At 33.9% G+C, this 65,989-nt stretch overlaps 2 protein-coding genes across 2 annotated transcripts; one reads left to right on the plus strand and one right to left on the minus strand.

Annotated features, from left to right (window-relative positions):
* Positions 1-7,939: 7,939 nt before the first annotated feature.
* On the plus strand, positions 7,940-8,640 carry LOC110113030. The gene has a single exon (XM_020845447.2). It carries the CDS (start codon positions 8,033-8,035, stop codon positions 8,435-8,437), a length of 405 nt encoding a protein of 134 aa, XP_020701106.1. The 5' UTR covers positions 7,940-8,032; the 3' UTR covers positions 8,438-8,640.
* Positions 8,641-16,417: 7,777 nt separating this feature from the next.
* On the minus strand, positions 16,418-56,771 carry LOC110113031 (tubulin gamma-2 chain). Its single transcript, XM_020845448.2, has 11 exons — positions 56,526-56,771; positions 43,475-43,675; positions 42,534-42,645; positions 33,646-34,046; positions 21,253-21,306; positions 21,039-21,143; positions 19,760-19,834; positions 19,629-19,673; positions 19,258-19,386; positions 17,055-17,159; positions 16,418-16,729 (listed from the first exon to the last, which is right to left on the minus strand). Exons 1-11 carry the CDS (start codon positions 56,652-56,654, stop codon positions 16,661-16,663), a joined length of 1,425 nt encoding a protein of 474 aa, XP_020701107.1. The 5' UTR covers positions 56,655-56,771; the 3' UTR covers positions 16,418-16,660.
* Positions 56,772-65,989: the final 9,218 nt, after the last annotated feature.

The following is a 65,989-nucleotide window of genomic DNA, read 5'->3' on the forward strand; positions in this document are numbered from 1 at the left end:
GATAGAATTATAGCTTTAAAGATTATTTTTTATGTTAAGATTATTAATATTATAAGTATTTATGCTCGTCAAATAGATTTGTATATGCATTCAAAATTAAAATTTTAGAATAACTTAAAAAAATTAATACAAATGATATATTTTGAAGAAAAGGTTTTTATTAAAGGAGATATAAATAGATAGATTGATAGAATGGTAGTAGATTTTAAAAGTATTTGTAATAGCTATGGGTTTTTGCTCGACACTAATGAATGTGGTAGGACCATATTAGATTTTTCTTTAGCTTATAATTTTATTATTGTTAATACTTTATTTAAAAAAATAAATAAATGAGCATCTCAACACTTATAAGAATGGACATAATAAAACTCAAATTGATTATTAAAAAAAAATCATTTTGATTACAAAGATTGAGAAGTCATTTCAAGTGGAAATTTATGTACCCAACATTACTTATTAGTTTTAAACCTTAAAATGAAGGGATAAAATATAAAAAATAAAATAAAATGTTATTCAAGGATTATATGAGGACATTTAAATAACACTAATAAAAATATTTTTTAGAGTAAGATTTAAGATCTCAAGATTTGGGTTATTTATGAGGAAGCTAATGTTATGTGGAAAAAAATAACTCATGATGTTAAGAATAGTACAAAGTATGTGCTTGAAGAATCAATAGAAAAAACTCTCAAAGTAAAAATAGTTGGTGGTGAAATTAAAATGTGCTAGAAAAGATTAAAAAAAAAATTGTTATAAAAATTCTTTTAGATGTAAAAGCTCAAAATATTGAGAAAAATATAAAATGGTTTGTAGCGAGTTTAAGAAAGCAATATGTGATGAAAAAATTTAGCTTTTAGCGATTTATATATTAAATTAGATAATAAGAAGGGCCAAATATGTATATATAAATTAGCCAAGTAAAACAGGAAAAGTAAGGATCTAATTCAAGTGAAATACATTAATGATGAAGATAAAAAAATTCTTTTCTTAGAAGAAGATATTCAACATAGGTAGTTGAGATTTTTCAATAAAGATTGTGAGAATACGATTGACTTTAATGACTTTGGCACCTTAAATAAAAATAGAGATTTTTATTTTAGTTGTCATATTAGTAAAATCAAAGTTGGAGATATTTTAAAGAAAATGAAGTGTGGAAAAGCAATGAGACCTGATGATATTCCAATAAAAGTGTGAAAATGCTTAGTAGATCAAGGAAATTCATGCCTTACTAAACTTTTTAATATTATTTTGAAGAATAAAAAAATGTCAGATCAGTGAAGTGTGTAGGTTCCTATTTTTAAGAATAAAAGTGACACACAAAAGTGTGAAAATTATAGATGAATTAAGTTAATGTGTCATACATTAAAATTGTGGGAGAGAGTAATTGAGAATATATTATGATGTGTATTTCTCAAAATTGTTTGGATTCATGTCGGGTAGGTCTACTATGAAAGCTATATATTTGTTGGGAGGTTTGATGAAGAACTATAATATTTATTGATTTAGAGAAATCATGTGATAAAGTTCCAAGAGAAGTTCTCTGGAGAATTCTAGAAAAGAAAGGAGTTACTAATGCTTATATTCCAGTCATTAAGGATATGTATTCATGAGCTTTTACTTGTGTTCAAACACAAGGTGGTTTGACCAAGTATTTTCCCATTTTAGTTGGATTACATCAACGATCAACTTTAGGCCCATATCTTTTTGCTTTAGTCATTGAAGTTCTTACTAGGCATTTGCCAAAGGATGTACCTTGGTTTATGCTTTTTGCTGATGATAATCTTCTTCTTGATAAACTAGAAAGGGAGTTGAAGGAAAACTTGAATTATTGATGTCAAACTTAGAGTCTAAAGGTTTTCGTTTGAGTAGATCTGAAGCCGAATACATGGAGTGTAATTTTAGTAGTAATAGATCTAGTGGCGGGATTATGGAATTGGGTGATTAAGTATTTAAAACGAGTGCACATTTTAGATATCATGAGTATATTGTTCAAAGCAATGGTGTAATAGATGGGGATATTATTAGTGTAATTTAAGTTGGATGGTTGAAGTGGAAGAATGCATTGAGCTTGTTGTGTGATAGAAAAGTACCCTTAAAACTTAAGGAAAATTTTTATATGTTTGTGGTGAGACCTGCAATGCTTTATGGCATAGAATATTAGCCATTAAAATAGAAGTATAAATTTTAGTTAAGTGTTGCAAAGATGAGGATGCTTAGCGAATGAGTAGATTTACACTTGAGATAGAATGCGAAACGAGTATACACATGAGAAGGTTGGAGTAGCTCCAATGGCAAATAAGATTAGAGAGATTCTCCTTAGATGGTTTGGTCACTTAAAGCGTCAACCTTTTGATGATCCGGTTAGGAGAGTAGATGTATTAGATCCGATCTATGTTAAGAAAGATAAAGGTACCTAAAAAGTTTTGGTTAGAAAGTATTAGAAATGACCTTTTTTATTAGAGATTTAAATGAGAATTTGACTATTAATAGAATGCAGTGGAGAAAAAGGTTTCATGTAGCTGACTACATGGATTGGGTTAAAGGTTATTGTTGTTGTTGTTGAGTTGAACAATTCTTGTGCTAGCAATATATGCTAGCTTAGGGGATAAATAGTTTATGAATAGATATTTTGAGCCATGTAAAAGAATAATTTTGATTGATTAAAATTTCATTTTTTATTTTTCATTTTATGAGTGTAAGTTGGATGCATTATTCCTTTGAGTTTAGTTCAAGATTGATTACCAAATTTCTTGGAAAGTCATCTCTTTGTATTAATGTGAGGCCCAATTTCTTATTTTACCACTTTCATTGCTTCTTCTTATTTCATCTACATAATTTGATATTGACTTTATTAATGCTCTTGATTTTTATTCAAACTCGGCACATCAAAAATTCAATTTGTTTAAATTGAAATTACATTTGCTAGTTGATTTTATGTGGTTCTAAATCTTAATTAACTTTTTGGGATTATTTCAATCATTTTTTAATCAATTGGATTCTTATTCAGTGTTGCTTGCTTACATTTAAAGAAAGAAAATGGCTGAATTATTTGGTCGCTTGTGAATTTTTATTTTTTTAATTTTCCAACATGTATTCATCCCGTGCATTATGTCACTAGTATATTAAAAAACCTTAGATCTTAAACTGTCTGGCATCAATTAGCATGTTAGTTAATTGAAAATGGATATGTTACTTTTATCTAGTGGAAATAATATCCTTTTTGTACGAATTTTCTGATGAAATTCATTTGTGAAAGTCTATGAAAAGTAAAGGTATCTAATATAGCAGTAAGCTATTTCATGAAATTATAATGGGCAGTTTTAAGGGCTTACATATCCATATTTAGTTTTAATGACTAGATGCTTGACATATGCTTTCTCTATCTTTTTTGGCTTCTCTTTCTATTGTTAATGAGAAGCTTCTTTCCACTATGGTTGCATCCTCATCATAGTCACCATCATTAGCCTTTATGAGTCTTTTTAACTATTGTTATTTTAAGTGTATTTATTTTTCTTCCTAATCTAATCATCTACCCATCTTATTGACGTATTTTATACCTTTCAGCTTAAATATTCATATGTTAGTTTATTTGATACTGCATATTATTTCTTTATCTAGTAGAAATCACATCAGCTTACTGATGACTTTTCTGATAAAAACACTGCTATGGCCTGGATTTTGCTATTTCAAGCTTTCTTTTATTTTCACATAAAACGGCGGCCTTCCAAAGACCCGGTTAGGAGAGTAGAGGTATTAGATTTGACTTATGTTAAGAAAGGTAGAGGCAGACCTAAAAAGACCTGGTCAGAAAATATTAGGAATGACCTTTCTTTATTAGATTTAAACGAGAATTTGACCTTTAATAGGACACAATGGAGAAAAAATGATTAATGTAGCCGACCCCACATAGTGGGATAAAGACTTGATGTTGTTGTTGTAAGCTTTCTTTTCTTTCTTTCGTTGCCTTTTAATATTTAGGTTTCTCTTTCTCTAGGGTTTGAAGAACTTGTTTTCACTTTGTTTCTTCTCATGATATTTATTAGAATTTTCTCAGTAAGAACTTCATTATCTTTCAAATTGTTTAGGGCATCTTAGACCTATTTTTAATCTTAGTTTATAGTTAGGTCACCATAGTGCAATATAAGCAAAAAAAATATGTTAATGTACTTAATGTGAAAAAAATATGAAGGAAGAGAGGTAGTATAAATGCAACATGACCAAAATATGTGCAAAATGACACACAAAGAAGGGGTAGATTTTGACAAGAATTGGAAACATTAGTTGTATATCATTTCATCATTTTTGTTGAATTTATGCAAATTTAGGAGAATCGCATCCTTGACAACATTTGAAAGACTTTCCTCAGCATTCCTTTAGTGAGAATGTCTGCAATTATTCACTTTTGATGACAATCGAAGTACAAATTAGACCATTATACATCTTTTTTTCATAGAAACTTCAATAAGCTTAGTATGATTATATTGTATGGGGTTCTGTACAATATTGATGGTTGACTTATCAATATCACTATAAAGACTCATATGATATTTTCATTTATCTTTTAATTCTTTTAGGATAAAATTTTGCTATAGTAATTTGCATATTTCTAATCGCAAGTCTAAATTTAGCTTCTATGAAGGATCATATTAGCACATACTTATTCAAATCACAGGGTTTCTCGCTATGAATGTGCAATTATCCTAAAGTTGATTTCCTATTGCATCTGTTTATGATTAAGTATAGACCCTGCTTAATTAACATTTGTGTAAGCTTCAAGTGTTATATTCTTCCCTTTTTGAATAAAATCATTTTAGCTGGGGCTCTTTTTAGATATTGTAAAATTCATTGAACTACCAAAGTTGTGATTCCTTAGGATTTTGTATGAATTGACTTGCTACACCAATACTATAAATATCATGTTTAATATATGATAAGTGCATAAGCATTCCTACAAGTGTTATTGGGTCTCTTGAACTATCCAAGTTTATGATTAAATTTCATATGACTTCAACAGGCTTGCATTCCAAATTATCTGTATTCCTTTTATTAGATTTGTTATGATATAAGACTTCTTTTATACATGAGCATATACGTGAAAAGGTTGGTGTAGTTCCAATGGAAAATAAGATTATAGAGAGTCGCCTTAGGTGGTTTGGTCATATAAAACGGCGACCTTCTGATGACCTGCTTAGGAAAGTAGATGTATTAGATTTGACTTATGTTAAGAAAGGTAAGAGGTAGAACTAAAAAGACCTGGTTAGAAAATATTAGAAATGACCTTTCTTTATTAGATTTAAATGATAATTTAACTTTTAACAGTGCATAATGGAGAAAAAGGATTCATGTAGCTGACCTCACATAGTGGGATAAAGGCTTGACGTTGTTGTTGTCGTTGTTGTTGTATTAAGACTTCTTTTACTTCAAATTCTTGGTGTAGCATTTTCTATAAAGTCTTCATTCCTTCCCAGTTACTTATTGTTAGAATGATGTTGAAACTAGCATTGCAGAGACTCTCCCTAAAGCTATGTTTTCACAAATAATGACATAATGTATTACCTCTATGGCTTTTATTTGAATCCCATGTAGAGCTTTGTCTTCGAGAACCTTCCAAACCATATCATTGGAGAATTGTTGAAGCCATATAATACCTTTTTTCTAGTTTATAAGTATTTTTCTCTATATTTAAGACAAATGTTGGTGGGATCTCTATGTGCAATTCATCCTCTAAATCATTACACTTGAAGGCATTCTTCACATTGAAATAGTATGAAGGCTAGTAGAAAATGATTGGTAACTATGAGATATATTTATGGATGATAAGAAAAAGTGTAAGAGATGTTTAGTAGATGGATTTCTTGTTTACATGCTCAAAGTATGTCTATGATTAACAAAGTTGCCGTATGGATCTTACTTAGTTCATTTGTTTATTGAAGTATTAGGCTTGGTTTATTCATGGGTAATTGCCTCCCTATTTCAATTATTTATTAGTTAATTAGCTTTTTTGATTGATTTGTGGGATCTTTTGCGAGTTGCTAGACCTGTGGAACGCTAGCTTAGGTTTCGTTTGTGAGAATTTTCTTACTGTTTTAAGGAAAAAAAAAATTAGTACAAAAAATTGTTTATAAAGCAGCAAGAAAGCTATCTCAAATGAAATCTTAGTCTTCTATTTAGAGCACTTCGTGTAAACTCATCCACAAAGTTTACTTTTTTTGCTTTCAAATTTTTTTTTTTTTTTGTTGGGAAGTCATTTTTTATAGTAATATTTAAAAAGTTATGTTTTCCATAATAGTTACACCACCTTAGTTATCTCAAATAGTGTAGGGGCAGGGTTTATTTGACATGATTTGAAAATTCGACCTCAAAATTTTGGGTTAGGATCAACATATTTGGGAAATGGGTTAGGTTTGAGTTTCACATCTTGACCCGATTGTAAATTCGGGTTGTTTTCAAGCCAATCTGAAAACCTTAAATCAACCCAGAATTGATTCGGGTCCTTGTAATGCACCGCATTGCAACCCTGCCCCTGCATCCTATAATAGCCTACCTCACCCATGCTCTCATGCTCTCAACCTTGCACCGGCAATCACATGCTTGCTTGCCTCACCCGCGCTCTTGGCCTTGCACCCGCGCTCGCGCTAAATCCCACGGCTCGCGTGCATCCACGAGTTTAGGGTTGGATCGGGTCAACCTGAAAATACGATGAGTCGGGTTTGGGTTTGAATTTCTGACCCATTTGCTTAGTCGGGTTGGGTTTGAATTGGAACAGTTGGAGGTGGGTCAGTTTCAGATTGGACTCAAATTCGATTCGAAAACTCATTTTGACATCCCCTACCAAACATATTTTATGATATTATTTGAACGGATCTTAAGATATTATTTGTGATAGTTTTTTTTACTGTTTTTGTATTAGAAAAAAATAATTAAAAAAATAATTATGTTTGAATGATAATTGTTATATGAATTTCTGATTAAGCCATTGACATAAAAAATAATCCAATCCGACTCCAAATAAATTCAAATCAAGCACTTTAATCATAACCAAAAATCTCAAAGCATTAATTACAGGTTCAAATGATCTCTAAATCTAGCATACGAATTCAACCAGATCACAACCATCTAATATTAATATTATCAAGAAATTTAAATTCTAAAAGAACAATCTTTGATCAAGTAAATTCATACGAGCCATCTAATAGAATGTTTTGAATTTTGGCAAACTTCAGTCATGAAATAGATGCACTAGGTGAACTCCTATCGCAAAATACCTGATATCTTTGATACCTCAAGCGAACCTTCATTGCGTTTTTTTTTTTTTTGACATTTAGGCAATTTAAGACAAACTCGTACACACATACAACACATACACAAAGATTTGAACCTAAGACCTTTTAGTTAAAAGCTTAAACTTTTAACCAACATGCCAAGGTGAGCTATGTTGCGTAATAACTTCAATGAACATCCTAGGCAAACTCTCACAACAAACTCACAAAACTGCTCCAATCGAATGAAAAAATGCGCTATATTCTTGTGTTCATGGTCAGTGTGACGCCAATGTTACCGTCGTAATGTTCACAAACTCTTTTTTTTAATGGTAAAAGAGAAAACTGAGGTGGAGAAAGGCTAGCGCTTGCAGAGTTCGGTTGAGAAAGAATATGTGTGGAAATTTTTTTTTTTTAGTGTTAGAAATAGAGTTAGATTGAAGATGAATTACAGCATTTTGAAATATTACTGTATTTTGATATGAAAAATGAACTTTTTGGTTGGAGATAATGTAGAGACGGTTCATGTGGCATAAATATTTTATATTTAAAAGTTTTTTATTATATATTTATATTAAAAGTATTATAAATTTTTATCATATGGCCTATATTTTATATGATTTTTAAATAAATAAAAATCCAATTTAGGTCTTGGCTATTGGTTTCCACTTTCCAGTCGTCTGATTGAACCTACAAGCCTTAATCAACGCCGTCCGCTCTTCTAAACAGTGAAGTCCATGGCTTCGAGACCCACGCTCTCACAATAGCCATCCATGGCGACGGCGGAAGCGCATCTTCTCCGGCTGGTGATAAGCTGCCGGAAGCTAACGGCACAAGTCACGAACGGCGCGACGGATACAATTGTCGCAATGGCGTCTTCAGGTGAACAGGAATTCGCTGCCGCGACCCGCGCCAGGATCTATCGCCATCCGCACTCCCGACGCTTCTGGGACGAACGGGTCGCTGCACGCGTCGGAGAGAAGCTCGCCGTTCGCCTCCGCCAGATCGGCGTCTCCGACGTCCGCCTCCACCTTGAAGACGGCAACCAAGAGCCCCTCTCATTGCCTCACCATTACCGACGGCCGATCGCTTCCCTGTTTTACTCTGTGGAGCGGGCTGGCGTCCGTGTTGATGGTGCTGATGAACTCCGATGCGATCGTGATCTCCCGGCCGGGTAAGTTTTTTACTTGTTACGGCCTCTGTCCGACCTGTGTTAGGGTTTCAGAATTGGACTTATTCGGAGGCGTTCTTGTGTTTTGAATTGAATTTGAGCATACGTTTTTTTAATTTATTCATAAAATTATGATATTATGTGAATATTACAATAATTTTTTAAGCATTGAAGTTGCATTGGTTATATCTATGAAGAGAATTTAAAATTTTGTGGTGATCATTACAAGAATGACTATTGTCTGAATGAAATGATATTGCACAATATTACTTTATTATCGCAATCGTTGGTCTACCAAGAAACCTAGAATAGGTTTTTTTATCAATCAAAGTTAAGATATTTTTTGGTCGACTAATCAGAACAGTTTCTTCGTCAGATGACCTATAAAGCTCTATTTGATCAACCAAGAAACCTACTATAGGTGATTTTTAGATCAACTAAAATCAAGAGGTTTTTCGTAATAATAAAAGAACCAAATAACCTAATAAGTATTTATAACCGCGTTCAGTTTAATTTTGATGACATTATGATGATGAAGAACTCTGTGCGATTGGTTTTCAATATACTATTATATAATATTAGTGTTTTGTCCAAAAATTGTAGCATGTTTTTTTTATTTTTATTTGTGCAAACAAAAGCTGGGGATAAATAAATAAGGACTTCCAACTATTCACCCAAACACTAGAACACATAAAGCCCCTGTGAGATAATCAATAGTAATAAACAGCAAGTTAAGCTCCTTTTAAGAAATGATTGATTTGTTTTGTTTACTCATGATTTTCTCTTCTATATGGGATAATTCTCTTAACAAGAGCAAGATCTTTATTTTATAGGTTCAAACTTGTAAGGTGTTTGTTCAAATGCTTTGTTTTGTATTATTATTGTTGTGTACTATAAATTTTGTGACGATTGAGAATTTTACGTGTTAGCATTGCACGAATATCTAACACTAATTGAAAGAAAATAATGCAAAACACACCATATCATATTTGAATCTTTGAGTCAACAACAAAAAGATATTGCCCTCTAGTGAGAACATATTAGTTTCTCTTGATTCTTAAAAACTTTGTCCAACTTTGTGCACCTTTCAAAACTTTTGAATTCATTTGTGTCTGTGATGTAGCGAGAGCATATCTTCCAAGGTTTATGCCCTCTGAGGGTTTTGGATGAATAAAAATTTTAATTCTTTTTTGTCCTATGACTTCTTTAGATTTTAAAATTAGCAAATAAGTTATCCTTCTGATTTTTTAATCTTCTAAGATTTTTAAGAGAAAATATATCTTCTAATGCTTATATCTTTTGAGATTTTCTAGATAATATATACTTTATGAGGCTTTAGTCTTCTTTTTTTTTTTTTTGGAGAATTCATATATTCTGAGCCTATGTTTTCTTATATTTTTGAAAAATTGTTACTTCTGAGATTTATGCATTTTGATATTTTTGAATAACTTGTATCTTTTGAGGCTTTGGGCTTCTTTGATTTTTTAGAGAATTCATCTCTTTTAAGGTTTATCCTCTAAGATTTTTGAATAGCCTATATCTTTTGAGGTTTTAGCCTTTTGAGATTTTGGTGTGTAGAGATCGTATCAACTAGTTGCTATGATAGAGACTTTCTAGTGAGTACACTATCTACTTCTAGCTTTTAATGGAGGCTTCCTTATAAGCATACCTTCTAGGGATTTAGAGTAGAAATCATGTCTTCCTCATGAGATCTTTTTTAGTTCAAAAGATAAAAAAGCAATATTATTTTAAAAAAAGCTTCATTACTATCAAGCATGATATACATAATAATTTAGTAGAAACTTGAAAATTGTAGATATTTAGTTATCTCTAAGAGAAAAAATATATCCTTATGAGATAAAAATTAGAGGAAGGGCTCAATTTTTTGGTGCTCATTCAATGATAGAATCTTTTATTGGATTTGTTGGAGATAGGATGTGCAACCTAACTATTGATCTTCTCTTATTTCTCTTATTACCCCTAGGTGTAAGAAATTTAACCTTGAAGTGGGAAATGGATAAAACTATATAATAGAGATTAACCAAATATTGTATCATAGCTTGAGCTATTATCAACTACCATGAATTGCTTCAGAATAGTTGACTGCAAAGTTGGTTGCCCCAAGGTGATTAGTAGAGTGAATATGCCACAAACCTTTGTAGTGTTTCCTCCAAAATTGCGAATATTATAAGGGTAAGGTTGGAGTTTAGCAAAGGTTAGGCTAAGATTCATGAAGGCAATTATGTATAGAAAATCTAACAAACTATATATATCAACCAAAGTCTTTATAGTATTGATAATAGATGTACTAATTTTAACTTAGATGATTAGAGCATCTTGATATAGAAAAGACATTTCTAATTCTCAAAACTAATTTTATTTTTCTTGGACACACCTTGTGTATGAAGATGGATTTTTGTTGCATTATTCTAATAGTATCAATAATTTCAACAATTTTCTTTTCATTATTCTTCTAATTTTCTTTATTTTGAGCCCAACAATTCATAAATTACTCTTGTAAATAATAGCCTAGGTGTGTAAGGAGCCCCTCATCCCTTACATGTTGATTATGAGGGTGACAAACTTTATATTTTGATGGTATTATTTGTTGAGTAGATTCTTGTAAGAATAGAATGATTTGAGCTTGTTATTCATCAACCACATGAAGGTGATCCTCGAAATTAAGACCTTGATGATCTCTACCAACTAGACTATGTTGACTTCGATTAAGGGATTGGTCTCCATATTGGTAAGTTTTAAAGTGGGAAACACCATTATTTTGGGCATTATACATGTTAGGCATTTGACCAGCGCTTGCAAAAAAATGGGCATGTTTCTTATAGGTGACGTCAAACTGTTATATGTTAGAAAAATTATAGTGATGGAAAGAGATTTATGTCTAAGCATTGCACAAAGATCTGGTATATGCATTAGATAAAAGAAAAAATATATAAGTGAAACCATAGTTTTTATGTAGAAAAATTTGCAAGAAAATAATTTTTCAATCTAATTTGGTCTCATTTGGACTTAAGATCGGATGACTTTTGGTAGTGAAAGAATTATTAAAACAATATTGACATGAATTATATTATTTAAGATATATTTATCATTTATGAAAGCAGGCTGAGTTTGATAAATAATTTAATGGAGGACATAGTTACATCTATCAGTAATGAGTTTTGTAATAACTTTATAGAAGGTATAACACAAATAAATAGGCCTAAAGCTAGATAGAAAATTAGAACTTGGGGGGGGGGGGGGGGGGGGCGGGGGGGGGGGGGGGGGGGACTAAAGCAATAGCAAAAAACTCCATAAATTTGGGATGGAGTAAGAACTGAAGAAAAAACAAAACGCAACACAAAAGATTTGTTTCCTAATAGTATGTAATATAACCATAAGGAGTTTATAATTGAAGTTATTAAGTCCAAGAGCATTGTTCACACTAATATTAAAAGTTATCTTCATGATTTTCAAGTTAGTAAAAGGAGCAATGAGAGTTTATAAGAAGAGTTAACCTAACAATTCAGCTAGTAATCTTACTACAATGACAAAAATTGTTTTTTATGATTATTGATAACATTGAAGTGATATATGACCTCATTTGCAATGTCTTGAGGACTTGCAAGAATACTGCTAAATGTTTCACTATATTTTTTCTTAATCAAATTATGGTTTCTCCTTTGATACTTTGATAATGAAGATCCAAATCATCCTCAACCTTAGTAAGCTAATTAATTTTCACTCTTTGATTAGCCCAAATGATTTCATAATTTAAGGCCTTCAAAATATATTGTTGAATATTTTTGACATATGTAAAAAGAGATATATCAAGTGGAATGCTTTCAAGAAGAGAGAAATTCAATTCAAGTTTATCCTTAATCTTATAAAATGATAGCTATTCACAAAAAAAAAAAGGGATCTTGCAATTTTTCCTCAATAATTTTAGTATCCAACATGCTAAATATATCAATATGATATTTTAAATCAAGATGTCTACATTTTGAGATATAACCCTCCCCTTATAGGCCCCTTACATATAAAGAGGCATGGGTTGAGTAGGGCATTAAGTATATGGATTAATGGATTGCCTCCAAGGCTTATTGTATCACAAGGATTTAGAAGTACAACTGCCTATTAAATTATGAGTGGGAAGGGGATTGCTAATTGGAGGATATTTAGAATTATTTTCTAAGGGTGATGGAGTTAGTAGATTCTAGATTTGGTCGGTAATGATTAGCATTTGGAATAGTGGCTTGATAATGATTGAGTTATATGGTATATTTGAATGTGGTGGATTGGTGGGTGAGCGATGTTAATATTATAAGGAACCGCGTGGTAAAAGCAACCGGATGCAAAATTGTCTCTCCTATAATTCTTAATTTTCAACTTCTGGGAAAATAATTTGTAATTATTTTATCGATCAAGGGGGTTATTTACAGGGAAATGAATCATTTTCAAGATCAAATGTGGAGTAGGAAGAATAAGCGTAAGGCTTCTAGTTATGAAATACTTCCAATGTGAATCTTGCACCATTTGAACTAAGTTTAATGCAATCTTGCACCATTTTAACTAAAACACGAACTCGAGCAAACAAATGCATCGACCAAACAATTGTGAGATTATCAATAGTCAAGGGACTCCTATTTTGTTAACAATCGTGTGGGCACCCCTTCATTCGAACTTCATGAAAGTTGGGGAGTCTAAGCTAGAGATGATATCCATAAAATCGCCATTCACATGCTTCATATCCCAAATCCATTTCATAAAAATAACCAACTTACCATTGAAGAACCACTGGCCACCATTCTAAACCATCTCATAATCCTCCATACAACTAAAAATGAACAAGAAAAAAACTTACAGAGATGGTTATGAGATCTAAGGTATCTCTATACGTTTGAGCTTCCATAGGCACTTCAACATGTTTAGAAGAATAACATAGAAGACCAATTGTGAAATGGTGTAACCAACAAGCACACATTTTATTATTTTTTTCTCTCAAAGAAAACTCATGGAGAAAAAGGATTCATGTAGCCGACCCCACGTAGTGGGATAAAGGCTTGATGTTGTTGTTAAAGAAAACTCCTCGATATATAAGGTCCTTGTTTCCTTATGGCTTTCCATAAATTAGAGTGAAAATTGCGTAAATATGGGGGTAAGTTGAAATTAAGCATGTTTAGTTCATTTTAGTAATAGATTTGGGGAGGAGGTGACAAGCTGGTTCGTTTTAGTGGTATATATGGGAGGAAAATTTTAGCTTCGTTTGAGACGGCTTTTTTACTGTTTTTTAAACCAGATTTTTTGTTCAAAAAATTTTAGTTCACCTAATTTTTGAACTAAAGAGCTTCGTTAGAAAACAGTAAAAAAAAAATCATCCCAAACGAAATCTTACATGAAACCATGATCATTGAGGGGAAGAAAAAGCTCATAATCCAAGGAATGAGTACATATCATGCAAGGAGGGGACAACCAAAAAGGGTAAAGGGAAAAAGAAGATGAATCTATAAGGGAGAATTTAGGGAGAGAAGTTCTTTGTGAATTTGTATATAGAGTCCATGAAGGGAGAGGATGAGAGAAAAGAAGCATTAAAAGCCCTCCAACCAAAACCAGAGGTGGAGAGCACAAAAAAATATTACATAAAATCTAAAGAAAGCTACACATAAGTTAAGAAGTTAGTAGAACTAGGGATGCAGCATGCTATAGCACAAGAAACCCTGTAAGAACTAGTAAGGAACACATGATAGTGCCATAATTAAAAACTATTACTTGTTCTATCAATTAAATTTTAATTTAAAGCATCTATATTCATTGAAATTAATGGTTTATTCAGTCTCTTTGATATTCAAGGCTTTTTTGGCCATTCATCCAAATCAGCAAAATTTTATAATATGACTTCAATTGCCTAAAAAAGAAAAATTAGAAAATTTGTTTTCATCATGTGTTAAATAAATAAATTATTATAAAATTTGAAAAAAAAAAATGGATACAAAAATACTTTTTATGCTATAGATCACAACCAATAAATTACTCTTAATTTTAAAAATTATATAAGGAAATAAATACAAAATAAAATTATTAAAAAATTAATCCTTTTTAAGGGCTTCTTAAAAAAGCTAAATTATAAATCATTAGGCCTCCATTCGGGTCAAATAATGACAACATAAGCACATAATATAAATTAGTTATAAACAAATTTTATTTACTATTGAAAGCGTAATTTTACATAATTAGTCAATAAATATAATTTATAATTTGAATTCAAATTAGAAGTAATGTTATACGTCGATATTAATTAATATAATATTTATAAAATTTAAATTACATTATGTAATACTTATATTTAAAAATGCCATAATTAGCTATTAAAAGTGTTTGATTTTAAGTTCAAAAACTTCTAAATTAGGGATCACTTCTAATTTAAATAAAAATGGTATGCATAATCCGACCATTCAATTTTGAATATTAATATTTAAATTTTAAAATCTTTGCATTATATGTATTTAATTTAATAATAATAAGATCAAAATGTAGCAATTAACTTTTAAATATTATCAATTACAGAACAGAAAACTTTAAAATTAAAATTGTATCATTTATTATTTTTTAAGCTTATAATAATAATATGCATAATATGATAATTAGCTTTTGTTTACTTTAATTCAAGTTTAAAAATATGATTAATTTAATAATGAATATATAAATGCTCTACATCTTTTGAATGATCCATGCATTTTAGGCTTATAAAGAGAAATTAAGACAATTTATAAGATTTTACATCATCCAAATTCTATCTAGATGAGAGAGAGAGAGAGAGAGAGAGACAGAGAGAGAGAGAGATTCTGCAACCTTATCAAATCAAATTCTACGAGCTTCGCATTCTTTTTAATAAGCATATGCAGAATTCTATCTAGATGTCTTTGATTCCCTTTTTTCTTCTTTGAAAGCAACACAAAACTAAATCAGAAATATCAAATTTTAAAACAAAGTCATATACATCCTATAGCCCAAAAAAAAATAGACAATATCATGCATAACACTAAAAAATTGATTATTTACAAAACTACCATTCTCTTACCTCCATTTTTTTTATTCTCATGCAAATAATAATAATAATAATAATAAAACAAACAAAAATGAAGCCAATTAAGGCAATGCACACACCACATTAGGGGTGTAACCGAGTCAAGCCAACTCGTGAGCCAGCTCGGACTCAACTCGGTAACAAGAGTTTATCCCACTACGTGGGGTCGGCTACATGAATCCTTTTTCTCCATTGTGTCATATTAAAAGTCAAATTCTCGTTTAAATCTAAAATGAGCTACATACAAATATTAAAATTCTTAATAAAACTCCTACCAATTTTTTTGGTTGTTCTAGTATCACCAAATACATAGTTCTCTCTCTCTCGATGTGAGACGAGTCGAGCTCAAGCTCATTTTTTGAGCTTGACCCAAGTTTGAGCTCAAGCTCAGTATTTGGTAGTTGAGCTCGACTCGAACACCCCCTGACTCGAGCTCGAGCTCGACTCATTTGCACCCCTATATCACATGTGTAAACTTTGAACTCAAGACCTCTTGGTTGATAGCCAAAGCTCACAACCAACATATCAAAATAAGCTACATACAACAAAAACACAACAACATCAAGCCTGTCCCACTATGTGGGGTCGGCTACATCAAAATGAGCTACATACAAATATTAAAATTCATAATAAAACTCCTACCAATTTGTTTGACTATTCTAGTATCACCAAATACATAATTATCTCTCTCTCTCTCTCTCTCTCTCTCTCTCTCTGAGACGAGTCGAGATCAAGCTCATTTTTTGAGCTCAAGCTCAGAATTTGGTAGTCGAGCCCGACTAGAGCACCCCCTGACTTGAGCTCGAGCTTGACTCGTTTGCACCCCTACATCACATGTTCTATATATATATATATATATATATATATAAGATTTGAGTAATGTATATAATTCTCTAAAAAAAAGACAACAAAAGCAGGTATCACAAAGTAACATGAGCACATATTGTAATCATTTATGTACATGATAGTAGCGTGGGAACATGCTTCAACAACAATGCCAGTTATATGGGCAATAAGCAGTAAAGTCTCTTAGTTCCAAAGGTGTATGCTACAAGAGAATCTTCTTAATTAACATGAAGAAATCATGTTAGAAAAACTGATTAATTGCAGGGTAAGCAACAAAAAAAAAACCTGCAAAGCTTTAATTGGTCAGAGTGTTAACTTTGAATCCAACGATCCTGCAAGACTTCCTTCGCTGGTCATGGCCTTCTCCGAATTCTGCTTAAATGGCATTTCCAAGTTATTATGTATAAGATAAGTGACTTAGGATTCCTTTGGGACGGCTTGTTACTGCTTAAAATATTTTTTTAGCACAAAAGATTTAATTTTTGTACTAAAAAATTGTTTTAAGAGGCATGAATAAAGTCGTCCCAAACAAAGCCTTAGGCTTCATTTGGGATGGCTTTTTATTGCTTCTTAACATCTATTTTTAGTAAAAAATTAAAATTTATGTATTGAAAAGCCGCTTTAAAAAATAGTAAGAAAGTCGTCCCAAACGAAGCCTTAATGAGAAATGAGAAATTTAAGTGTTGCGCAGACATACCTCCATACCCCACTTGATGTAATCTGGCGACTCGCATGCCTTATATTCATCAACCAAGCTCTCTATAATTTCTCGAGATTCATCAAATTCAGAAAGATCATTGTCCTGTTCATACAGATTGTAGCTTCAGCAATAAAAAAAGCATGGGAAACATGCCTCAGCTATTCAATAGGTAGAGAATTGCACACAGAGTGCAAAACGAACCTGTTGTGGCTTCTCATCTGCTCAGTAAAATATTCCAGACAACACAAAAAAATTAATTTAAAAGTTTTCAGAAATGCGGATCTACAAAGAATGCTCCGTTAGATATCCTATTTAGCCAGCAAATATTGGCTAAAAGGAGTTTTGGGAACAGAATCAAAAAATTTACATCAAATTTCTGGAGCCGCAGTTACATGGTCATAGCTAATATTAATTTAAAAAGATTCTGTGCCCATCAAACTTATTATATCTTTATGAGAATATGATCATTGTTTTGAAAATCTCATTTTCTTTGTTTTGAATTGAAGCACTCCAAAAAATAATGTTTCAGAAGACAAATACCTCTACTTCTGAACCTTTTGCTTCCACAGCTCATCTTGTCATGTTGGTTGAGAGCTTAGACTTTCAACTAAAAGGTCTTGAATTCGAGTCTTTGTGTATGAGTTGTGCGTGTGAGTTTGTCTTAAATGACCTAAATGTTCAAAAAAAACCTTCTGCTTCCCGCTTTACTCTGAAGCATGCCGAATTTAGGTTTAATTGCCTAAGGTAGAATAAATCCATCAAATCCCAACTCTAGATTGAGCGCAACTGTCATTCTATTTTGGGAATAAATCTCCTTTTTTTTAAAAAAAATAAAAATCTCAAGGAAAAGCTAACTTCATAGGTACTGATTTTTAGTTATAAAAACTAAAAAATAGATTTCCTTCTGATATAAACTTATATGTGAGCCTAAGTCCTACCGGAAAAAGAAAAAAAAGCAAATATTTTGTATTGCATTTACTCTTTTGTAGCTTTTAAATTGACTGCTGCAAAATGTCTAGTTACTGACGAAAAGTATCTTATAATTTGTTTAATTTATTAAACATCATTCTCATGATATGTCATAGACAAGGAAAAATCATAACTTGAGGTAGAACTTTTGTTTGTGCCACAGGTAAAAAAAAATTGCATATATGTGCTTATTTAAGCAGGTTAATTTCTTCTTTTATATCTTCATGTATAGATTGAAATCTTTCAATCATACTGTATTTCATTTACTATTAGCTCTTGGACTATTGAATTCTACGAATGGTAACTAAAATATGAAGCTTAAGATTCACAACTTTTGAATCCTGAGTGTTGGTTGGTTTGATAAGTGGTAGTGCTCTGTTTTGCTCTCTGCCTTTGCTAACATTCTTTTTATCAACCCTGACAACCCAGAAAGCCAGGATAAGAAAGGTTCAGGTTAAGATTAGGATGCACTTGCACACTTCACATTCCTAAACATACCGATCATTTCAATAGCGTACAAGAAGGCTTACAAATTGATAACCATGCGAATCTGTCAATATCATACTGGCAAATGAATATTCTTCACACCCTAAATGTGCACGTATTATAGATTGCTTTGGACACATTAAGATCATTTTCAAAATGAGCTTAAGCCAACTCCTTAGTCAAGAAGCTACACAAAGAAAGGAACTACCGGTTTGGAAAAATATATTTATCCAATTTGGTCTTGCATCCTGATTTGCTTGAAAAAATATAACTAAATAAGCAAAAAAATTATCTAATGTCTGAAAAAAGAAAGATGGCCTTAAGCCAGCCTTATTTAAGTCATTACAAAGCCTTCTTAGCACTGAGGAAGTAAACTAGTTAAGGCACATATCAATCAAAGAAAGAATGAGCATAGAAAGTTTTAGCAAGAGCAATATTGCAAGTCATCTTTAAGCCAATTCCATAATTCATACTAAAACGGAGCAGGAAATTTGCTATTGCTTGGCTTTAAACCCTTAACTTTTTCTAGCCACCACCAGCATGGCACATACCAAGGCAGCAACAATTAAAAGAAACAAATGAACAAATATAACTGATAAAAATGAGGATGAAAGACCATAATTGGTTCATAATTAGTACAGAAGCAAACAGACAAAATAATAAAGACAAAAAGACAAACGCAAATTCAAAAGAAAATATTTCAACAAAACATTAAAAAAAAATGAGAGATCAATAAACAACTTACTGCAAACATTGGGAACTTTCGATAATTGTCTAGGAAGGCCTGTTTCTTCCTCAGTTTTTCATACTGACCCAGACACCTGCTGAAGAGGTGCCGTATGCTAGTATGATTTGCAAGCATTAAACCACTAACCTATAATTAGAATCATGTCTATTAGCCATTGACGTTAAAAGAAGGAAATGGGGCATGGGTAACTGTTTGCAAACTAAGACTTCGTTTGGGATGGCTTTCTTATTTCTTAAAGCAGCTTTTTAATAGAAAATTTTTAGCTTTTGTACTAAAAAGCTGTTTTAAGAAGCAGTAAGAAAGCTATTCAAAATGAAGCCTAAATCAACTGATACCAATAAGGATGCATAAAATCAAATTAGATTTACCCTATGAGTAGTTTGAACATATGGAGATTTTCTGGACAAAGCAACCTGCAGTTAAAGCAACAAAACACATTCTGAAGAAACATCAGCTTGAATAAGCCCTTTTTTTTTGCTTGATCGGTTCTTTAAGCTACCTGAATGCTTGCAGGTCCCCATTCTATGAAATTAACTAGCTTTCTTTCACGTATTCTTTGCAAGCTCTCATGCACCTAGTTCAAAATTGTAATAATTGGCATGATAATGAAGTAAAAAAAAACTGAATCAAACTGAATTATTAACAATTAAAAAAATCAATTGAAGAACTAAATGCTGCATAAGTTTACTATGTAAAACCTTTTGAAGAATAATATGATAATTGCGAACTGTTTCAAAAACCAAATTCCTCATTTCAGAAGCCATTTTCCCGTCTCTTCATGCCCAAACAAATGATCCAATAATATGGAGGCAGTAAAGAAGGGATACAGACAACACAGGACGATTTGAATATGTCAAATAAGGTGAATTGCACCATTTACTCACAAATATATATATATATAAGAAAGATGAAACTTTTTCCTAGGAAAGAACAATAGTTCTCAGAATATTAATTTTGTGTCAGGTGCCTCATAGAGTCTCATCAACTTCAATTCATGAGCTTCATCAATTTTACTAATGATTCATTCAATCATCAAGGTTGTTAAAAAAAATTAGGATTATTGAACAACATATGAAACCATTATTTCACTAATCAATCCTCAAATACAGTCTCTTCCATGCATTAAATTCCAAAAAATTTAAAATAATTTATGCAAAATAAAATGGAATTATCTCTCATCCAATCAGAGCCATCTACTGAGAAATTTGAAGGATATGATAGATGATCAAGCTTTTTAAATGTGTCAAATTGCACGTGCCAATATTTGATTCATTCAATCATCAAGGTTGTTAAAAAAAATTAGGATTATTGAACAACATATGAAACCATTATTTCACTAATCAATCCTCAAATACAGTCTCTTCCATGCATTAAATTCCAAAAAATTTGAAATAATTTATGCAAAAAAAAATGGAATTATCTCTCATCCAATCAGAGCCATCTACTGAGAAATTTGAAGGATATGATTGATGATCAAGCTCTTTAAATGTGTCATGAAATTGCACGTGCCATTATTTTTAATGATGTCAATGAGAAGGGGCAATTTGATCTTAAATTTAAAAATCACAACCTCAAAATTTAAATTAAAGAAGAATAGTGATTACGTAAAAGCACCTCTTTGGATGAATAACAAGGCTCAAGCATGAGCTAACGGAGTAATCTCAAAAACCCAAAGACATACAACAGTTAAGATAACACAATTGGTAAAGCTTATGACTAATATGACATTGAAGTTTTTCAGCTTATGACTAATAAAAAGCAAGTTCTGAAAACTTTACCTGTGTAGGATCAACTTCTCCTTGAATAATGTTTAAAATTGATATATATTTTGCTTGGCTGGCTTCTTTGGTTCGAGCATAAGAAGAGACCATGATATTCTTTGTCTGCCAAATGCAAATAAATAAACAAGTTTACATAAGTGATGGCCAAAAATTAAATAATTCTATAAAAATACTGAATTCAAAAATTTTTTTGATAGGGAGGAAGGCATACTTGCAAAAGCCTTCTCATAACATCCAACACAGTAGTCTTACGTATCACATTGACCTGCAAAAGAAATTAAAAATATTACATGCTTGATTAAAAAGTATTTTAAGTTTTATGGAAAGAACGTCATCATCGTCAATAGCCTTACCAAACTATTAACAAATCTTCCTCTAATTCATTTTTGCCACATGAAATGCAAAGATACTTTTGGCACAAAATCTAATCATTCTAGTCAACCATTTTTTCTTCCAGAGTCTTTCACTGTAATTATATCTATCTTGATAGTGCACTGCTTGCCCTCTAATGTTGCTCAAATAATTTTTTAATATAGATCATAAATAGTTGCAACTCATATGGTATCTTTAACAAGATTATTTTTCACTCTATACTACTAGTTTTTTCCGCACATTAACCTTAATACTCTCACTCTAGCATACTCAACTTAGTCCTTAATGAGTTGTTCTTGCCCAAATATATGGTGAGCAATAATTCTCTCTGTGCCTTAAACCGTGACCTAGGAGAAACAAGCTACTCTTTTAACCAATGAAACACTGGTCCTTCCATGAGATTCCATGAGAATTGTGTTAGAAATACTTGAAGATCTCAAGTAAACCTTAAAAATGTTGAAAAAACAGCGAGAGAACTCCACAAAATTGATAGAAAAATTAGAGAAACTATAGGAAAGCAAATTAACGGAAGAAAAAACAGCAAGATACAATTGATCCTCAATTCGAGAGGAGGATCGTTCTCTTCCAATCCCTAGATGAAGCTAGGGCCCAAGACTCCAAGAACTCAAGACACCAAATCAACCACAATAATCATGCATAACCTTATACCTAAACATCTCTTCCTATTTAATACATTAATTCAAACCCCTAATTCAATTTTTCCCTCCAACCCTAGCCGCCCCCTCTCCTTCGATAATGGTTTTCCTAGTGGGGTCCACTAGATTTGGGCGGCAATCATATGGGGTGTACATGATTTGTCTGCCTCCTATACACATGAGCCAACCCTCCTTGGGCCGGCTGGGCCGGTTCAGTGATAACCGGCCTAACAATACCGACTTCTCAAATAATCACCTTGTCCACAAGGTGAAATGAGAGAAACTGATGGTTCGCCCTCTCATAAGGCTCCCATGTCGCCTCATAATCTGGGAGGTCCTTCCACTTGATTAACACCTCCTTTCCCTTGGCGTACCTCTTGTAACTCAAGGGGTTTCAACATCACCTCCAAGTCCTCTGTGAACGTCACTGATATCTCAGAACTGGCTGCATGATCCCCAATTGCCCTCCTCAGTTGTTATACGTGGAAAACAGGATATATAATTGCTGTCGGTGGCAATTTGAGCCGTGCCCTTGCTCCAATCCTTTCTAACACTTCAAATGGCCCAAAATACCTGGGTGTCAGCTTCTCATTCCTCTCGTTGGCGACATTCAAGCCTGTAAGCTCAGAGTTTTAAGAACACCATATCCCCTACCTCAAATTGGATGTCCATCTACATGTTTCTTCATAATCTGTTAGGCCCTAAGTAGATGTCTATTCAATTCTTCCAACACCCGATCTCTCTCCTCTAAATACTCCTCTACTAAAGAAACTGGGGTGCTACTATGCCCAAAATGCACCATGTGAGGAGGATTCTTTCCATAAAAAACACTTTGAATGGGGTCGTCTGAGAAGTAGAATGATAATAAGTATTGTACCAATACTCTGCCCATGCCAACCACTTTGCCCACAACTTGAGTGTCTCTGATACAAAGCATCGTAGATATGTCTCCAAGCTCCTATTGACCAACTTTTTCTGATCATATGTCTGTGGGTAGTAGGCGGTGCTCCTCTTCAATACTGTCAACTGTAATAAGAATAACTCTCTTTAGAAATGGTTGAGGAACGCCTTATCTCTGTCAGAAACTATAGACTCTAGTACTTCGTGCAATCTGCCTACTTCCTTGATGAAAGTTGATACCAATATTACTGTTATGTATGGATGTCGTAGGGGCTCAATCTATCTACTACCACCAGAATCACTGTGAACCTTCTAATCAGGGTAATCCATCTATGATGTCCATGAATAACTCCTCCAAAACCCGACCTGATAAAGCTAAGAGCTGAAGTAATCCTCCTAGATACATGGCCATATACATGTTCCTCTGACAACACACTTGGCTACCATCTCCTCCACATCTTTATGCATCCCTTTCCAATATAATTTTGAGGTAAGTCTCATGTACGTCTTCTGCACTCTTGAATGACCCCCAAACATGCTCCCATGGAACTCCTGGAACAAGCGTGAAATATGTATTGATGTCCTAGGCATCACAAATCTCCCCTAATACAGAAACCTCTCACCCTCCAACGAATATCCTGGGTGGCTACTCCCCTTTTCAACAAATCAGCCCTAATATTCCCCAACTTCTCATCCCGCGTACTCTCTTCCTTAATGGCCTCCAAATCCAACATCAATGGGATAGACACTGCTATCGCCTGTAACTCTCCCATACATCTAGACAATGCATCTGCCATCTTGTTCTTCATTCCCAAACTATACTGGATTTCAAAGTCATACCCCAACAACTTTGACAGCCATCTCTGGTGCTCCTCAGTCACCATCCTCTGCTCTAACAAGTACTTCAGGATCCGCTGATCTGTTATGAAGATGAAATGTCGACCTAATAAGTAGGGTCGCTACTTCTGGATGGCTAACACAATGGCCATCAGTTCCCTCTCATAGACTGATTTCAGCCTGGCCCTGGCTATCAATACATGGCTAAAATAAGCAATGGGTTGACAGTTCTGAATGAGTACTACTCCCAACTCATACTTTGAGCATCTGTCTCTACTATGAAGACCTGAGTAAAGTCTGGTAGGGCCAAGACCGGTATAGTAGTCATGACACCTTCTTCAAGCTCTCAAAAGCTATTGTGACCTCCTCCCCTAATAAAAAACCATCCTTCTTCAACTACTCTGTCAGTGGTCATGCGATGGTGTCGTACCCCTTCACAAACCTCCTATAATATCATATTAGTCTTAGGAATCCCCTCAACTCCCTAAGATTCTTAGGCACTGGCCATCTTAATATAGCTTCAATCTGCGCCTCATCAGCCGCCACCCCATCCTTAGACACGATATGCCCCAAGTACTCCACACTGACCTCTACAGAACAAAACTTCTTCAAGTTGGCCCTTAGTTGGTGCTCCTGTAACACTTCTAACACCCTCCTCAAGTACTCCCAGTGATCCTCCTCTAATCTGTTGTAAACCAAGATATCGTTAAAGAACAACACAAATCGCCTAATATAAGGTCTGAAGACTTTATTTATTAGGGACTGGAAAGTGGCTAGGGCATTAGTGAGGCTAAAATTATTAGAAACTCATAATGCCATTCATGAGTTCTGAAAGTAGTCTTTGACACATCCTCCCTTTTCATTCTGATCTGACGATATCCTGACTTCATATCTATCTTAGTGAAGATAACTGCCCCACTTAACTCATCCAATAGCTCATCTATCATTGGAATGAAAAACTTCTCTGGCACAGTTTCCTTATTCACTACACTGTAGTCTACATAAAACCTCCAACTCCCATCTTTCTTTATAACCAGTAACACTAGGGTAGAAAAAGGGCTAATATTGGGCCTAATAATCCTTGCTTCCAGAATCTCTTTAGTTAACTTCTCAATCTCATCCTTCTGAAATTGAGGATAATGGTAGGGCCTGATGCTGATGGTGACACACCTTCCTTCAAAGTGATAGCATGCTCCTTTTCCCTTGGTGGTGGCAATCCCTGAGGTGGCTGAAAAACCTCACTGAATTGTTAAATAAATAGTTGTACTGAAAGAGGAACCTCCCATCCCTCCTCCAGTCTAATCCCGTCCACCCTGTACAGTTCTACAAGATAACCTTCCCCCACCTCCTATATGCTCTTCACTATGGTTTTAAGTGAAACCATGAATTTGGAGAGCCCTGTATCTCCCCTTATCACTACTCTTCTCCCCTTCACCACCAGCTCCATCGTCAATGCCCCCCAATTGACCTTGGTGTCTCCCAAGGTCTGCAGTCACTTCATCCCCAAGATGACATCAGTGCTCCCAAATTCCAATAAGAGAAAATTTTCCCTCACCTGAACCCCCTGTATAGTCAACACCATTCCTCTATAAATCCCCTGCCCATCTCTACCTTTTATGTTCCTATCATTACTCCATAATGTTCTGTATCCACCAATTTCACCCCCAATTGATTTAAAACCTTGGTGGAGATGAAATTGTAGGTAGCCCCACCAACAATCAATACCATCACCTCCTTATCTGCTATTTCCCCCTTCACTTTCATGGTATGATTCAGAATGAATCCTACCACTGAGATCAGGGAGACCTCCGCCATGTCTAGATGCAGCTTGTTCTCCATCTCCCACTTTACCTCACTCTCACCTCCCTCCTCAACTTCCTCATCATAACAAACGATGAGAACCTAAAGAGTTTGGTCCCTACACCTATGCCTTGGAGTATACTTCTCATCACACCTGAAACATAGTCCCTTCGCCCTCTTCTCATACATCTCTCTCTCCGTAAGTCTTTTAAAGTTTCCCCCACTTCCTCCTACTACTGGCTTCTCCCATGGAGCCTCAAGAAGACTGCCTGCTACAGGACCCTTGAGTGCTAGAAGAGTGATAGACATCTTGTAGGATCCACCTAAACTGCTACTCGTGGCTCCCCTCTCTTAGTACATCTGATCTTCTACCAACAATGCCAGCTCTATTGCCTCTCCCAAGTCATGAGGCTTAATGACCCTCACTACAGCTCGGATCTCGGATTTAAGTCCCTTCATGAAGTTACCCTCCAAAGCAGTCTCCGATAGTCGCTCCACTCGACTAGCCAAGTGCTCAAATCTCTCGCGGTAGTCTGCCACTGATTCGTCCAGTACTACTGCAAAGAATTACTCATAGAAGTACCCTTCCCTACCGGTTCAAAAACACTCTAACAAGCATTCCTTGAATTCCTTCCAATTCCGTATGGGTCTCCTCTGATCCCTCCACTGGTACCAAGACAATGACTTCCCCTCCAAACATAAACCTGCTGCCATAAACTTTTCCTCCTCCGTCAGAACATTGACGGCGAAATACCTCTCCACCTTGTAGATCCACTCGTGTGCGTCCTCCCCTATAAAATAGACATCTTTAGCTTCCTCAACTTCAAATCTCCCCTCGTTTTCCCGTATTCCTCCATAATTTCCCCTTTCCCAAGTGCTTGGCTCTCCCCAAGTCTCCCGATCTTCCCTTCCACACTCGTACCCAAACCCCTCTTCGCTTCATCCCATCTTTTATTCAAAATCAGGACTCTTCCTACCATAACCCCCTTCTTTTCTCTCCAAAACAGCACCCCTTGGTTCATGCCCCCATAACTACATCGCTCCCCATACTTTCCACCTTTCTCCTCCATGATTTTCACATCATTGTCCCTCCTATGCAATTCAAGATTTGTCGTTCTCCCCACCGGTCCTTTTGTCTCCGATGTCGCCGTTTGAAGTTGATTTTCCAATATCTTCTTCACCGTCTCATGAAGATCGGAAACTTTGACTTCCATGGATGATATTCTATCTTCCACTGTTACTTTCATTTGACTCATCTCCCCTTCAAGGCGTTCCTCCAACACATCTACCTTCTTGGCCACCATCAATACTCGGATTTTAGTAGGTTAAAAAAATATGGATATTTAACCCAAAAAACAACAAAGATCCCTTCGTCAAAAATTAGCCACTGAATTCTCCAAGAAACAGCCCACAAACGGTCCCAAAATCTGCTCTAATACAAATTTGTTAGGAAATACTTGAAGTTCTCAAGTAAACCATAACAATGTTGACAAAACAGAGAGAGAACTTCACAAAATTGATGGAAAATCAAAGAAAAACTGTAGGATGAAGTGAAATCAAAATATCCCAATAATAAGACAACATGAAATATAGTTCAACTCAAAATTCTATCTTTCCCAAATCCCATTATTCTTTTCATTAACATATAATTCCAATTTCCAAAAATAAATAGCAATGACATATCACATAAGAACTCATAAGTCATCAACACTGTCATCACTTAGGGGTTCTTCATTTGAATCATCATTATGGTGAACTGCTCTCTCCCCTTCTTCCTCTCCTATAGAGTCCAATGTCAGGCATTTACTTCAAGATTTATGTAAGTTTTAATATATATAGCATGAGGCATAAGCCTCATGCCAGTGAGGCGAGGCAGGCCTCAACCAAGTTGAGGCGCAAGCCTCATAAAAAAAAAACTCGAGGCGTAAGCATCGAGACATTTTTTACTGGAATTGCGCGAAGGCGAGCCTCATATTGCGCAATTTTAAACCATGACCTAAATTGTTGCCCGTGGCTCCCCTCTCTTAATACATCTGATCTTCCACCAACAGTGCCAGCTCCATTGCCTCTCCCAACTCATGAGGCCTAATGACCCTCACTACAGCTCGGATCTCGGATTTAAGTCCCTTCGTGAAGTTACCCTCCAAAGCAGTCTCCAATAGTCACTCCACTCGACTAGCCAAGTGCTCAAATCTCTCGAGGTAGTCTGCCACTGATTCGTCCTGTACTAGTGCAAAAAACTGCTCATAGAAGTACCCTTCCCTGCCAGTTCAAAAACACTCTAACCAGCATTCCTTGAATTCCTTCCAACTCCGTATGGGTCTCCTCTGATCCCTCCACTGATACCAAGACAATGACTTCCCCTCCAAACATAAACCTGCTGCCATAAAGTTTTCCTCCTCCGTCAGCACATTGACGGTGAAATACCTCTCCACCTTTTATATCCGCCCGTGTGCGTCCTCCCCTTCAAAAATGGGCATCTTTAGCTTCCTCACCTTTGAGTCTCCCCGATCTTCCCTTCCATGCTCGTACCCAAACCCCTCTTCGCTTCCTCCCATCTTTTATTCAAAATCAACAATTTTCTTACCATAACCCCCTTCTCCCCTTGGTTCATGCCCCCATAACCAGGTCGCTCCCCATACTTTCCACCTTTCTCCTCAATGATTTTCACATCATTGTCCCTCCTATGCAATTCAAGATTCGTCGTTCTCCCCACCGGTCCTTTTGTCTCTGATGTCCCCGTTTGAAGTTGATTTTCCAATATCTTCTTCACCATCTCATGAAGATCGGAAACTTTAACTTCCACGGATGAAATTCTATCTTCCACTATTACTTTCATTTGACTCATCTCCCCTTCAAGGAGTTCCTCCAACACATCTACCTTCTTGGACGCCATCAATACTCATATTTTAGTAAGTTAAAAAAAATATGGATATTTGACCCAAAAAACAGCAAAGATCCCTTACTTCGGCAAAAATTAGCCATTGAATTCTCCAAGAAACAGCCCACAAACGGTCGCAAAATCTGCTCTAATACAAATTTGTTAGGAAATACTTGAAGATCTCAAGTAAACCCTAACAATGTTGACAACACAGAGAGATAACTTTACAAAATTGATGGAAAATCAAAGAAAAACTGTAGGAAATCAAATTAATGGAAGAAAAAACAGCAAGATACAATTAATCATTAATTCGAGAGGAGAGAGGATGATCGTTCTCTCCTAATCCCTAGACGAAGCTAAGGTCCAAGACTCCTAGAACTTAAGACACCAATTCAGCCACAATAATCATGTCTAACTCTAACCCTAAACATCTTTTCCTATTTAATATATTAATTCAAACCCCTAATTCAAAATTTCCCTCCAACCCTAGCCACCCTCCTTTCCTTCCATAATGGTTTTCCTAGTGGGGTCCACTAGATTTGGGTGGCAATCATAGAGGGCGGACATGATTTATCCACCTCTTGTACACATGAACTGGCCCCCGTTGAGCCTACTGGGCCGATTCAATGAGAAGTGTCCTAACAAATTGTGAATAAATCTTCATTACATTATATATATATAGTTATTGAGTCACTAAATTTAAAAAGTAATTAACAAAATTGCATAATTATCATTGGTAATTAAATAGGACATTTTAAGATTATTAATTGTTTACAAAGGGTATTCATAGTGAGATGCCCTAATGTATGATTTTCTCAAATGATATAGAATCAACATATACCCAAAAAAGTGGATTAAAATATTGAAAAAAAATGCTTAGTAGATAAAATATATACAAGTGAGAAAAAAATGTCAAACTGACCCCTATTCTTGCCTCAAATATGATCTAAAATAGTCACTCTATTGAATTATTTTTTATCAAATTTGAATAGTCAATGAACTTTTATTTATTAGAATTGAGAAGTTTAAAAACTAAATTGAGCACATTTGATAGTCTGAGACTAAAATGCCCCTTCATCATCCCCTCCCCGCCCCTCTCCCTCTCTCAAAATAGTTTAGAGAACTATTTTTAACATTTTTTCCATATACAATTTGGAGGGTCTAATAATTTAATAATACTCAATCAGTGTTACTATAAGATAAAGTGACGTGATGGATTTAATTATCTTACATTTATTATCCATAGTTAAGGTGATTAAAATGTATTCATTTATTCAACAAGATAATATCATAAAGATTTAAAGGTGAACTTTATAAAATCACAATTAAATTAGTTATATTACACGGATCCAAGTGTTGGGCAATAAAAAATGATTGATGCTAAGTTGAATATGTAAAACCTGCAGAAATGCCGTTTTAGACCTTGCACGCTTTTCGATGCGTCGCAACGAGTTTTAAGTAAATTTTTCAAAGTCGTCGGAATTCGACACAAATAATTTTATAAAATAGAGCGCAAAATTCTGAGCGAAACGATATATAGAACCCATATGTAATTTCACATAATTTAAGAATTAAAATTCGCGTAAGTTCGAAAAAGCCTATAATGCCCTTAAGGAGTGTTAAAACACAAATGGTTTAAGTGATGGTAGTTTGGACTTTAGGCAAATGGAATGAGGCTCCCACTCTAAATAGGGGACCGAAATATTTCGGTCCCCTATTCCGTCTTGCGACCGAACCGAGCGAGAGAAAGGGGGGCGTCGGGTAGGAGGCGGAACCGAAGCTTTTGGAGGTGGTTTCCGTTGGCGATTTTGAGGATTGAAGGAGAAATCTAAGAGAATGTTAAGGTAAGTGGTTTGCAAGTATTTCCTTTCTTTTTCCTTGAGTTTTCATTAAGGGGAGGAAATTAGGGTTTTGACTTTTGAGAAAACTAAATTTTCCTTTGAGATAAGTTGAGGGAAGAGTTAAGGGATGTTTTTAAACCTAAGAATGAAATGTTTTCCCTAAAAATGTGGATTTCAAAAAAAATAGGGTTTCCTCAAATTTTCTTTTCTTTCAAATTGGTTTTGTAGGATAGTTTTTAAATGACATTAGGAGTCCCATAATAGAAATAATGCATTTTTGTGAAGAAATTTTTGGTTTGGAAATTAGGCTTTTTCCCTAAGCATAGAATTTTTTTGAGCTTGAAGGTTTCCATTAGGTTCGGGAAAACTTTTAGAAGCAAATTTAGGACTCTTACATCAAAAACCAATTTTCCTATTTTTGGTATTTAAAAATTTCGAAAATAAAATTTATTTTAAAATGCTAATTGAGTGTAGGGAATGGTGTGTGCTTAAATAGAAATTTAGGAGTGTGACTCTTCTATAAAAAAATAAAATAGGATTTAAGGGATTTAGATGGGAAGCATGAACATGAATTAGGGAGGGATCCTTTATTACCATAGCATAAGAGTTTAGAGAATTTATGTGGGATTAGTAATTTTTACTTGATACATGTGTTTCATTTAGGTATTGAACGCGTGGAAAGGAAGAGTTCGTAAGGATAATTGGCGGAGCACATTGTATTGAGGTAGGTAAATGTGGCATTTTTAAATTTAGAAGAAAATTTCAATTCTTTCCACCATAGCATGTTTTATACTGTTGTGAAATTTTTTAGCATTCTTCCAATCGTACTGCTTTTATATCTTATTATGCCCTAAATGTCATTCACATGTTTCTATGGTTGTCTAATTATATGAACTCATTTGGAAATGGTTTAGAGACAATTGAGCTTATACTTAATATCATACATAAATCCTTACTCATGTGTTATCTTACATTGCAAGTACATCTCTTATGTGATGGTATATAATGCACTTGTTTCTTTCTAAAGTGATGAATAAAGAATGTGCTTAGCTCATTTCTTTCCTCATGCTATCATGAAATCATGTAGCACATTAGGAGGCAATTGATCATATGCATGAATAAGGATCTTTTTATAAATAATTAAAGAATGAATGTATATGCATGTTGATGCGGAGGTATCTTTGGTAAAGGGGCTCTTTTGAGCTAAAGGGTAAAGGGGTTCTTTTGAACCAAATGGTAAAGGGTTTGGTCAAACAAAATGTATCTGATCAGTACAAAAGATACTTTCGAGACGGGTGATTATAAGATATATATTACATTATATGCATATAAAACATCTTATGATTTATGAAAACAATTCATGTATTGTGTAAAGTGATTGGTTGCAAGCATAACTGAAGAAAAAAGCTTAATGATCGACCTAGAGACATGTTACTTAATTTTTATGATTTGTTTAATGTTCCTACACAAAGTATTGACATACATGTTATTTCCCTCGCCCTGTTTTCTCTAAATTTAATTGAAAAAGCATTTGCCTATTGAGTTATGACTCACCCATGTTGTGGGAAATTTTCAGGAGATCCTGCGATTAGATAATGGCAGACCAACCACCACGCACTTACCGTCGTAGGGGGACTACGGGCGCAGGTTCTTTTGAGTTTTGTTATTTTGATTATGGATGGATGTATGTAAAATTTTTGAGAGAGTTAGATTTGTTTGGATCCCTTCTTTTGGAAGAAATCTCTATGTACATGTTTCTTTTGAAAGATGAATGAAAAATGAAAGTTTTACTTTGATTTACTTTAGTGGCTCTTTCATTATATAATTGAAGATGTTTGGTTTATGTAAGATCTTTTGATGTTGTGCTATGAAGACTTATTTCATCCTGTCCAACCTCTGTTCCCGCCTCGCCTATGCGAGCTTACCGGGCCGGGTCGTGACAGAATATGACAAAAACTAGAATGTTAAGATAATTGTGGCAAAAGTAAGAAGGATAAGATTGAGAAAGGATTGTATTAAAAGGATGAAAATACCATATATTATAGATAAAATAATAGGAAATATATTTGGGTGGTTTAAACATGTTTAGCATATATTAACATAAGTTTGAAGGATTGAAAAAAGAAAAGTAAATATATGATAACCTAGATGAAATTTGTGCAAAATGATATGTGTAGAATAGGTTTAACACTTCATGCATTTTTCAACATAAACAAATGATATAGTAGACCCAACAGCTGGATTAAATCCAATGATGATGATATGGTGGCAATGAGGATAAATTTCTAAGATACTTATCATATAATTAGCTTTTTTTATAAAGAAATCTCTTATCTCTCCTATCACTCTCTTTCTATTTCCCACAAATTTAGCCTTTGATGGGATTTTCCAAATCCGTAAATCTATTCTTATATTTCTTGGCTCCCTGAATTCAACCAGAATATGATAAACAATGCCAAAAATCGGGCTTTAAAAACCCTTATATTATAAGACAAATTTTACTTTGCTTGGCCAACTTTAAGAATTAAAGCATCTTTAATCAATAAAACTTGACCAACCAGATAACTAAAATCAAGATTTATATAATTCTACAAGAAAATGATCAAAATGATTCATTGACTCTTTATCGAGGATCAAAATGATCATCAACTATATTATGATTATTTTGGTCCCTCAAGTCTTTAAAAAGGAATTAAAATATTCTCATGCTGGGATTATTTTTGTTCCTCTTTAAGGAGTTGAGGAATCAAAATGATTATTTAATATTGTTGGAGATTATTTTAGTTTTCCATAAAGAGTCAAGGGACAATTTTGATCATTTTCTCAAAATCCTACTAATCAACAAGTTGTTTCTAAAATTTTGCTCTTATCTAAATCCAAATTCTATTGTGTAATAGATCTACAATATTTAAATCTATCACACCTAAACATCAACTCACCTTCCAAAAAATAAGTTGAGCTGATAATTTACATTTATCATAGCCAATGAAATTATATATCTATATTCAATATTTATTCTACTAATCCCAACTTCCTTTCCAAAGAAAAAAAAAATTCATGGAGTGGATAATCAGAAATTGACGCCATAGCTGCTCTAAAAAACTTCATCATTCTTTTGAGTAATAAGCATGGCAAATGCCATATACTGTTGACCTTTCCTCCTCGAAATATGATATAGCGTAACGTTAAAAAAAAAAAATTAAAACCTTCCTTCTGATATTAATATGACGAGCTCAAACTAATTAGTGCAACAACAATACTAACTTCAACCGACACTACTTGTCAGGAGCAAGAGATGCATATAGATAATTTCTAACCTGGCGTTCAACAGTTAGTGGCGTGTAGCCTGTCATGAGAAAATGACATCTTGGAGTAGGAATCAAAGATGCAAGAAGGCCCACCAAATCATTATTCATATATCCCGGATAACGCAATGTAGTTGTACTAGCAGACATAACCGTAGAAACCAATGAATTTGTTTCTTTAAAAGTTGGATTCGCTAGATGAAGACGCTCCACAGCAATCCTATTCAACGCAGTATTGTCAAGAACAACAACACAATCAGCATTCAGTGTCAGCCGCTTTAGCGTCAGAAGTGAATTGTATGGCTGCACGACTACATCACTAGTCTCCATTTGGTTGGGAAATACACTGTAAGTCTGAACAAGTTTCTTGCTGTATCTATCATTCAAAGTCTCCAACAGATATGAACCCATTCCTGTACGTTCCTGTCCTCAAGTAAGCAATGGATGACAAGGTTGTATACAAGAGAATGAACGTGAAATATTCCACGAGAATTGTAACAGCAGGATACATCATAACATAGAATTTGTAACAGCAGGATACATCATAACATAAATGGTCCACCCATTACTTCAAAATTTTTTGAAATTAATTTAGTTCATCTGATTATTGGTGTATATCCAACCCGTCATTTTACATGCACAAATCAACTAAATTTATTTTCTAATTCAACTCATTTAACGACTCATATGGTCAATCTATTAAGCTCAAAGACCAAGCTAAATCTGGCTAGCGGAATTCACTTGTTAAACAAGCATGAATAATAAGATTTGGTTCGTTCACACAACAAGCTATCTTTAATTTGCTTCAATTTTTAAGTGCATTCTATCATCACACGTATGGTCCCTCAATTGATAAATGGGAAAACAAAACACTAAACTTTGTTCTCCCTTCTTTCAATGTCATCTTTCTATTCTGAAATACTATCAAGATCACCAAATCATTCTTTTTTTTTACCTTTTCTTCTAAACCATCCTAGCCTCCTCATCCCATCCCATCCTTTATTTTCTCCTCCACCTACCTTGGAACTTACCAAAGCTAGATCAATGCATGTCCAACTCTCTTCTAACACTTCCGGGCGTTGCTATAGCAAGGGTGATTGAGGTCCCATTTTGACGTAGAAAGGCGATGGTGGGACCATTTTGAAAGAAGCATTAAAGGGAGTTCAATAATTTTCTGCAAGTCTAAAACTTATTATATAGTAAAAAATACTTCTTGATGAAATTCACATTCCATGCATGAGATATAGTTTTTGTAACACTCACTTCTAGCATCATAATCATTGCTCGCAACACTTAACACTCAAAACTATATTAGTAACAGCACGACTTTTTTTTGTCAACCTTTCAGGAACCTGGCATATCTTTCTTAGGTTCTCATATTCTAATAGAACATATCATGATATTTTTATAGAAAAATTAAATCTTCCTCATTAGAAGAGGTCTAATGTATACTCTTCGATATAACTATCAGGACAACCAAAGCAGATATGGTGTATGAAGCAATGACCTTTTAATGAGAGATCATTGAGGAATGTTAGCTCAAAAATTCGCATCCCACCTCTCTTGAGAGAGCTTAAGTGTTTTATTAGAAGGCATATTTGATTGCAGATAAAATACTGCCCAGCAATTTCACACTCATTTGCCGAGAATTTTATGATCCAGTTCCAACTTTCCCATGGGCAAAGTCCTTATGATTAATAGAGAAAAATTTTAATTAAGGCTAGTCAATAGAAGCTAAATTCTTGGCGTATAGCAATTTGATTTCAGATTAAGAAAATTATCACCTTCAATTTAAAGTAGATAGTGAGAGAAATAATAACGAACCCTATCAAGGTTTCATAGTTTCATTATATCAGGTCGTTATAGACTCTGGTCTACTTAGTTAAAGGATGTAATCATCCCAATCTTAACAAAGGATCCTTACCGACAGGCATGCGTTGCTTTATCTAATGGACCTTATAGACTTAGGATGGATGTTTATCGAAGGACATAATCTTAAATCAAACTTAGCTATCAGAGAACATTGCACCATATCAAGTGCACCATATGATTCATTACTCAAGATTTTTTTAAGATATTGGAAAACTTGGGGGCTCTCGCCATGACCGTAATTTAATAATGTCATTTTATGGAAAAAACAACCGATCAAAGGACATCTATAATAACTGTTTACTTGTTATACTATTTAGCATCAAAACCACCAGTCAAAGAACACGTGTTACGTCCTTACTGACGAGAGATCATTTGAGAATAAATCGTAACGATGCATTCCACAAGATATTGGCTCTTTATGAGGATGTTAATTGAATTTGTCATCCTCGACAAATGGTAGCAGATGATGGATGCATTTTCTTTTATGTTTTAGGTGTTTAACTTTAAATATTTGTAAATTGACAAATATTAGATTTTTTATATTTCATCAAAGTTTAAGCCCCAAATGGTTAAATTTAAAATTTAGGAGGCATTTTAAAAGATATAGTCGCCTATGGTCATTGGCGGAGGGAGGGGGGGGCAAGGGGGGGCACGTGCCCCCCTAAAAAAAAATTGATAGAAAAAGGATATTCTGCTGTAAAGAAGCAAATGATGGGATCAAAGCTAAAAATCCTTCTCTCATATCAACTATTGACTGCACATACAAAAAGAAGGATAAAACTATGCAGATTTCAAACATTATATATTATATAGCTTGATGCATGTGAATAATATACTCTTACAATAAAAAAACTCTCTCACACTACAGCTTCTTCCATTACATAGCAGACACAAACGCCTTTCTTCCTTTGTTTCTTTTGTTTTTATTTCAAAGTGCGGGTTTCTACAAACTTCAATCTGATCATTTTATGATGGAAGCGAGTAATAATGGAGAAGTTATTACGTCCGGACAAAAAACTGAAAATCCAGACGTATACCGAGTAATACCGAGTGCTCAATACCGAGTTTCAGGTGACGTGGCGCGTGATTATTGGTCTCTGAACGTGTTAGGTGACCTGACGTAATAATTGCTCCGAGTAATGAGCCTCATAAATGACCTTAGAAGCAGAAGAGACAACGAATGCCACACAGATGATATATGCTTTTAATACAACAAATATAATCTCATGACCGGTAGATAAAAAATCAGCTGCGAAATATAATTGAAGAGCATTGATTGAATGATAAGTTACTTGCTTATATTAAAAAATATATTTTATATAATGTTGATAATAAAATAATCATTTAATTCTTTCATAATATTAATAGTAGACGTACCGTAAGTTGTTTATTATTTAATATTTAATAATCTATCTTCTTAAATAATACTTTGAAAAAAAAAATTAAAACTATCCATGCCAGTTCCAAGTCAGATTAAAAAAATTGAGGAAAAATTTAAAAGAAAAAAATTTAGGCCCCCCTACCTACATTTTCTGGCTCCGCCACTGCCTATGGTTGATATTTGCTTTTATTGTGACAATCATCAGGGTATTTGAATGATTTTATTTTTGTTATTTGAACATTGTTAACTTTGTCTACTTGCTAACCAAGGATTGGAACTTTGCATTAATTTTGCAAACTACTATATGAGCAATGAACTTAAGAGTTTGTATTTTGTTCATAAAAGACAATGAAGGTCTAATACAAACTTAAAATAAAATATTTTTTGCAGATTTCATAAACATATTTTCAATTGCGAAAATAGACTTTATGGAGCACTATATAGCATTTATATTTATAAGATGAATACAATTTGAATTCATTATTTATTTCATCTCTAGCAATATTTTTGAACCTCAAATTAAAGAGTTTGATGTATTTGATTAAACCACAGGTGATTTATCTTGGCAATTCAACATATCGTTTGGATAACATGCATGTTTTTTAATGCATTTGTATAATAAACTTGCACGCATTTTTCAATATAATTGCGCACTTTTTGGTGCACCTACATGATGTAGGTGCACAATTTTTTATATAATTGCATGGCATATTTATAAGCTTTTCAATTATAAGCTTTTCATATAATTGCATGGCACATCTACATTATGCAGTTGCATGTTTTTTTTTTATGCATTCACATATTGTTCAATGTATTTATAGAATTTTCGATGTGCCTATGTGATATACTTGCACGTTTTTTTATGTATTTTCACAAAATATTCACACACTTTTAAATGTACTTGTATGATTTAAATGCAATTGCATAGTATAGGCGCATGCTTTCCAATATTTTTACATAATGTATTTGTGTGTTTTTAGAACGACGTACAATTCTCAAAGTAATTGTATGCTTCTCAAGAAGGTCGTGCATTTCTCATAAGAATGACATACTTCTCGAGGCAAGCTGAATTCTTCTCTAAGCAACAACATGGTTCTCGAGACAACGACATATTTTTTGAGGTGATTGCACGCTTCTTGAGCAAGTGGTGTGACACGCTTCTTGAGATGTTGCATTTAAATTTGATTGTTACATTTCAATTTGCATAAGATTTAAAAATATTCATTTTTTTTATTTAAGCAAGCATTTATCATTGAAATGCTTGCAATATATATATATATATATATATAATATATTATATATTATATATTATTATATATAATTATATATATATATATTATATATTATATTACATATACATGGTGCACAAGGCAAAAAGGAATATTTTGAATACATTAAGATATGAAATTTTCATTCATGTGTGTTGTGAATTTTGCACAATGGGTCCACGGGAAATCATCCACCCTCGTATTGGAAGTGATGCCTACACAATTTTTGTACTCAAATACAAATTTGAGAGTTCATTTATTCAAGAGAATTCTAGAGGCAAAGAAGAAATATGTTCGAGCCTATTGGCGGGCTATTGAGTTAATTACAGTCTCTGTAAGTTCATTATCAACCCAATGCTCATTTCTTGTTTTGTAATTTTGTTTTTTTATTCGGTTATATCTTATTCAAGTAAAGGAAATTTAATTTCTATTCCATATAAGTTCATTCAATCTAAATTTCAAAAGTCTTTCGACGTCAATCCCACCCACCCCCCAACTTCGGATGTGCGTTCAAAGGTGTCAGGCCTTTCCACCGCACATAAAAAATCGTGCATGATCGATGTTGTGTGACACCATGATCAAGGGATCTTTTATCCCATCATGTTTTAAAAAGCGCACATAGGCCTTCTTCACCTACATGAGAAAAAATGCAAATGCAAGTGCACTTATTTTACAAATTTTCCCCCCACATTAGAATAACGTGCACGAGCACTTAATTTAAAATTTTCATATTATACCTTACACACAAAGGAGCGACAACGAATATGAAGTGAGTGTGAAGATGAGATCGCAAGAGCAAAAACACTTCTTCTTTTTTTTATATTTTAATATATTATATATAGGAAAAAAAGAGAAGAGGGAGAGAGAAAAAGGGAGGAGAGAGAAAGAGAATGAGAGAAAGAAATAAATATTTCTCTCTCTATTTAGAGAGAGACAGAGAGGGTGAGGTAATAGATAGAGTGGGTGCGGTAGATAGAGGAGTTAGAGGGATTGAAGAAGATCGAAATAGGGAGAAAGAGAGCATAGAGAGAGGAAGGAGAGATAAGCTAGAGGGAGAGAATTTGGAGGTGGTTGTCTAGCACTAGGGTCGACGGTGGCACTGAGGTCGTCAGCGACTAGAGTTCAAAGGGGAAGAGATCGAGGGTGGTCAAAGGAAGTCAACTAGGAGGAGTTGCTGGTGCAGTGGAGTAGGGAGGCCAAACGACTAGGTTTCGTTTGGAGAAATGAAGGATAGGGATGTGGTAAGTTGTGGTACATTAGTTAAGACTAGTTGTAGATAGTGCAATGTCAGACACATGGAGAGCTAGGAAAAGGGAGAGAGGAGACGGGAAAGCAAGGAAAAGAACGAGAAGGCTATGGTGACTGGTGGTTCAGCCTAGGGCAAGGAGGATGGGAGCATGGGAGATGAGCTCAAGATTTGCCAAGGTGTTCTGAGAAGGAACAAAAAGCACGATTCATGTGACAGAGAAAAGGAATGGAGACTGGCTGCTAAGCCTTGTGGGAGAATAATGGAAAAAAGAAGCATCATATTTTTTTCATCAATTCAAAAGATATGGATGGTACAAGGCGGCCCACTAATGCTACAATGCAAAAACCAAGATTTAGTATTCTTTTGAAATAAAATAAATATTAACACATTAAAGACAAACTATTAATTTTAAATATTTTGAAACAAGTTATTTGAGTGATCGATTCTCTCCCGAATATTTTTATTATCAAAATGCTCAGAATTTCATGCTACTACCTCGTGTATAAACAAAATTTGTATTTCGCCTTTGTATGGCAATTTAAGCAATATGGTTGTCCTTTCAAGATAATTTCAACGTTCTGGATGCGTCAGCGCGGTCAATTTTGTGAATGAGAGATATTTGAGTGACTTTTGTGTGATGTAACGCACATCGTGTCATTTTCACTATGATTGATGGACTTGATCATGGGAGGTGCTTCATTTAGTATATAAGACATTCTGAGTGTGTTGGCATAGCTCTTTTCGCGAACAAACAGTGTTTGTATAACTTTTGCATGATGTTGCATATGTATCCCATCGTTTTCATTATGTTTAATCAAATTGATTGTGTGGATCTTTCTTTGGTGATTTCAATGCTCTAGACGTGTCGAGAGTCCATTTTGCTAGCGAGCAACATCTGGGTGATTTTGATCTCAATCAAGGCATTTTGAACTCATTTCATACGATGTTATGTCAATCAATTGACATTCACATCGCACTTGTTCTAATCGAATTTGAAGCATGTACAAAGGTCAACATAGGCTTCAACATGAAACAAGTAGCTCATAATATACATTATTTTCAATTATGTAGCCCCTTGAATTATGCAATGTCAACGAGAGCCGATGGCCGCTAAGATGTGCTATCTTATTAAAAGACAAGTACCAATTGATAATTAATTGTCATTACGAGAAATACAAATTATTTTGGAAAAATCAAAGAGCTCAACTGTAAATTACAACTTAACAAAGTTTTGAATAAAATAACGAACTCAAAAAAATTTGTTTCTGTCCAACTCTCGTAATGACAAAAGAATGTGACCAGGGACAAAAAGAGATGGGCAAGAGAGAGACTACCCGGAAAGTTTGACGATTACAGCATAGGGATGCAAGGAATATATATGAGCATGCATCCAACATTAAAAATAACAAGAAGGTCGCATTTATCCCACCTTCAGCTCATATACAAGAATAAATTCTTATTAAGCCAATTTGGGTGAACAATTATCAATAAATTAATATGAAAGTACTCCGAAGGAAAACAGGGGTAGAAGGTCAAATGAATAGAAGTGAAAATAATTTATGCAAAATGGATTTAACATCACAAACAATACCCAATAGGAATGAATGGAGAATGAGAATTCATAAGGCCAACTCCAGAACTACTAATGATGATGACGGTGGTGGAGGAGGTGGTGGTGGTAACTATCATATCCATATGATCATTTTCATCATCCATGTAACTCTGCCATCAATTCATAAAGCTATTTCTTCACGATTGTGAAAAGAATAATGTGTGTTGAGAGCTCATTTTGCACTCGGCTTTGGAGTATTGAGAAACTGTGAAACAACGATGCATCATTGACATGTTTCTTCACAGAAAAGATCAATTTAAAAACGAAATCACCATACTTTCCATATAGGTAGTTTTACAAACATGAAATCAGCTTATTAGTCAATCGCTTCTCGCATGATTTGATTAAACCCTCCAGTATTTGCCGCAAGTAAAAGTCCTCGCCAAAACTTTGCAGCTATTATCAAGATGCACATCAAATACAGCCACCGGGGTTAACAATCACATCCTATCTTTTTTTTTTTAACTGTGTACAGTTGAAATAAAGAGAGCCACGTGATCCTTGCCAAAAAATCTCTATCTGCTGAGAAATTCTTTTATGATAGTAGAAATTTTGAAGCTTATCAACAGTCCCAAGCAATCAAAACTACCAATACTGTGGGATAAAGTCCTATGGCTGTATGGTTGTACTTCAAGTCAAAATACAGGGAAAGGATAAACTTTTAGTCAAAAGACAGTGATGATGACGGTGGTAGAGGAGGTGGTGGTGGTAACTATCATATCCATATGATCATTTTCATCATCCATGTAACTCTTCCATCAATTCCTAAAGCTATTTCATCACGATTGTGAAAAGAATAATGCCTGTTGAGAGCTCATTTTGCACTTGGCTTTGGAGCATTGAGAAACTGTGAAACAACGATGCATCCTACACATATTTCTTCACAGAAAAGATCAATTTAAATACGAAATCACCATACTTTCCATATAGGTAGTTTTACAAACATGAAATCAGCTTTATTAGTCAATAGCTTCTCGCATGATTTGATTAAACCCTCTGTCTATGCCGCCAAGTAAAAGGCCTCGCCAAAACTTTGCAGCTATTATCAAGATAAACATCAAATACAGCCAGCGGGGTTAACAATCTCATCTTATCTTATTATTTTTAACTACGTACAGTTGAAATAAAGAGAGCCACGTGATCCTTGCCAAAAAAATCTCGATCTACTGAGAAATTATTTTATGATAGTAACAATTTTGAAGCTTATCAATAGTCCAAAGCAATCAAAACTACCAATACTGTGGGATAAAGTCCTATGGCTGTATGGTTGTACTTCAAGTCAAAATACAGGGAAAGGATAAACTTTTAGTCATTCTTCTAAAGGTTAATGATCTCAACATCAGTCTTCATTGCTTAAGGATCAACCGCATGTAAATTCATAAAACAACAGCATTAGAAACTAGCTAAAAATGCATGCATTTGTATTTTAGTTATTTCTTTAACATTCTAGAATAAGGTAAATTTTATACGTTTATAGTAACAGGCAACAACATGGTAAAGGAAAATAAAAGAGAGAACCTGATCCCGTCCCTCCAGCAATGGAATGACAAAGAACGAAACCCTCAAGACTGTCACTACCATCAGCTTCTCTATCAACCATATCCATGATATCATCTACCACTTGTTCTCCCTGGTTTAAATAGCAAATAAGAAATCAGCTGGACTGAAGAAAGCACGTTGTAGTGAAAGCATGCCATTAAAAGGAGATTCTACTTTACAATACCAAATATCTTATACCATATGTATAAATTAAAGATTTCTTATGGTTCCATGTCAGACTTGATGCCTCCTTTAACAAAGTGTAGCTATTGTTTTTCATTTTTTACTATCACCTAAATTTAAGTTCCAAATGATTAAACAAAGTTCAATAATACTAGAAAACATGCTTACATAGAAAATTCACCAGGGACACATTCAACTTCCAGCGCTTTCAATATGATCAATTGCATGCTTTATGTTCACTCTATGCATTCACATTGAAGTGCCGGTAACACATGTAAGAGTTTGGTTTATCAGTTAAAAATGATGAAAGTACGTGCTAAACTTTTTAGCGCTGGAAAAAATATATGTTCCCAAAGCTGTCTTTTATTATCAAGGCTAATAAAAATCTTAGGCAGCGGGTAATAAGAAGATAAAACCTTGATGAAGAATTGCATATTGAATCATAATTTTGTTACACTAAAGAGGACAAAGAAATGTATATGATTGTGTCACCAGCACTATCAATTGGGCAGACCAAAAACTACTTTTATCCAACAGCCATATTGGTAAGAAACAATATCAATATGTAAAATGTTACATGAATTAAAAGGGGCAAAAATCTGGACGGAAAAATTTCACTATAGGTCGGCTCAGTAGAAGAAGGGTAGCAAACAGGAAATACAAAGATATAGCATCAATACTAACGATTTGCTCAAGAATTATAAACTTCTCTGTAACTGAATAATGTCTTGACCAACCTGGTGATAGCCACTAGCCCAATTATTTCCAGCGCCGCCTCCATGATCTGAGAGAAATATGTTCTCATGATTGTAGAGATTTCTGTATTCGCCATTTTGTATTTGATTGATAACTCTTGGTTCAAGGTCCATTAAAAGAGCTCTTGGGATATAGTGCTGATCATCAGCTTGATAAAAGAAAACATCCTTCCTGTCACCGCCCTGAAGCATAGACGGAGATAGTAAGTCAGGTAGTTGAAGATCAAAGAAAATGCGATAGATTTAGAAAACAAAAACAGCACCAACTGGCAAAAGGGATCAAGATACAAGGAAACACTTCATGAGAAAGACAGTCGAAGCCGAAGCGTAGCATAATAGTTCCTCCAAGATTCCTAACATGATAACATAAAATATCTAAGGCACAATAACGTGAAAAATGAATGTGGATCACAAGTTACACAAAACCCACTAACTAAACGTGTAAATATGTTAATGTTGGAAACCTGCAGAGGTAATAAAGTTTAAACCTTTAAAGCAAATGAATAAATGATGCTAAACATACTACAGAACACCTACAAGGTCAAAGAAAGTTTGCTTTGTTTGGAATTTGGATTTATGAAATCCATAATAAGGATTTATTGCAACTAAAGGTTACATAATCTTGGGTTTTTCATGTGGTTCCTTCAGAATGCATGCAGGGCTGCTAAAAAAGAAAGAGAACTTCTACACCTGGTTTGGACGGTGATAAACATAATGCTTATCAATCTTACTTACAAATCTGGTAAGCATTGTCAGATGATGTGAGCTCAAAAACAATGCTTATAGAATGCTTTACATTACAAATAGGTTTATTTGATTGATGCAACTCCACCCAATAATAAATGTTTACAACGATGTCTATTATCCAACCTACGATTGTTGAAACCCAGATATACAGATATTAGCAATGCTGACATACTACAAATGGCATTAATCTATTAGAGAACTTGCGTATTTAGATTTTAATGATGCTAGAGTTTCTGAGTTTTTAACTTGAGCACTACTGCTTTCCCAGAGGCCTCCTCTGAGGCAATCTCTAAACTCTACTTCAACTAAGTGAATGAGAGACTAGCCTTATCTAACGACTATATGCACCTCAGACTATTGACCTACACAAGGCAAATTTCAGGGAACAAGAACAACGGTATAGAAAACCATAAGCCAAAGAATAATAGCATGATCTAAACCAATTTCTATGAAGTGGTGATTTTGATAACTGCCAAAGCAAGGACTAATTTCAGCCAAAAGACTAGGTAAAATAATCATCAATAATTTCTGAGAGAGAGATTTTATGAACTATACAGAGTGTGAGTAAGCATTAAGAAATAAGATATGTTATATGTTAAAAGGTATAACCGAGTCAAACGAAGTCATGAGCCAGCTGGGACTCAACTCCATAAATGGAGCGTGAACCGAGCTGAATGAAATAATAAGCTAAGCTTGCCCCAACTCAGCTCATCAGCATGCAAATTGACTTGCTAAAAAAATATTTATATAAAATATACTTGAAATATATTTGAATTCAAAGGTTCAAGTATAAAGTTATTAAAAATAGATAAAGATTAAATATCTCTTCATTATCTCAAATGATTTCTTATTATTTATTGTCTAAATCCAATTGTATTTGTATTATTTTACTACAATAATTGCTTAGATCAGAATCTTCTTCTCTTTTTTATGATAAACGAGCCTGCTCTTGTGCCAACTTGAACTCCTAGAATTGAGCACAAGCTCGAACCCAATCAACTAGTCAATTGTAAGCTCAACTCGGGTGTGGCTTGATCTTGACTCAACTCATCTAAGCCCCTAATATAAAACCTATGAATTTCAGCTTTAGGCCAAAGGATTACAAATGTTCAAATAATAAATCAACGCACTAATTGAATTTGAGCTATGTAGAACCTCATTTGTTCTTAGTCATATGGTATATGGCTTATATTAGGGTTTTTCAGCACATGCTATTGTGATACAAGCTATTTTAGAATACAAAGTTCTTCCTCACAACCTACAGCTTAACTTTCTTAAAACCCTCATCGAGGACCCTTCTCTATTTAAACCCTTATCTAGGACCCTTCTTTATTTAACCTATCTAGTTTGTGATGTGGACATCGATCAGAGGTTCAAGCATGTGTATCGCCGGAGACAGCGCAGATCGACGGCTACGATTCAGAGTCTTTACTTTTGATGTATCTTATGTTTTATTTAGTTGGCATTTTCATTTCCCAGTTTACCCCTATGGGGAATATTGTCTTATTGTAGCCCAAAGGGCATTTAAGTACTTTTATTTCTTTATGTTGGAAGAACTATATATAGTGGTCTCATGCTATGTAAAAGACTAATGAATATTTGAATGAAAAATTTGTGTTTGTTTCTACTTCTTCTTGCATGAGAGCTTGAGAAGGGAGAGAGCTCAAGGGGAGCAAATCGCAAGGCCCACCAGTCGTTGGAAGAGTCCCCGACTCGTGGTTAATTCTTCTATCATCGCGTTCGTAGTTTCCTACATTTTCTTCCCCTCCACTATAAGAAATCCCCCCTCAACCCCTTTGCCGCCGCCCCTTGGGAACCCGCCGCCGACCGCCACCACAACCCCGGCCGGCCACCTTGCCGGCAACTTCGCCTCACCGTCCAACCCCTTCCCTACACAATTTTCAAATTTGAAATTTCAAATTTCAAATTCTTTCCTAATTTGGAACTCCAATGTGGGAAAGTCTTCATGAGGGAATTTAATTTCAATTTGATTTAAATTAGAGTTATGAAACATATTGCCACGTCATCATCCCAAATTAGAAACCTCTTCCACTAATCCCCTATTCCTCCTACGTCAAGCATGCATGGCGGATCCCGAGTTTGAGTGGGGATTAGTATTCAACGCCGACGGAAACCTTAATATCCTACGATCCCCCTTCTTTGACGTGGGATTTGAACGTATCACATCAATAATAGTTCCTCTAAGATTCCTAACATGATAACATCAAATATCTAAGGCACAATAACGTGAAAAATGAATGTGGATCACATCTTACACTAAACCCACTAACTAAACGTGTAAATATGTAAATGTTGGAAACCTGCAGAGGTAATAAAGTTTAAACCTTTAAAGCAAATGAATAAATGATGCTAAACAAACTACAGAACACCTACAAGGTTAAAGAAACTTTGCTTTGTTTGGAATTTGGATTTATGAAATCCATAATAAGGATTTATTGCAACTAAAGGCTATATAATCATGGGTTTTTCATGTGGTTCTGCTAAAAAAGAAAGAGAACTTCTACACCTGGTTTGGACGGTGATAGACATAATGCTTATCAATCTTACTAACAAATCTGGTTAGCATTGTCAGATGATGTGAGCTCATAAACAATGCATATAGAATGCTTAACATTACAAATAGCTTTATTTGATTGATGAAACTCCACACAATAATAAATGTTTACAACGGTGTCTATTATCCAACCTACGATTGTTGAAACCCAGATATATAGATGTTGAAAACAGAGGTTTGAGAAGAAAAGGGCTTGATTTTATTCCATAATTTCTTCCCTATTTATATATCTATATAAGAAATATTAATACATAAACAAATAGTTACAAAATAACTCTCATAGAATCTTTCCTAAATCAGCTACCCGAACATGGAAAGAATTCGGGCGTGAGTCATGCATCCCACGGATCATGCACTGTAGCCGTTGGATCTTATCTACGTTGAATGGCTGGATTTTAACACTCCCCCTCAAGATGGGAAGTATGGATATGTCAATCCCAGCTTGGCTATCATTTTGAGAAAGACAGTGTTGTCAACTCCTTTGGTAAGGATATCTACAAGTTGATCTTTTGATGGTACATAATTGATACATACAAGTCCACTGTCTAATTTTTATTTTATAAAATGTCTGTCAACTTCTATGTGCTTGGTCCTGTCATATTGAACTGGATTGTAAGCTGTGTTAATTGATGATTTGTTGTCACAATGTAGTTTAATTGGTTTGTCCCATTTGATCTTCAAGTCTTCTAGAATCATTTTGATCCGTAGTACCTCACATATTCTCAGGGCCATAGCTCTATATTCTGCTTCTGCACTGAATCTTGCCACCACATTCTTCTTCTTGCTTCTCCATGTGATTAGGTTTCCTCCAAAGAAGGTGCAATACCCAAAAGTAGATCTTCTGTCTACTGGTGATCCTGCATAATCATCATTAGTGTATGCCTCTAAGGTTATTTCTTGGTATCTTCTAAAGAGAATGCCTTTTCCTGGGTTACCATTAAGGTAGTGCAGTAATCTATCAACTGTTTGCATATGGGCCTGTTTTGGATTTTGCATAAACTAACAGATCATACTGACAACAAATGCTATATCTAGACTGGTGTGGGAAAGGTAAATCAATTTTCCTACAAGTCTTTGGTAGGCTCCTTATCTACATATGAATCTTCTTTAGCTTCTCCTAATTTGATATTTTGTTCTACTGGTGTCGGTGTTGGCTTACAGGCTAGTTTTCTTGTTTCTTTCAGAAGATCTTTAATGTACTTTTGTTGTGAGATGAAAATTCATTTGCTGGAGTGAGCTACTTCGATTCTAGGAAAGTATTTTAGTCTACCAAGTTCTTTGATGTCAAACTCCTTGGTAAGACTTTTTCTTAAACTATCTTTCACTTTTTCATTATTTCCAGTCAAAATAATATCATCAACATACACTAACAATATTGTGACTCCCCCTGAGTCTGAATATTTAAAGAATAGTGTATGATCCCCTTGGATTTGTATATACTCGTTAAGGAGCATGAATTTTGAGAATCTTCTAAATCAAGCTCTTGGTGATTGTTTGAGCCCATATAGGGTCTTTTTTAAAGTTGCACACCTTATTACCTCCAGAATTTTTCTTAAATCCTAGTGGTATTTCTATAAATATTTCATCTAGATCCCAATGTAGAAATGTGTTTTTTACATCCAATTGTTCCAGATGGCCAATTGTACTTAGCTGCTATTGAGAGTAGAATTCTGACAATGATCATCTTGGCTACTGGTGCAAAAATTTTCTGGTAGTCAATGCCATATGTCTGAGTGTACCCTTTCTCCACTATTCTTGCTTTGTATCTTTCCAGTGTGCTTTGTATTTTACAGAAAACACTTATTTGCAGCCAACTGGTTTTTTTCCTGTCTATAGATTGATGATCTCTCATGTCTTGTTCTTTTCTAGGGCCTACATTTCATCTTTCATGACATTTTTCCAAATACATCAAATAGTGCCTCAGAAATATCATTAGGAATATGAATTTCATCTAGTGTAACCAGGAAGTTTTTGTGTAGGGAGAAAAAATTATTGAAGGACATAGAGTTGGTTATAGTGTATAAGGGAGGTTGAGAGTTTACCTTACTTTCAGGAGATGGTTCAGATTCTTGGATTTGCTTCGGAGCACAGGTAGAACTTGTACGCCTGGAATATACCTTCCTAAATCTAGGGATAATTTTGTCTTCAACTTTACTATTTTGAATTTCAAGAGGATTGGTTTGATGTGGAAGGTTAAGAGGGGCAAGCATACTATCAGCATCTTCATTTGTTTCAGTCTCCCCCTAAAGATGAGGTTTGGTAAAGTAGGAGTTTTGTTCATCAAAAGTGACATCAATGGATACAAGCAGTTTCTTTATAGGGGTGATAGTGTTTGTACCCTTTTTGGGTGGCAGAGTATCCAATGAAGATACATTTGAGTGCCCTTGGATCTAGTTCTCTTCTGCTCTAGATGTGGATGTGAACATAGGCAGTGCACCCAAAGATTCTGGGTGTAAGGTTATTATGGGTTCGAAACTCGAGATAAAAGGAGGATAAAATATCCATTGGAGCTTTTATCCCCAAGTTTTTTTCCGATAGTTAGTTTATGAAGTAGGTGGCAGTTAGGATAGCTTCTCCTCGGTAGGATTTGGGTATAGTATGGCGGAGTAGGAGACATGAGTGGAGGCTAGGAGGTGGCCATTTTTCCTTTTCGCAACCCCATTTTGTTGTGGGGTGTGAACGTAGGACTCGTGGATGATACCTTCACTTTGAAAGTAAAGTGTAGGGTTTTGTTGAAGTAGTCTTTAGCATTGTCTGAACAAAATCTCTTTATTTTGACCCCGAACTGATTCTGGATCATGGTGTGAAAAACGAACAAAGTCTGATTTATTTTTGAGGAGATAGATCCAAGAAACTCGAGTACAATCATCAATGAAAGATACAAACCAGCGAGCCTCAGAGATGTTAGGGATTTTTTAGAGTTATCATATGTCACTATGAATGAGATAGAAAGGAGTATTGCATCTCTCATTCTTATTTGGAAAAGACTCAAAGAGGTTCTTTTATGTTTGGTTAATTCACAGGTTTTACAATGAAAATTTTCATTTTCTAATTTATGAAAAAGCTTTGGATAAATGTGTTCCAAGACTTCTATTGATGGATGTCCTAATCTGAAGTGATTAAGCCAAATAGTAGATTTCTTATCAATGAGGGATAACAAAGAGTTACTATTTTTAGATTTGTTTAGCTCTTCCAGGTAGTACAGTCCACCTCTCTCCTTAGCAAGTCCAATCGTCTTACCTGATCCCTAGTCCTGAAATAAGCCAAAAGTAGGGTTAAATAGAGCTTTGTAATTATGGCCCTTGGTAAATTTTTGTATGGACATAAGGTTTGTGGATAATTGAGGAACATGGAGCACATTTTTTAGAGTGAGGGAAGGGGATAAGGGTATGTCTCCTTGACCTTCTACTTTAACAAAAGAACCATCAACAATGATGATTTTCTTGTCTATTGAGCAAGGATCATAATTGATGAAGTGGGTAGTGGAGTTAGTCATGTGATCTGTGGTTCCTAAGTTAATGATTCATATTCCTTTCGAATGATTTCTAAAGGTACTTAGTCCAGTGAATATGGGAAACTTACCTGAAAGTGCAAGAGAGGGAAATGCATGTGGTTTTTCAAGGGATGCTAGGAGTTGTCTGAGTCTTTCAATGTCTTCTTTATTGAAGCTTTGGGATGAGTTTTCTTCAGACATTGTGGTGTTATACTAGCAATAAAACCTGATTATATCAACAATAAAGGTTGATTCTAGTTTTGTAAGTATTGTTGTTGTCGGCCCATCCCAACTACCCGAGATAGGGGCCCGTCCGTCTCTGCGGATCCGAGAAAACCAGGGAAATCATAAGGAGCTTCTAATCGAATCAAGCGTCAGCCAACGACTTCTTCTTTCGAGCGTCTGAGCGGCTTCGTCGGTGCGGCTTCGCTTCGTCCTCTTCTTCCGCAAGCTTTGTCGTCCGTCTAGGGCAAGCTCCGTCCGTCTAGGGCAAGCTCCGTCCGCAAGGGCTTCGTCCTGGTCGTCCGCAGAGCTTGGCTCTTGCGGTTGATTCTTCAAGACGGGATCAGTCCCGCTAGCGATTATGTCGGGCAACTTCATCCCGAACGACCGCGACGTCTGGCTGGTAGCATCAGCAAGGCTGCGGTCTATTTTTCTCCTTCTTTTCTTCCTCTGAGTGAGATTCTACAAAAATCTCAAAGCTTTCTTGGACAACGGGCCGACGATCTGTGATCGCTCTTCAACAGCAATGAAGGTCGTGTATCTCTGATAAGATTTACGATCGGCTAGGGCTTCTGCTTCTTCGGCAATGCTTCGATTTCTTCTTCTTTTCCACCTCCGATGATCTACGATCGTTTTACAACGACAATTAAGGTCGTTGACTCTGATGCCATGTTGAAAACAGATGTTTGAAAAGAAAAAGTCTTGATTTTATTCCATGATTTCTTCCCTATTTATAAATCTACACAATAAATCCTAATACATAAACAAATAATTACATAATAACTATCATAGAATCCTTCCTAAATCAGCTACCCGAACATGGAAAGAATTCAGGCATGAGTCATGCGTCCCACGGATTATGAACTATAGCCGTTGGATCTTATCTGCGTTGAATGGCTGGATTTTAACAATAGATATTAGCAATGCTGGCATACTACAAATGGCATTAATCTATTAGAGAACTTGCGTATTTAGATTTTAATAATACTAGAGTTTCTGAGTTTTTAACTTGAGCACTAGTGCTTTCCCAGAGGCCTCCTCTGAGGCAATCTCTGAACTCTACTTCAACTAACTGAATGAGAGACTAGCCTTATCTAACTACTATATGCACCTCAGACTATTGACCTACACAAGGCAAATTTCAGGGCACAACAACAACGGTATAGAAAAGCATAAAGCCAAAGAATAATAGCATGATCTAAACCAATTTCTATGAAGTGGTGATTTTGATAACTACCAAAGCAAAGGACTAATTTCAGCCAAAAAAACTAGGTAAAATAATCATCAATAATTTCTGAGATAGAGATTTTATGAATATGAGTAAGCATTAAGAAATAAGATATGTTATATGTTAGGAGGTATAACCGAGTCAACCGAAGTCATGAGCCAGCTGGGACTCAACTCCATAAATGGAGCGTAAACCGAGTTGAATGAGATAATAAGCTAAGCTTGCCCCAACTCAGCTCATCAGCATGCAAATTGACTTGCTAAAAAAATATTTATTTAAAATATACTTGAAATATATTTGAATTCAAGGGTTTAAGTATAAAGTTATTAAAAAAAGATAAAGATTAAATATATCTTTGTTATATCAAATGATTTCTTATTATTTATTTTCTAATTCCAATTGTATTTGCATCATTTTACTACAATAATTGCTTAAATAAGAATCTACTTCTCTTTTTTATGATAAATGAGCTTGCTCTTGTGCCAACTTGAACTCTTAGAATTGAGCACAAGCTCAAACCCAATCAATTAATCAATGGTAAGCTCAAGTCGGGTGTGGCTTGATCATGACTAAACTCATCTAAGCCCCTGTTATAAAACCTATGAATTTCAGCTTTAGGCCAAAGGATTACAAATGTTCAAACAATAAATCAACGCACTAATTGAATTTGAGCTGTGTATAACCTCATTTGTTTTTAGTCACAGCACATGCTATTGTGATACAAGCTATTTTAGAATACAAAGTTCTTCCGCACAACCTATCATCTTAACATTCCTACTGCAACTTCTATTGTGGTTTCCTACAACAACTTTCCTTCCATTTCATACATAGCATATTTGGAACTCTACAGTCTCCCCGAGACTATAATTGAGTCAGCTAGGAGGCCCAATGACATTCCTGAATTTCAGCAAGCTTGTGCTTCGCTTGAAGTTCTCTTGCGGTATGTATCACTATCCATCTAAAAAAAAAAAAATGTATCACTATCCATCTAGAGATTTCCTTATTTTCCATAATTCCATTGCAACTGAAGAAAATAGTCATGCGGAAATTACTAAAATGAGAATTTTATAATTGAAAATTTATTATTCTTTTCTTAAATAAGGAGTGGAAACTTGTTGTTCTCGTCGGAATTCGAGCAAGCTATATCAAAACTTCGAGTTGTTCACTAGATTGTGGAGGATTCCGATGAATTATTTATTTTAGGTAGTTTTTGGGCTATGAATGGAACCACTAAGACATGCCAAGATAATAGAGCACTGCATTGTCAAATAAAATTAAATTTTCCCTCAATTATTATGTGTGTTGTTGAATGCATGTTGTTGTACGTAGATTTTTTGAGTGCTTCACAATTCTTAATCACCACTTTCAGAGGTAAGTCATGGATCTGCTAGTGGGTGATTTCTATATTTTTCTTTCTATGTACTTATTTAGTGATTAGTGTATGTGTGTAATTGAAATTTTGTAAAGTTTGATAAGTGAGAGATTACTTCTTGTGGCATAAAATTTTAATATTATTGAATTTTAAATTCACTCTTAGTTTTCATGACAGATTTCAAACTTAGATAATTACCATCTTATTGTTTAGAATGAATTAAATATGTTTGTTGATGAAATAAAATTTAATATTATTGAATTTTATATTCACCCAGATTTCAGACTTGAAAATTCGCCATATTATTGTTTAGAATGAACTAAACTAAATATGTTTGTTGATTTTCATCAACCTAACAAACCTTTGCCAAAAGTTGAGAGTTTGTGACTTCTGCCAAAAACTGATTTGCAGGTATAATATGAGTCTACGTTCATGTACCCATGCCTATAATTGGAACAAGAGTTATAACGTAAATTTGAAGTTACTTTGAGCACGAAATAAAGTTTGAAGCTAAGACTAAGTTAGAATTTGAGATAGAACCTGCAATTGTATGTGACCCTAAATTAGAACATGAATCTAACCTCGAATGTGGATCTAAAATGTTATTAGAAATTGAATCTTCTTCTTAAAAACTGAACATAAATTTCAATTCGAAATTGAATCTAGCCTTAAATATTAAAGGAAACAAAACCTATATATATTGTACTTAATGAGTCAGTTGAATAACCAACTTAATACTTGATGATGTTTAAAACAATGTTATTTCCACCAATCAAACTAAAATTGATTTTATTTTCAATTCTTGGTTTCTAGAATTATAAATTGATAAATAGAATCTTATGGAGAAAGTGAAGTTGCATGATTATTTCAACAAATTTATTAAGAAAATTTTGAACTTTAAAAATTTCAGCTATTTAGATGAATCCAAAAGTGAATAACTTCTCACAACTAATATTTAAGCTATTTGAGTTACCTTTCTTTAAAGAAGCTGTTCTTCCATATAGGCATATCATTTTTATATAGAAAGCCTATTTTAAATTGTTCTTATCATCTCACCATCTAGGAATATACTAAAAAGCATTATTATGATCCATTATGACACTCATTGCATTTTAGTATTTTGATTGCTTGTTTCATAATATTTGCATGAAGAGATTCGCAGAAAACTAATTGCCCAATATGAAACTTCTAAGTTTATTATTGATGTGATATTGTGAACAAGAAACATGTAAAATTTAAACAAGGCAATTGTGTGCATGAATCCTGCGATGTTTCCTACAGCGACCTCTAAGAAATCAACTACAAGACATATAGGGCCATATGAAAACATAACGCAGTTTAGGATAAACACTAATAAAATGAAAATTTTGATAAGCTCTTGTATTATTCCAAACTTAAATGTATCTGATTTTATTTTGTTTTATTAACTTGCTAATAATGTTATGATTCTTCTCTCTTTCCATGTCCTCTTTATGAATTCAAATCAAGCAAGTTATCAGATAGGTCTACTTATCTTTCTCCAAAAGCTAACTTATATTCGTGTCCACTATTGATGATGGATAGCACAAATTTCTTGTGCTTTAAAACAACAAATTATTTCTGACAATTCATGGATTATATTGCAAGAAGCATAACAATTCCCATACTTGCATCAGAATATCAAATACTTAGTTTGTCAAATCGAACTTTTTCAAGCTAGGCATAATGAAGCAGATTTCCCTTGCGGTTTCCTTATGTGACATTCCTTTTATTTCAAGCATTATGGTATTACTTGTTTTCCTTGTGTGATTTTTTATTTCTTGAAATTTTAGCAATCAAAAAAGACCTAACTTGTCACCATATATCATTATCATGATCAAAACCTATTTCATCATCAACATTGGAAAAATTAGCATGTCTCTTAAATCAAGGCAAGGCACAACCTCACCTCCTAGTGGGGTTTAGGAAAAGGTGCTCACATAGGCACATATAGTAATGGTGCCCTCCTGAGTGGCATGTCTGGCAATATGGCCTCACCACATCAAAGTGCTTAAACGTGCATAACACTAGCCTTTCAGAACACTGAATAACAATAGAAGGCTACTTGCATTACATGAGTATACTTGTTACAAGCATGACAAAAATCATAATGAAATTTTAACTATATGGTGGTGAGGTCAGATGTATTGTATATGTGGGCATGGTTGTACACATAAATTATTATTTGTTTATTTACAATCTCCAAAAGGTGTTGAGGCCATGGAATATGCTTTCAGTTGGTGAAAGGAAGCATAAATCAACAGCCAATGGGTGTTAAGATTGTGTGGACTCATGCAATGACAAGTTTATTGTTGTACTTTGAGTATTAGCATATTAAAATTATGCATGCAATGGTTATTAAATTATGGTGATATTAACCCTTATGAGATTGATCATGTGTATGTTAAGGTCAACATTGGCGGGAGATGGCTTATGGGAACAATAAGCCATTGGATGTGATGGTGTCAGTTGACTCAGTTCTTTGTATAATCATGATGGAGATGCATTTCCATTATAGCAAAAGGAAGCACACTACAACAAGGAAGCGCATCATGGGCTTCATGGTTACTCATAGTTTCCAGTTTGTCATTGATTGTTTGATTACATAAGTTGATAGATATTTTGTTTTCTAGGAACTATTCCCTAACTTGATAGATATCTTATTTTCTAGGAACCTTATAATTATGATAGAAACTATATGCAATTGTGATTATATATCTTAAACCTTATCAGTTACATGATTCATTTATAGGCGCATGTTATATCATGGCATACTGTGGTAGGCCATAAACCTTGATATTTGATAACATACCCTTTGTCTTTCATGCAAGTTAATTTTGAATACGCATCGATTACAAGCATAGTTATGAGGTTTAACATAGCCTTACTGATTATAGAATGAAAAATTCCTACTGAACTATAGTTTGTCCTTCACTTTATAGTTTATAACTATCTTCCAGATGACAAACGTTATATAACAGATTTAAACTGCGATCACATCCAACAATATCCGATGAGTTAATCATAATGGTTTAATCTTCCTGCTCTATGCTTTTCTGACGGTTATGCTATCACATCCAACAATCGGTTGTATATGCATATTAGAAGCACAACTATTCTTCAGTTCACCTCAAAGTAAAGCCATCCCATGTTTGCACTCAACCATATGATCTACATTGCCCAACTTGTAAAGCCCGTCAAAACATCCTGCTTAAAAGCAAAACACTGACGCTGATTCTTTGAATTGTAGCCTAAGAAACAGCATTCATCGATAGACCGATCAAGTAAAGACCAACCACACAGTAATTCCCCAACTAAGAAAAGGCAGGAGGAGACCAGCAAGATAAAGAAATAGCGAGAAGAAACGTGAAAACGTGCCTGCGTAGCAAAATCCTCTAGAAGTCCGTCCGGGCCGATGCCGTGCTCGACGCAGAGCTGCTTCCAGAACTCCATTCCAATCTGATTCCCGCATTGCCCAACCTGTATGGTGATGATCTCTCGCGGCATTTTTCCAATTGCAGGAATTAGGGTTGCGAGTAAACAGCCTAGGGTTTTGAACTCTCCGTCGCAGATTCTGACTCGGCGACGGTGGCCCAGTGAAGGCAGTGAGCTCTCTTTTTTATGCAAAATGGAAGTGGAAATTGCCAGAGTCAAAACTAATAAGAGTTTGACTAAATAAAATAATTAATAATAAAAATAATAATAATAAGGATATTTGTCATTTGTATGTACATCATTAAATTTTTTTATATGTATATATCATTTAAATTTTAAATTGACTTATGTATTAATTTTGAGTTTAAATCATATCATAGTATTTTTTATGAAAATATGTATTGTATTTTAAATAAATTCTATTTTTTTCTTATGTTAAGAAAAAAATATAATTTATTTAAAATACAATACATATTTTCATATAAAAATACTTTAATATGAATAATAATTTCAATATGGTTTATAGATTTGAGTATTACATAAAAATATATAAATATTTAGATGATATATATACAAACACCCAATAAAAAATGTAAAAAATCAACAATGCGAGTTAATTGGAATACAGGATAATTGTTACTAAGGGGTGGCGATAAATTTATGTTTGAATTAACCTATGTTTTGATCGATCCAAATATATACATATTTTATAAGACAAAAAAAGAGGCAGAATTAAGTACCCAAGTGTAAATAATTTTAATATGTAATTATGTATCAAGTCATTCAATTCAACACCTAACAAACCATTGAAATTTAAACATGTCCTACCTCCAGTTCTATCTTAGATCCAATTTTCACAACTAAGGTTTCAGATAAATTTGGCCAAGAAAATAAACATGGATGTATCTTTCCAATTGTCTTCATTATGGGCATATAAAATCATTTTTTTTATTTCTTTTAAAGTGAAATATTGATTTCTTAATTTTTTAAATATACATGGTCTTTGGTAGAATATTTATGATAATATAGATAAATTATTTAATATCTCAGCTTTATATGAATATCCAACATACACGTAAATAAAAGAGTTGTAAGAGATATCAGAATTTCTATGATGAAAATCTAAAAAAGTACACAGCTCACCTTGGCTTGTTGGTTGAGAGCTTATGCTTCCAACTAAGAGGCCTTGGGTTCGAGTCTTTGTGTATGCGTTGTGTGTATGAGTTTGCCTTAAATGGCCTAAATGTCCCAAAAAAAATCCAAAAAAGGAAATAACCATGGGGACTCGGCCCAATTGAAATGATTATACTAGTATTTATCATTGGTTATAAAAGATGTCCTTCTTAGCAATAGGTGAAATTGTTGATACAAGATAATAAATATAAACATTATATGGTAGAAGTTGGAATGGCCCTATGGCACAGGAAATATCTTTACGAGGTAATTTATTGTTAGTATGATTGTTCTCTTTTGAGAATTGGAGACGAGATGCCAAGAAATCAAGCATAAATCTTGGTATTGACATTGAAAGTATGAGTTAATAACAACGGTACGCATCAATCTTACAGGTGATGGTAATCATCGATGTTATTGGTGATGGCATGTGATGAAGCTAGCGGGCGTCAATAAATCATGCAATAATAATGAGGGGATTATAATGTGGTGATAGTGGTTAGAATATTATAATTTGACGACAACAATTAGGATTCCTTTGAGAGGTGATGGTGGTCAGAGGACCAGGGGTGTCAATATGGGTTTTTGGGTCGGATTTGGGTCCAACCTGAAACATACTCGCACTCAATTGATCCAACTCAAACCCAATACAAGTACACAAACGAGTCTAAAACCAAACCTGGACCCAACTCGCCCTAAACAGGGGTCAACCCAACCAGACACGCTAACCCAATTATGTGATGTGAGCGCTATGCAAAGCAGTTTTTGAGAGCCAGTGTGAGGGTGAGGAGAGCGGGTGTAGTTGTGCGACGGTACGAGCGTGAGAGGGTGCGACCTCGCGAGCTTAAGCGCAATGGGCTGGGAGCACGATGGGTCACGAGTGAGACGAAGCTGGCAAAGGCCGATTGTGAGGCCAACTGAGCTTGATCCTTATCTGGGTCAATTCTAGGTTAATTTTGTGTTTTTAGGTTGACCCAAACCCAACTCAAAAATGAAAATGGGTCAAAATATGAAACTTGAACCCGACTAATTTTTCAAATGGGTTGACCTGAATTCAATTTTTTTTGGTCGAGTTCTGGTCAAGTTTTCATATCATGTCAAATGTTGACACCCCTGCAAATGACTATACTCGGGTGATAATGACTTCAGAACTATAGTTGAGCAATATTGGCTAATAAATCATACTTAGTTAATGATAGTCAAATGATCATCACATGGACAAAGGTGGTTGGAGGATTATAATTAAATAGTGGTGATTTGAGTATCATAATCAGGCATGATGGTTGGAGAACCATTATTAAATGAGCCAAATCAGAGGATCGTACTCATGAGATAATGATCGGAGAATTGTAATTTAGCAATAAAAGTTGGAGGACTGCAATTATATGATGTTGCTCAAAGGACCAAAGTTAACTATCATGGTTGGGAGATTGTAGTCTAGTAATAGTAATTAGAGGGACTCAATCAGATAATGATGGTCGTTGATGATAGTCATGGAGAAGAAATTATTAATGGTACTCAGAGGGTAGTGGTTTAATTTAGAAATTGTGATGTCTCTTACAACTCCTATTTTATTTGCATGTGTGTTGGATCTTCATATAAAATTAAGATATTAAATACTTTCTCTATATTATCATAAATATTTCTAACATATACCATCTATATTTAAAAAAATTAAGAAATCAATATTTCACTTTAAAAGAAATTAAAAAAAATGATTTTATATGCCCATAATGATGACAATTGGAAAAATACATCTGTGTTTATTTTTCTTGGCCAAATTTATCTGGAATCATAGTTGTGAAAATAAGATCTAACATAGAACCGGAGGTAGGAGATGTTTAAAGTTCAATGGTTTGTTAGATGTTGAATTGAATGACATGATAAATGTTAAAATTATTTACACTTAGATACCTAAGTCTACCTCTTTTTTTTTTTAGTTATAAATAATGCATATACTTGGATCGATCAAAACATAAGCTAATTCAAACATAAATTTATTGTCACCCCTTATTAACAATTATACTGTATTCCAATTAACTCGCTTCGTAGATTTGTATTTTTTATTTGGTGTTTATATATATATATATCATCTAAATGTTTATATTTTTTATGTAATACTCAAATTTATAAATCATATTGAAATTATTATTCATATCAAAGTATTTTTATATGAAAATATGTATTGTATTTTAAATAAATTATATTTTTTCTTAAATTAAGAAAAATATAATTTATTTAAAATACAATATATATTTTCATATAAAAACACTATGATATGATTTAAACACAAAATTAATACATAGGTCAATTAAAATTTAAATGATAAATATATACATATAAAAAAATATTAATGATATACATACAAATCTCATTATTATTATTATTATTATTAATTATTTTATGTAGTCAACACTCTTATTAGTTTTGACTCTGGCAATTTCCACTATCACCTAACTATAATCTTCAAATCACCATCCCCTAACCACTACCCTCTGAGTACCATTAATAACTTATTCTCCATGACTATCATCAACGACCATCATTATATGATTAAGTCCCTCTAATCACTATTACTCGACTACAATCTCCCAACCATGATAGGTTAATTGGTCCTTTGAGCAACATTAGATAATTGTAGTCCTCTGACTTTTATTGCTCAATTAAAATCATTCGATCATTATCACATGAGTATGATCCTCTGATTTGGCTCACTTAATAATGGTCCTCCAACCATCATGCCTTATTATGATACTCCAATCACCACTATTTAGTTATAATCCTCCAACCACCTTTGTCCATGTGATGATCATTTGACTATCATTACCTAAGTATGATTTATTAGCCAATATTGTTCAACTATAGTTCTGTAATCATTATCACCCAAGTATAGCCATCTGCAGGGGTGTCAACATTTGACACGGCCTGAAAATTTGACCAGAACTCAACCAAAAAATTTTGAATTCAGATCAACCCATTTGAAAAATAAGTTAGGTACGAGTTTCGTATTTTGACCCATTTCCAATTTTGAGTTGGGTTTGGGTAGTCAGGTAATAATTAATTAATGGTCAGAACATTTAGTTGGGCAATAGTTTTTAGATGATCATAGTTGATATAGAGGAACATAATTGATCGATGATGTTTAGAGGACTATAGTTGGGTGACGGTAGATGAAGAAATGTAATCAGGCTAGGGAAGATCCATGGTTTAGTCTTCTGTTTTAAAAAATAAAGTATAAAATATCCTTATCAACAAATTAAGTTTGATGGAGGTCAAAGCTCGCGGTCTGTATGGAAAGGCTCTAATTACCCTTTACTAATGTGTTAATTGGTTCTCATCAAATGTGTTAGATTTTGGGGTGATCAAGGATTACAATCTTTATGACAATGCTTTAGTTTTCTCTTTAAAAATGTGTTGATTGTTGTCATCAAATGGATTGAGTTTGGAGGCAATTAACATTTATAATCCTACTGTGAGGTTGTGGTTTTCCCTTTAAAATGTGTTGATTATTCTCATTAAATAGAATGAGTTTGGTAGGGATCAAGGATTATAGTCCCTATGACACTCTCATCTTCCCTTGTAAAAGGTGTTGATTATCCTTATTAAATGAATTGGATATGGGGGTGATCATGGTTTGTAGTCCCAATGGTGAGGCTCTGGTCTTCTCTTGAGAAAGGTGTCGTTATCCTCGTTACATGGATTAGGTTTGGAAGTAGTAAAAGCCTGCAATCCCTATGGTGATGCTCTGATTCTTCCTTGAAAATGATATTAACATTTGTGATGCAAAGTATTGATGTTAGCTTGATGCCATTGTAATCATTTGAGAACATTATTAATAGCTACAATAACCTTTATGGGAGAAAAAATATTCCATTTGAAGCTATGAATAGAGTTTGAAAGCTATAAAAAATTTTATAAACCCTCGAGCTATTGACAAAGAGTATGTTGATATAATGTTTATTAAATAATTTTGTATACGGTCTTAAAATAAGACTTCTTATTTATATAGCCATTAAATATATAATTTTTATATAGCATACAAGCTTAACTAATATTTATAATCAAGTGGCAAGAACTAATGATGATAACTAATAAAATCTCAATTTTTTTATAATAGTGATATAATATTAAGAGAACTTGCCCCTCGTAAAGGACTAAACCTTTTTGGATGACTATATCTCTTTTCTAATTTGAATAAATATAATTGAAAATTTGACATAACGTTGATGGACTTTGTCAATGATGTAATTTTACCAAAGCTTCTATCCATGTTAAGGAGGGTCGTGAAAAATAGTTTTGAAATTTTTTGTCTTCTAGAGCTTTTTAGAATGATATAACACCCTAAATTTTAACCTAAGATGAAAAATATTTAGAAAAATCCACCAAGGATTGTTATTCTATCCAAAATTGTTCATCAAAATATAAAACAATGGCATTAAACTTTGTAAAAGAGATTCATAGATACCTATCAAGGATATTTGACCTATATAAAATTATTTGTGGTATTTCTGAGACGCTCAGTTTGACTGTAAGCTCGCTGAAATCGGAGTTCATATGCTCCCGAAATTAATTTCAGAAGTTTCCAATTTGATTTTGCATCGAGATTCGTGCCCGATCAAGATAATTTTTTGAGGATGTATCACCTATCAAGGATATTTGACCTATATAAAATTATTTGTGTGAGTATTATTTGATAACATTAAGTTATACTGAATAGGTCGAGATATATCCACCAAATATATTTAATATATTTAATGTTGTTAATTAGAGTATTCTTTTATAATGTTAACATTTTGGTGAGGAAATTGAGAGAAATCCACTTACAATTTTTAACATTTGTTGTTATAATGTTATTTAATAATGGTTACTTGTATGGATGAGATCAAGAAAAACCCCCAAGGATATTTGACATATCTGAGATTATTTGCTAGAGCATTATTCAATGATATTAACTCGTGTGAAAGAGGATGAGAGAATTCATATATAAAAAAAAAAGATTGATCCATTCGAGATTATTTTGTCATAATATTACTTGATAATGTTAACTTATATGAAAGAGGTTGGAGAAATCCACAAATGATAGTTAACCAATTTGATATATATATTTTTTTCAAAGTGTTACTTAATAATGCAAATTTATATGGATGAGATCAAATTTAATACCAATGGAGTTGATTTCACCTTATTTGGGAGGGTTGAATGCATGCATCCCACAAAGAAAATTAAAATTCGCTTATTTTTAGACCATTACTATCCTATTGGGTCACGGCTATGAAATTGTCCATAGAGTAAAAGTTTAATCAGGGACTATGGAGTTTGAAATTCACTTGAAGTTTTCATAAAAAATATTGATATTTGTAACAAACTTTGCGAATTATAATTGCCAGCAACATAACCATAGTTATATAGAAAATTATTAAAAGTGAGGACTTGCTTGATTATAATGATGCTCGAGATGCTAATATGAACATCCACTTGAGGTTGAAATAAACGTTGCCCCTAGTACTAACTTCCTTTTTCATGAATGATGGTCAAGTGAATGGCAAAGGGATTGGCCTAATATTATCATATTTGGGATGTTAATGTGAACAACTCTTTTTGGCTATAACAGGGGTTTCTTCTTGTTCAGAGTCATTTTTCACATAAGGTGCAACCTATTATGTGCCATAATATTTATGATGGTAGAGAGAAGGCATTTTATGTCTTAAGTTTATACAAAGATTAAATTCATAACTAAATAGAAGAGGAATTATAAGAGACACTATAATTTTTATATGAAAAATCTAGAAGGAGAAAATTAATGGGTATGACCTTGTTGAAATATCTGAAATAGTGTTTGCATCATTCACAAATGATATCATTCCCTATGATTGAGAAAGTTATTGATGCAGTATATTAAATATAAACTAAATATGACATATTATGTGAGGTAAGTTGAGGGAGCATTGTGGTATGAGTGCTATCTATAAGAGTTTGTCTATTGTTAATTATGTCACTCTTCTTTAAACAGGGGAGATCAATGTCCAAGAAGTGTAACATAAATTTTGATGTTAACATCATAACACAGCATTGGTGTTAACGTGCATCAGTCTTATAGATAATGGGGTGCATCAATGTTATCAATGATGAGAGGTAATGAAATTTAGTTGACATAAATATAATAATGCGATAATGGTCAAGTGGTTGTATTGGGGTGATAGTAATTACAATATTATAATCAGATGATGATGGTTAGGATATCGTAGTCGAGTAATGGTGATTAGAGGATAATAGTTAGAGGATGATGACCAAAGAACCATAGTCAATTGATGATGATTGATAGATCATTATTAGATGATGATAGCTGAAAGATATAATTTAAGCAAGAATGATTAGAAAATCATAGTCGAATGATAGTGTTAAAAAGATCATAGTTGAGCAAAGGCAGTTAGAGGAACATAATCAAGCGATAATGATTAAAGGATTGTAGTCATGTAATGACGGTTGAAGAACCATAGTCATGTGATGGTGCTTGAATGATCAAATTTAAAACATAGTGTTTTGAAGACTCAATCAATTGATAGTGATTGGTGGGTTGTATAAGCAACATATGTGTCATTCCTAGAGATCTAAGGGAAAAATTAAAAATTTAAACCTAATTTTTATTATCTTTTCTTAGCCACAACACAAAATAAACTCAGAGTCAACTAAATAATTAAAAATGATATAAATATTTTGAAGTATCATTCAAATCATATACAATAATCAAGTTCTTATAAATATTATACATCACAAGAATAAATAACTGCATTACAAAAAACTCGGCAATCTTATACAAATGATCTTGCCTTTAATAATCTACTTGATCGGGCCTTTTCCTTTCATGAAACATCGAAGAACTTTCACAAAACGAGCACCACTAGTTTACCAAACTTTTGCCACTTTCGATCACAGATGCCAATCTCTATTTTAATTATAATTAATGACTTATTCATAGAATATGTTAAACTTCAAGCTTAAACTAAGTGCCAGCATAAATTAACACATGCAATTCAACATATTGGTGGTTCAAAATATAAATGTAGAAATTATCATTATAATTTCACACGTAACATATACCTTTGAAATTTACACATCAATACTTTTATAGATTTATCAAAATGTACTTTATTTTAGAATCATCACTTGCATTTTCTTAAATAAATTTTACAGAGGAGTAAGAGGTATCAGAATATGCTTCTATTAGACTATGGCTTGCACTTGAACATATTTAATTTATCAAAATCTACACAAAAGTTTCAGAGTTATTAAAATATCACTTATAATTAACTTATTGAACTTCTATAATATACAATGCAAGAATGTATTATGCATATATATTATGATGCATGCTTATAATTCCACATTCACTTATAACTCTCTTTAAGCCCCCCACACCTATATACACTAAGTAAGGCTATAACATAAAAATTTCGCACCTGCATAAAAAAGTGGGGCCAAATTCCTCCCACACCCGAACAAGATAGTGGGGCTATAGAAGAATATATAGGGTCTTTATATCATTTCAAAAAACGGATGTGTAACATCTCAGAAATAAAAGCTCAACCAATGTCATACCATGACTTATGCAGCTTGAATATAACAACCTATAATTATTACTTAGGATTTTAAGGATTTTAAAAATTATTAGGAATGTTAGAAATGTCTTATTTATTCAATATGTTAAAAAATTATCACACAGAAAATTAACTGGTGAAAATTTAACTTCTTATAGCCAAAATGTTCAAAATAAATTAAATTGCAATGTACAAAAATTTACACATGAAAATGTCATAAAATTGAAGAATTTTTTTTATAACTTATTATAAATTCATTGGAATTGAAAGTAGAGACATGTGTTTAGAATTTTATCTCATGCTCGATAAAATCCTTTACTGGCCTAATGGATGAATCTAATTCTTAGGCCCCTAAATTCTCTCTATCTCTCTCTGTAATGATATGAAATTTATGAAAATAATTTTAAAATGAAAAATCTGGAAATCTAAGCTAGAGCAATGTAGCTTTGCACTTGCGGGAGCAACAACGCCATAAATTATTGCCGAGAATGCACCATAAAAGCATTGGAGTCTCTATTCTATAGTAACTCTAAGAGCAGCATACAACGTAGGAGCATTGGGACTTGGGCACCATGGTGTTGGACACTAAACAATATTTTTATATATATTAAAACCTTATATCACTAAGCACCAAGCCAC

This window comes from Dendrobium catenatum, unplaced genomic scaffold (assembly GCF_001605985.2).
Source record: "Dendrobium catenatum unplaced genomic scaffold, ASM160598v2 fragScaff_scaffold_560, whole genome shotgun sequence".
In the NCBI taxonomy this organism is placed as follows: Eukaryota; Viridiplantae; Streptophyta; class Magnoliopsida; order Asparagales; family Orchidaceae; genus Dendrobium; species Dendrobium catenatum.

Bases quoted from the DNA above. Each gene is read 5' to 3' on its own strand.
- LOC110113030 (XM_020845447.2), top strand. From the start codon at position 8,033: ATGGCGACGGCGGAAGCGCATCTTCTCCGGCTGGTGATAAGCTGCCGG.
- LOC110113031 (XM_020845448.2), bottom strand. From the start codon at position 56,654: ATGCCGCGAGAGATCATCACCATACAGGTTGGGCAATGCGGGAATCAG. The intron at 42,646-43,474 runs GTTGGTCAAGAC...TATTTAAACCAG, and splicing joins GGGCTAGTGGCTATCACCAG to GGAGAACAAGTGGTAGATGA. The intron at 17,160-19,257 runs GTAAGTTGTTTA...CTGTATGAACAG, and splicing joins GAAAGTTCCCAATGTTTGCA to GACAATGATCTTTCTGAATT.